The sequence below is a fragment of the Capricornis sumatraensis genome, chromosome 9 (assembly GCF_032405125.1).
Source record: "Capricornis sumatraensis isolate serow.1 chromosome 9, serow.2, whole genome shotgun sequence".
In the NCBI taxonomy this organism is placed as follows: Eukaryota; Metazoa; Chordata; class Mammalia; order Artiodactyla; family Bovidae; genus Capricornis; species Capricornis sumatraensis.
In genome coordinates, this window is record NC_091077.1 from 34,286,130 (window position 1) to 34,358,218 (window position 72,089).

The following is a 72,089-nucleotide window of genomic DNA, read 5'->3' on the forward strand; positions in this document are numbered from 1 at the left end:
CAGGTGGTACTCCTGACCTACAGAGGTCATTAACAGATGTCATTAACAACAGAAAGAGAATGGAGGCTGAGGGGCAGAATGTAAATGATCACAACCTAAATGGCGATAGGTCCTAATACCCTATGAGCCCAGGGACTTGACTACATGTATTCTTAACACAACTCTGGGCCAGTAAATGACAGCAAGACATAACGTTAGAAGTCAGAACAATTCCTGAAATCCTGGCCAGATAATCATTGCCAACATATGGGCAGAGATCCCATGTTCTGTCGAAGTATAGATTTAAACAGTTAACATAAAGTATCTCTCACTCAACAGTGAAGTTTTGCCAGAGTCAATACCTGTGAATCCAGAGCACTGTAACAAGTGTCAGCCACCCCCACATTCACTTTGTCACGACCTTGGAAATTCCAGGATTTAGAACAAACGAGCCGTAACAGAGACTGAAGGGACCAGAGGAAAGCAGGCTCAGAAGGTTTCAGCTTAGCGCTGAAAAGCTAACAGAGAAGAAAGACTCTTCTCAGATGGTGTCCATACGGTTTACATATAGGGTACATGAGATTTAAGTCAAATCTACAGCCAGGGACAAGGACGATGCAGAAGGAACCAACCAATCACCTTTCTTAGAGCTGGGAGCCTCTGGGAACACAGCCTCAGCAGAGCACCAGGAATGAGAGGGGTCGTTGTTGAAGGGAGTGGCGGACTGGTAAGATGGAATGTGGTTCTGGTTGGATGGAACTGTTAGCACAGCCCTGGTAGGCTTGGTTGAATACGTTATTTTATTTCAAAAGTAAAGAGAAAGGTGCAACACAATAGCTAGTGAATATTTTCAAAATGAGTATTAATATTTATCTCCAAATAGGAATCTTTCTCAAATATAAATTGTTCATTTTAAATGCCCCAAGGATTAACCAAGTCTCCTAAATAAATTGTGTGCATCGGAGTCCCTCTTCATTAAACAGCCTGGATGATGAAGCTTGTTCAAATATAAGATTCGGCAACTAGCAGTAACTGCCTTCTTAGACAAGGCAGTTACTAACTACAGAGGTATCTTAGCCCAGGAACCCAGCCTCGGGTCACACTCCAAACCACTCCCATCACTTTCACATCCTTGTCCACATTCTCCAGGAAATGGTGATGATGACGACAATGGCAGCTAACAAGAACCAAGCCCAAGGGTGCTAAACACTCTTCTTTACCCAAGTGCTCTACATTGGTTATTTAAGTATTACAATTATTTTCTATATTACCATATGTAAAATAGATGAGTGCAAGTTCAATGAGTGAAGCAGCACACCCAAAGCCGGTGCTCCGGACGATCCAGAGGGATAGGGTGGGGAAGGAGGTGGGAGGGGGTTCAGGAGAGTGGGGACACAAGTATACCTGTGGCCAATTCATGTTGATGTATGGCAAAAAAAATTTACAATATCATAATTATCCTCCAATCAAAATAAATTGAAAACAATTACTTTAAAAAATATTATCTTGACTTAACAGACGAAAGTAACAAAAGATGGAAAAAATAATAACCTACACAACAAGTGGGCTCCGTCACCCATATGTTTAACCCAGTTATCTGATTTGTGGATATGATAGTATGGACCTCAATTTTCTTGCTTTCAATAATACGTTGGTTGTTACTTCTAATAATTGTCAGCATTTGAATTTGGATGCACACGAACAAGCCTCACATAGGTAAGGACAGGACTAAGATGATTTAGGTAATTTTTTAACAACCACTTTCTTTGACCTATCACAGTACATTCTGCCACTGAACACTCAATTCAGCTCAGCCACAGACCCATTTTCTGGGAGCTGTTGCAGGCTGTGTAGAGAGTAGGGCTCTCAGTGTTGGTCCTGGGTTCAAGACCTGGCTCTACCACTTACCACTGAGTCACTGGGAAATTTTCTTATCTTTTCAGTGTTAGTTCTTCTTGTATAAAACAGAGAACATCGTATACCTCCCAGTGAGAAAGTACAGTACAGAACATCTATGTTACGTTGCAAGTGTGTGTGCATACTCCGTCACTCAGTCATGTCCGACTCTTTGCGACTCCAAGGACCATAGCCCATCAGGATCCTCTTTCCATGGGATTTTCCAAGCAAGAATACTGGAGTGGGTTGCCATTTCTTACTTCAAGGGATCTTCCTGACCCAGGGATCGAAGCCACGTCTCCTGCTCTGGTAGGAGGATTCTTTACCACTGAGCCACCTGGCATGTTAGCCCCAGCAAACGCTTCATGACAGCATCGTATTCAGTGTGGGAAAGTCTGAATCCCAAGATGATCAATAGACGATATCTGCAAGAGGAACAGAAAATTCACAAGAATACAGGAAAGGATTAAATTCAGAGATAGCCATTCTGTCTCCTCAAGAACTAATCTTGACGGAAATAACCCCCAGTGTGCCACTTCCTCTTTTCTGGAGCAAAGAACAATTTTATCATCTGTGAGAACTTCCATCATTTCCCTGATCCACTCTTACTTGCATGTACGGTTTTTAAATTATAACCACAGCAGCAGTTCTGTTAAAGGGGAGGAAATGTGGGGGAGAGGGTTGGAGGCACAGATCAGGAGACTGACTGATACCTTTAGGGGTGCCCCTTCTTGCAATACCAAGAAGCTGATGATGATGGTTCATCACTGCTCAGGGCTATGATCCCTGCTCCAACTCATTAGTCTTGCTCCTTGGTAATATCTGCTTCCCCCTACCAAAACTATTCCTCCATAAAAGCAACTCTTATTTCCTTGAAAAGATGGACTAAGAAGGAGGAGAGGGTAGGAGTTTGGTGCACAGTAGTACATATTCCAGAACTTACTTAGGTCACAGCATCATCCTCATCATTGCTGCTTGTTAGACATCAGAACTGCTACTGGTTGGCAGCTGACATTAGGCCATATATAACCACGACGTACCTTGGAGAGTATTCACATTGGTATTTGCTTCCTAAAGTTGGCAGTCAGTCACTCTTAGAGATGGTTCAAGAGAATACTTGATGAATCTTACAAGAGAAGCCAGATACGAAAGAGTATGTGCTGAATGAGTCCACTTATATGAAGTTCAAAAACAGGCAAGACTAATCTAGTACTAGAAGTCACAATACTGGATGCCTTGGGTGGGGCACTTCTGGGTAGCACTTATGTTTTTTGTTTTGTTTTGTTCTCATACATCACATGGCTTGTGGGATCACAGTTCCCCGACCAGGGATTGAACTCAGGCCCATGGCGGTGAAAGCCCAGAGTCTTAACCCCTGGATCACCAGAGAATCCCCAAAATGTTCTTTTTCTTAGCCAGAGTGCTGCTTACCAGCTGTGTTCCATTTGTGGGAAATTTATAGCACTGTACCCTTATAATTTTCCACATGTATGTTATACTTCAGTAAGTTTACTGAGAAGAAGAGGAGGAGGAGGAAGTAAAGAAGGAGGAAAGAATGAAACAAAATAAAGGCCAAAGGACATGAATGAAAATTTAAATCAACCCAGGAGTCATTCAGTGGGTGAATGGTTGAATAGACTCTAATACACCCATATAATGGAATACTCCTCAGCAATAAAGGGAATGAGTTACTGATACATGCAAGGGGTCCAACATGTTAGTGAAAAAGAGGTCCGTCTCAAATAGTTTATTTTTTTTTACATAACATTCTCAACGAGATACAACTAGAGGTGGAGAACAGATGATTGGTTGTTAGGGATGGGCAGGGAATGGAATGGGAACAGGCATGAGTACAGAGCAAGACTGATGAGTTGGAGCAGGTAGCAGGGGAGAATTCTTTTGTGGTTCCGTATCCTGATTATGGTGGTGGTTACAGGAATCTATACGTGGGATAAAACAACACAGAACTCTATACACACACACACACACACACATGAATGCAGATCAGAAAAAATGAACCGTATTCAGTGAAAACTAAATAAAGTCACTGTCTAGTACCAATGCCAATTCCTGGCTTTGGAATTGTTCTACACCTATACAACAGGTCACCATAGACCAAGCTGTATAAAAGGTACAAAGGACTCTCTGCACTATCTTTACAATGCTTTATGACTACAATTATTTTAAAATGAAAAGCTTAAAAGATAAACAAAATTTAAAAAGTCTTTGACCCTACCCAGTTTATTCCCATACATACTTGCAAAAGCTGCTCCCCTCAGGAAAGGTTGTGACCCTGGAATTCCTACCTTAGTGTCAAGCACTGTCAGACAAAAACATACAATCCTCACATGGAAGTACATCTACAGAAAATACCCTCAAATGGCGAGGGAAAAGAGCAACCAAACTATGCATTCAGATTCACTGGCTTCTCTCTCTTGTATGATTTGCGTAACGGTTTTCACACCCATTTAGAATTTCAGGTTCCTTTCACAAAACTATACTCTTCACATGTGTGTAGAACGATTTTCTTAAATATTATGGGAACCTGTACAGCAACTATTCTCCAATAAAATTAATTATAAAAAATATGAGAACCAAACAGAATAATTAAAGGTAAGCCCCTAGGGTAAGCATCTGTATTGATACCACCATTGGAACATGATTGAAAAGTTTAGATTGTCTCAGATTCCAAATTCGCTTTCTACTGACAGTGACCAGGAAGTGAGAGCCTCTCACCGAGATGGCTGCTTTCCTTTCCCGGACACTAAAAGGAACAGGAGCCACTGTATCATCAGTGAGATTGCTGCTTTTAAAGTCTGGGAGAGGAGAGCGTGGCAAACTCGACTTTAATGCATATTAGAGATGCCATTGTCCTTCTTGGCCTGCTAATGAATAAAAGCCAAACTTTTAGAACATAGTTCAAAACAAAGGATAGGTTTTTCAGCCATTGGTCATGTTTACATAGTATTTATTCTTGGTTGAATTTGTGTGGTTAGTCAAAGGATAGATCAGTTCAGTTCCGTCACTCAGTCGTGTCCAACTTTTTGAGACCCCATGAACTGCAGCATGCCAGGCCTCCTTGTCCATCACCAACTCCCGGAGTCCACCCAAACCCATGTCCATTGAGTCGGTGATGCCATCCAGCCACCTTATCCTCTGTCGTCCCCTTCTCCTCCTGCCTTCAATCTTTCTCAGCATCAGGATCTTTCTAAAGGATAGATAAAACAAACGAAAACTTCGAAGACCATATTTTGTAATCAGGAGAAATTTAAAAATTCTGTCACATTAGCAAGTATTGGGACGTGTGATTTACCCAAATAGGACTTTGGACACCAACTCTCTGAATGTAACCCAATGAATAGGAAAAGACCTCTACCTTGTGTAGAGCCACAAGGAAAACCACTGGTGATGGAACACAGACAGCGTCTAAACCCCACCCAGGGCTTCATCCTCAGGCTGTGTTCCCGGGCCTGCTCCACTCCTTTGCCAGTAAGATCACGTGCTGTTTGTCAATGTTTCTTCTCCCAGACTCAAGGATCTCAGGGTAGTGATCAGTGATAAGAGAGCAGACAGAACCAAATGATGGGCAGGACCCATGAGATCTGGTTCAGTGGTGTGGCTGGAAAGAAACATGGAAGGGTCATCCTCCCTGGGTCAGTTCAATCATATATTTCTGTGTCCTGGCCTGAGACCTCAAGGGACATAGATATACATCACTGAAGATGAGGATATGAAACCAGAGTTTATGTAACTTTGCAAGTTGGGCTGCAATCTATTTCTGGAAAAAAAAATGACTTAAAAATTCTTTCCTTTTCTATGTTCATACTAACACTATTTACAATAGCCAAGACATGCAAACAACCTAAATGTCCATAGACAGATGAATGGATAAGTTGTGGTGTATATGTATACACACACACACACACACACACATGGAATAGTTCTCAGCCATAAAAAGAATGAAATAATGTCATTTGCAGCAACATGGATGGACTTAGAAATTATCACACTGAGCCAAATCAGAAAGAGAAAGATGAATACCACATGATATCATTTATACATGGAATCTAAAATACAACTCTATTCAATATCCCGGGTGAAACAGTGGAAAAGTATATGAAAAAAGAATATACGTATAACTGAATGACTTTTCAATATAGCAGAAATTAGCACAATATTTTAAATCAACAATACCTCAATAAAGTTAAAAAAGTCTTTCCTATTGCTATTTCTCAGATACTTTCAAGAAATAAAATAATTAATTAAGCACTAATTGAAACATTGCTTCTTAGTTTTCTTTTAGATTCTTCCATTCAGTATAGCTTGTAATCAATATTTTGCCATAGACTTATTTACAATCATTTTTATTTTGAATGAAAAAATATGGCCTGTAAACATTTTTCTTTTAGCTACACACACACACACACACACACACATTCCATTGATTTTGAAAAAGAAATCTGCCACTGCTTTGAACTTATTGCTTTTAAACTTTATTTTTTGGCAACACCATGGCACTGGGGATCTGAGTACCCCAACCAGGGATCAAATCCATGCCCTCTGAATTGGAAGCAGAGTCTTAACCTCTGGACCACCAGGGAAGTCTCTGAGCTTATTACTTGTAAGATATGCATTTAACACTCCAGAAACTGAAAATGTTAAAGCCAGAAAGCCTATGTGAAGCTAACAAATCCTCGGACCCCTTCTCATCCCTGGAATTGGTAACTTACTTGTACGTTGTCAGTGTCCGGATCAGTCAGTAAACTCCTCAGGCACAGGAACCAGGAGTTATTGTGTAGTTCCAAAGCCCAGCCTGACATTGGGCACCTAATAGGTGTTCAATCATCATTTCTTAAATTGAAAGGATTAATATATCAGGCATAGATGGGACTCACATTTTCACATGGACAACAACTTTAGCCCATTTCATTATATTATTTCATTTTATATACATATAAATATATATAACTATATAAATAAAAATGTATATAAATGTGTATATATGTGTAAATATTCAGTTTTCAGTTAAACTATTCCATGAAGAAATCCAGATTCCCTGCATACTCTGTTGTCTCTGTTAAAGCCATGGGGGGAAAATAATGATACAGTACCTACCTCATGTGAAGAGTTGACTCATTGGAAAAGACCCTGATGCTGGGAGGGATTGGGGGCAGGAGGAGAAGGGGACGACAGAGGCAGAGATGGCTGGATGGCATCACTGACTCGATGGACGTGAGTCTGAGTGAACTCCGGGAGTTGGTGATGGACAGGGAGGCCTGGCGTGCTGCGATTCATGGGGTTGCAAAGAGTCGGACACGACTGAGCGACTGAACTGAACTGAACTGAACTGAATCTTCAAAGATGGCTCTCACAATCATTCTAGAATCATTCACATTCATCCTAGAATCCGTGCCCTTCTGTAGTTCTTCCTAGACTAAATTGGAGTTGAAGCCATACACAGTAAAGGAATAACTCAGCAGGCTTGAGATGGTCAGATTCTGCACTTTTTAAGGAGAGGACTGACCTCTGACTAGCTCCTGGGAGGTAATCTCTAAGACCTTGCCAAATTCTTTCTGATAAGAGTCCCTGTGTCTATCCAGTGCCTTAAGTCATAACCAGATAGTTCATGTTAACTGTGGGATTGATGGTATACACCTGTTTTTGTTCATCTTGGACTCTGAACCCATCTGTATCAGTTTGACCTCTGGAGGATAGGGAGTAACTGATCAATCACGTGGACGTTCTACGCTTATGAGACTACCCTTAATAAAAACCTTGGACAAGGCTCAGGTGAGCTCCCTGGTTGGCCACACTTTGTACGTGTTATCACACATCGGTACTGAGACAATTAAGTGTTATCTGTGTTATCCACTGGCAGAGTGCAGCTGGAAGCTGGTACTTGGTTTCTCCTGGGCTCTGCTCTTTGCTCCTGTTCCCTTTGCTGATTTTAACTTGTGCCCTTTCACTGGAGTAAATCTTAACTGTGAGTATGATAGCATTTCTGAGTTCTTTTCTTCTAGAGAAGCTGCAGTCCTGATGGCAGTCTCGAAGACCCTACACAGAGCCTGTAACTTGCTTCAACCAGCAGAATGAAGCAGAAGTGACACTGTGCCTATTCTGGGTATACACCTTGAGAAGGCTTAGAAACTTCTGCTCCTGCAGTTAGCATGTCCTGAGTAATAGTAACTAGAGAGCTCAGGAAGAGGAAAGGCTCAGCCAGCCCAGCAGCACAGTCAAATCTCTCAAGACATCAGTCTCAGCGACTGGCTGTCCGCAACCATGCAAGATCCTATCAAAGACAACTGCCCAGTTAACCCAAAGAATCATGAGCCGTAACAAAATTGTTTTTTTAAAACACTACATTTTGCTGTAGCTTGTTAGGTAGCACCAGGTAACTGAAACCAGCAGAATGATAAAATAATTGAAGATGTTCAGAATTTAATTGGCTAAGAGATCACACATAAGTAACTGTCACAAACGATTACTTTAATAATTCAACTCAAAACAATTTTCCTAAATTGAAAGCAAGAAACATTTTTTAAAGAGGACTTGGATTTAATAAAATTCTCTCAGGCTGCAGAAGCTGTATATTTTGTTTTAGGCTCCAGGCTTATTTTCATAGCTTACGTAAACAATACCTCACACAGGAATAGTCTTTAGGAGGTTTCAAAGCTCTTTGTGTTTTGTTTAATTTTATCCTTAAAATGAAACTATGAGGTAGTTGATTTCATCCAAAATTTAAAGATAAGGAAAGAGAGCTCCCTGGCAGACAAGGAGCTGGGAACAGTGGTTTCAACTGCTCCAGACATGTCCTCTGGACACTGCTGGGCTCCCCTGGTCACCCTACAGCGAAGTCCCCAGGAGGAAAAGATGCCAAGCTCGGACACATAATGTCTGAAAATACTACAGAACGTTTCTACTCACAGATTTCACTGCACGTTGTTCAGTGACTATTTTAGCAAGTTAAAAACGTGCCTCTTCAGTCATGAGAGCACAAAGTCCATGCGATTGGGGAACAGCAATAATCCTGGCCCTTTTATCTAATCATCAGCAAGTCTTCCTCTAGGACATTAGATGTCTTATAAATATTTGCAAGTTTGCTTGGCAAGTATTTACCCTTTAGTGAAAACAAGCAGTCTTAGAAGAGAGCTAACAAGTCACTTAGGATGGGTGAGGGTAGGCTGATAAAAGCCCACTTCCAGGAAAATGAAACCTGAGCTTCTTATAAAATGTCAATCATCCCAGATAATGGTGACCATTTAGGTAGGTAAACTCAGAGTTTTCACTTCTCTGTCTTGTGTTTATACCTCACATCAGGCAGTATCAAATGACTTCATGCATCTGTAAGCTTTTAAATGGAAAAACCAAAGTACAAAGAAGTATATTGTTTGGGATCATTCTGCAAATCAAACACATACTTTTAAAAATCAAATATTCTTTCCCTGTGTTAAGAACAAACCCCAAGTGCCTGATCAGCCAATTATTTCCATGAGGCAAAAATACAGTTATGCAGTTGTTGGTGGAGAAGGCAAAGAATTTCCTTAGCCACCCATGAAGGAAGATGAGGGGCCTTACCCACTGGCTGGCTACCCTTACAAAGACTGCACGGAAATTTGGTGGACACAGAGCACAATGCTCTATACTTAAGAATATTTTCCGAGGCACAGATGTTTTTCTCTTAACTGTGAATGCTGGCTGACTTGTCTATATCCTTTTTCAGGGCTCAGCAGACAGGATGTCTTGGGAGTAGCTTGTACCCCTATAACTTGGGGCTGATGACTCTTGCTAGATGGAAAATACATCTTTGGCTAGACAGACATGAATCAATATTATACAAAAGTGTTTCCATTTTGGGAAGCTCCCAGAGAGAAACCTGTCTTTCTGGCTCTGGGCACATGCAAGTAACCAGCAGGACACCTCAGTGAAAGAGAAAATGGACTTCCAATAGTTTGCCATGATGGTGATATGAGATTATAAGCTCCTAAATATTTTCCTACTGTCCTGTTTTGCAAGCAAAAAGTTAACTCATTTTTCCGGTTAGTGACTCAGTGATTCATTAAGGGGTTTCTATAAAGACTTAAAATTGAATCACAGCAAGGAAAATTATTTCAGAGCTAGAATAAAATTGTATGTCATAAACAACACTGAGTACTAAAACCTGCTTTGAGCCAAACAAATAATATAGAAGCTTTATGCCCACAAATGCAATAGCTCAAGTAAACCAGTGATTTTTTTGAACACTGCAAAGTTCAACTTATTTAGATAATGCTAGTTTGGAAATGCAAGATTGGATAAAAATGTAAAAATAGTATAAATACTATTAACACGCTAATTTTGCTTTTATTAGGATATTTTAATTTCCTAGCAGTTAAATAGTACTTAACTTTTTACTACAAATATTTCATCGTATGGATGGGCACATTCATCTTACATTTTTTATCTGTATGATAAATTATAACTTAGGTGCTCTCATCAAGTATCTCAAGGATAAATTAAAATGCTCAGTAAGAATCCAATTGATATGTACAGAGCACAGAAAAATGCGATTTTAGTCCTTTAATGGGGAGGAATCCACTAGAAAGTTTAAATTTTCTGTCTTTTCTTTAAGCAGTAACATGGTGGTGGGAGAAAAAAATCTAAAAAAAAGAACTGGTTTATGAGACAAAAAAAAGCAGCATTATTTCTGTGCCATTAAAGTTCCTAACATTTGGTCTTCTTTTCACTAATTTTGAGTTCTATATGAAAGATATGGTAACCAGAAAAACACAAGGCTATTTTTAGGCTTACTTGCTCTGATGTTTCCAGTCTCTCAACCTGGAAAATAATGTTGAAGTTTTAAATCAATGCCATACCTTTTCTGGGGAATACGGTGGTGAACTCCTGCTTGTCTTGGTTGTGTGCACATAGAGTGCCATGTGTAGCCACAGAAAGACCACCTTGCGGGGGAGGCATACCATACTGCAAGGATCAATGTTCAAAGTTATTGTTAATTGAAAGCACCTTGAAGTTCCAGAAGGGATCACAAATTTGAACCATGAAATGCCCCCAAATTAGGAGCCATGTTGAAAGCTTCATTAAGATTTCTTTGCATAAAACCATACCCAGAGTGGGTCAGTCTATATCATTTAAATACCTTCTAAATGCTACTATGTTAAAATCCATTTCAGAAGGACACTGCCCACTCTTCTCTGAGCTAATGATGTTTCTAGGACTTTTTTTTCTATATCATCATTAAATGAAAATAAGGTTTTATTAATATAAACTGGTTTTGACACCAGACCTATGTGACCTCAGGCAAATTCCCTAGTTTCTCTTGCCTTAGTTTCCTCATCTGTAGAACAGTGAAGGTTGTGGTGAGCGTTGAATGAGTTACTATGCCTGGTACATAATATCTACTCTGTAATGTCAGTTGTTAACAATAGCATTATCACCCACCTAATAAATTAGCTCATAAAGTTTGCAGAGAAGCCATCAGAACGAATTTTTTAAAAATCAATTTTATATTACAATTCATGATTTTTTCCAAAATGTAATAAAAATATTCAGTTTTTCACAAGACCCTAAAATGACTATGAGCTTGGCTCAAAATTATCTATCCTAAGCACATCTGCATTCTTTCCAGCTTTCCAGCTCAAATAAGCTCATGCACAAAGGAGTCCTGTGGCATCAGAAATGAACTTGCTGATGAAAACTGACACTGATCCTTCTGAGTCATGCCTTCCAGGCACAGGATGGGTAAGGAGATGGGTTCCCTCAGAAGATGATGCTGAAACAGGGGAGCAAACAGGTTCCCCTGCTTCAAGATACTCCTCACTGCCTTCCTTCCGTGTGAAATTCAGGGCTGTTCTTCCCCTAACCCACACACATCTGACTGCCATCCTGAAGGTACAAATTTATGATCCCAAAGGGTCCAGACTCATCTAAATTTATTCCTAGGTGTTCTTGCTCTCTGGTTGGTCCTGTTTATAGCTAAAGATGAGCAAGAAGCATCCGCCAGCTGCCTGGGTACTCCATTTTCCACACGCCTCCTGCTGAGGGAATCCGGCAGAACACAGAATGCCCTAGGTCAGGAGCTTCCACGTAACACATTCTTGGTTTTCCCAGAGCTGGTCAAGAAAGGCTGCTAAACTAAATCTGTAAGCTATTTAGCAGTCTCTGAAGCTAGAGGGACCAATTCTGCAATCACTATGCTATTGCTATAACTTACAGTGGTCACCTACTGGCCCGGGGAAGGGAGGATGGTAATTTCAGTTCAAATTTTGGTGTCAGGATTTAATACCAAATAGGAAGAGACTGTTTTCCTCTGTTGCTTGACTCAGACAAGCACGTGAGGGTCCCAGAGAAAGCTACCACCTCCTTTATCCTATAGTAAATTTTAGTTGTAGGATCTTTGCTGGTAAGCTATTATTTTAACATAAATATTCTGGGAGGAAGGCAAATTCAAGGCAAAGGAGTACACTAAATCACATAGCGACAATGCAAATATTTAATGCTGGTGACCAAGTCTGCTATTTCCTAGGAGATAGAGTTAGCCAGCAGGTTTCTATTTCTTTTTCATAAAATAAGCAAATGCTTACTTTATCATTCATACATACAAAATTATATACAAACAACACACAAACTGCTTGGAATGCAAATATTCTTTGGTTTACTCATCAAAACAGCAAATAACAAAACAGCAAAATCTTATCAGTTAAATAAAAAAGCAACACTTTATTTACCTAGCAAACCTTACTAAACATTGAAATGCATTCATTCTCATGTTCTTGTAGCAAGATTCATTCTTCCCTTCTGCCTCTCCTCCTCCTAAATTAAATTATTCTGATGGGCTCATCACTAAAGTATAGATTGTTTTATCATTCTTAAAAGCACTTACTTTTTATAGTCCCAATATCAGGAATGATCTACATTTTCTCTTGTTTCTTACATTTAAAATAGATATGAAAAATGGAGATTCCATCAGAACATTTTCAAGATGACATACAAGTTAAGCCCTCAGCAAGCATTTCAAGGTAAATGGCATGTCATTTTGGGGAATTTTCATGTTTGAGGAAGTATTACTGTTGCTACTAAGAAACAGGACTGGATTCCGGAAGCAGAGTCTTATGTTAGACTAAATTATTCATAATGTCAAATATAACTGATTTCTAGAATATTGATTTCAGAGAATCAGTTTTCTATTTTTCTGAGGGTTCAATTTGACTGTCTTAATACTTGAATGTCTTAGTTCTTAATTAAGATGGAATTTTTGAATGTCAATTAGAAACTCTTTAACAAAAGAATCTTTAACAAAAGGTAAACTTGAAAATGGAATTGTTTCAAAAGGAGAAATGACAGTAACAGAGGGTTCTTGGCTTTTTAAAAGAGGTACACATACATAGTAAGGAATAAAGGTGAACCAAAATACACAACTCTGTACACGTTAGAAATATCCAATGTGCCACCAACACAACAACTGCCCTAAAAAAAAGATGTCTTGAGGTTTGGAGCCACATGTACCTTTCTTTATATAACTGTATTTGCATCATGCAATCATACAACTTTCCCAGGATCTGTTAACTGTTGGGAAGCTTTTAACCAGAATATTTGGCAATACATTTTTCTTCAAATAAAACAAGCCTCTTAAAACATTACCATTAATGTCTGACAACTGAATTGGGCAAAGTCTTTCTGAAATATGTGTAATCTTTTAAAACATTCTTCTTGTTTTTTTCCTTCATAAATCAGCAGCGCTCCATCTTCAAATAAATCATGAGCAGTCACAACCTCAACTCACATGCTCATATGTTCTCTTCATCCAACATTTTGTTGATACCATCACACAATTTCTGTAAGTGGGGTTTAAAATTTCCAAAGGGATTATACAAGGCCGCCAAGAAATCACAATCTGAGAAGTGATCAAAGACGTTGTTAACCCGTCCGTGTGACTTGGCGGTGAGGTGACGCTGGATGACCTGGTGCAGCATCTCTCTGCACTCATTCAACAGCTTGGACAGCACGTTCCGGTCAAAGGTGAAGTCCACCTGGTGGAAGCTGACCACCGTCATTGCGAGCTGGTGAACTTTCTTCTTAAATTTCTCCATCAGTGCCAGCTCGTCTTGGTTAAACTGGTTGTTCCTGTAAAGGATGGCCAGCTTGATGATGGTTTTGATGAGGTTTTTGATGATTTTCTCTGCCTCCTTCTTGTTCTGGGTGTACTCCTTGGTCACCCTGTAGAGCTCATCTAGCACTTCACTGCTTGTGTCGTCGATGAGGGTGGTTGCAATGGACTTGGATGCCATTTTGCCCAAGATCTTCTTCTGTGCCTGAACGGCCAGGTTTTTGGAATTAAAGACATCTGTAGCCACTGAAAACAAAAGGGGAGGGGGGAGATAAAAATTCAGTGAAGATCAGCGAGAGCAGCAAATTGAAAATCTCATCTGGAGGAGTATTTTCCTTCTGATGTTCCCACTCTGGTTTGCCTCCCACCTACTAAACGTTAGCTCTGGGTTCAGAAAGGAATTAAGATAATTTTCCTACATTTGGGGGGCAGAATTAGGTTCTCACTGATGAAATTAATGGATGGCTATGCATAAACTTGAAGATTTTTTGGCAATTCAAGTATTTTACTTATACCTCCTGCTTTATAGCCAATACTTTGTTTCGAAGTTAAAGGGCTCCGGGAGAGGGGGTAGAAGAATAAATAAGGAACTTTGGATTATCACACACATTACTATATATAAAGTAGATAATTAAGGACTTACACACCAAGTACCCTCTCACAGGGATCCCTACTCAATATTCTGTAACAATCCATACAGGAAAAAAAATAAGAATTAATATATGTATATGTATAACTGAATCACTTTGCTGTACACCAGAAACTGATATAATGCTGTCAATCAACTATACTCCAGGAATATTTTTTAAAAGCTAAAATTTTTAAAAAGGAAGTTAAAGGGCTCCGATTATAAAGATAGTATGTCTCACAAGGAGTAAGTTTTTATGCAGTTTTTCCCTAGTTTAAATTTTATAAGAATCACATAAGGAATATAAACTCAACTCCACAATTGTTCTCCGAGCAACAGTAATTGGGAACAATTTAAAGAAATCCTTTTAAATGTAAAAGGAAAAAAGTGACACAGCCAAGATACTGAATAAATTGATAAATTCAATTTGGAGGCTAATCAAAAGGAAAACCTTGCTCTGTAGTCCAAAATTTGCAAAAAGTCAAATTTACTGAGCCACTGGTCAGCACCTACCAGTTTGATCATCCTAACCACACTGAGTGTCAACTCTCCAGAGCGGAGCGTTGGAAAGAAATATTCTCTGGACAACTCACTGTCACTTGCTATATCTAATGATGGCCACTGTGCCCTTTACATTTTTATATGATTTGAGGAAATAACCCTTCAGTATGAGCAAGAAATGTGCCACATGAAGAACACACTTTGAGAAAGCAGATCCTTAGAGTTCACTTCTGGAATTATCCTAACTTAACTGGTCAGAGATTAAACATACCATTAGAGTTGTATGTATTAAGTATTAATAAGACACTGTGACGCTCTCTACAGCCAGTCAGTGAATATGCTCACTAAATGTTTATTCCCCAAACCAAGTTTAGTTTTTCTCCTCTCCAGAATTCTCCCCCACTTTGTGCATGCTTCTCCACTACAACCGCGCTCCCTCCCTCTTCTCCGAGGTGCCTGAGTGTTGGAAAGCGGTCACTCAGTAATGAAAGATGAAAAGCTTAAAAATACAGATATGCAGGAATGAGTCAGGGCATCAGTGATATTATTAGAAATAATTAGGAAATTATTCCTAGCTTGAACATGTTAGCAACATTAGAAAACAAAAAGGTAGCTGCTTTCCAAGTCCAGGCTGGGAAGGTCTATAAGAAGTAACTCCCTCGATGTGGAACTGCCATGTCAGATTTGAGATCAGGGCCAAAAGTAGCTCATGGTATACAGTGCAAGTAGCTGCGAGTTACCTAATTACCAGGATGTCATTCAGAACTTTACACGGCCATACACCCTGAAAGAATATCTTGATGGAACTAGAGATGGTCCTCTCACAAATGTCAATGTTTAAACTCGTGAAACATGAACTGAAACTGCAGAACTGAAACAGATTTTGAGAAAGAAATGGAAAGTGAAAAGGCACGAGGAATAGCCAACTTGTTGAAAGTTTTCAGGCTTTTTAATCCTTTAGTTCATTATTCATTCCTACTTTTCAATGGTTTGCAAGAGTGCATGGCCTCACACAAAAGAATTTATGTCAAAATGAATGTAGCTCATTCATGTAGTTAGTATTATCAAATTAATAAGACCAAGGACCATCTTCCATGACAGAACTTAAGACACAGACCTCTACAAATAATAAACCTGATTTACATAGGAAGGGATACCCCCAAATTTTCAGACACACTAGGATTTCAGGAATTTATTTTATATAAAGTTGAAAGGTTATTCTGTTTCTCTTTGTAACCCCATGACTGTAACCTGCTAGGCTCCCCTGTCCATGGGATTCTCCAGGCAAGAATACTGGAATAGGTTGCCATTCCCTTCTCCAGGGGATTTTCCTGACCCAGAAATCAAATCTGGATCTCCTGCATTACAGGCAGATTCTTTACTGTCTGAGTTACCAGGGAAGCCCATATACTATATAAGAAGGGATACTCCCAAACTTTCAGATACACAGTAACTAACTAGGATTTCAGCAATTTATTTTATATAAATTTGAAAAGCTATTCTGTTTTTAATTGATTAGAATGTGGCACAGTCTAGAAACATCCCATCAGGAATTTACTGCAATGCCTATGAAATGGCAATACAATACATTCTGAAATAACCCAAACCAGAGAGAGAGATTCGAAAGACTCTCCTGTGCTCCTCTTTCCAAGGCTGGACTTGCAAGTTTGTTACCTCTAGTAGGCTATTTTAAAATTAAACCTAATTGTCCCATTTAATTGCAAATAAAGACAACAATAACTCTCTGGTGCAGCACATTTAACTTCTTGCAAGAGAAAGGCTGCTGCCCATGAAGCAAGATTGTTCCTCATTTACTAAGAACCAAATCTGAACCAGGACAGAGAAGTTGATCTCTGAGGCTTTCACATTCGTTTCAGAGGAACTTCAAACCCTGCTCCAGAAATACAGCGGCAGCTTCACACTTGCATTTTACCCTCTGGATTATATCCAGTACAGTCATCTTTGAAAATGAGGATGAAGCTGTTGCTCCCTGCTCCGTGGGGAAGACACACATGCAGTACATTTCTTTCCATTAGTGAAGGCCTTTTCAGGGCCAGCTGGGAGTTGCAGCTGAGAGTTGCTGGCCAGGATTGTGTGGTCTGTGATCATGAAATACGATTGCTTTTTTCCCTTGCAAATTAACTGCCTTTAGCCACTCCTGCTCAGGCTTGTTTCTCAGTGCTACATCCTCCACCAGATCGATGAAATGTCTGGTGGATCTCACAGCTAGTCCTGGACCACATTTTTCTGCTTCACAATCCTCGTCCCTGAGTGATCTCATCCACTTCCAGGGCTTCAGATATCACCCACAGGCCAATGACTCCACCGTTGCAACTCAGCCCTGACCTCCTTTCCAGACTCATTTTGCAAACACACTCAAGGATTTTCTTTTCCTTGGCTATTGTGCAGGCATCTCAAATGTACCATGTCCAAAACTGAATCCTTGATTCCTTCCTGTCCCCAGATTGCTACTCCCCCACTCTTTACTATCTTAATTAACAGCATCCCTTCCATCCATGTGCTCAAGTCAGAGACCTGGGAGTTGTTCCCCATACCATCCCCTCCCTTACCTAGTCCAGTAGCAAGTTCTTTCCATTCTACCTTCCTCCAATTCTCTAAATTCTATTCACTTCCCTCTGTCTCCATGGACCACAGCCCCAGTCCAAGCCCCTTCCCAATCTCTTCCCACACAGCAGCCAGGGTTTTTATGTAAATCTGAAAACGATGCTTCACTTAAATTCTCTGCTAACCATCATACTTCCTTGCTCCTGAAATCTTCATCATTTGCTTACCTTTTCACTGTCTGTCTTATTTTACTGGAATCTACACACTTTGAGAGCAGAAGTTGTATATTGTATTCACTGCGTCGCCCCTTTAGGCCAACGAGAGTGCCTGGTACCTGACACGTCTGACAGAAGCAGAAGTTAACTGCCCCTCTCTCTTCACTATCTTTAAACACTTCTCCACGAAAACATGCTGACCTGAAAAATGAGAGCCCTAAATACATATGTGGGTGCTTTGTTGTTAAGCTAGAGAAACAGGTATCTTCTTTGCCTGGTTAAATATGTGGTTTTCTTCTTTTGAAGTGCACCTCAGACTGTGGTTTCTCTTGTCATCAACCAGTTCTTTAGAAGAGCAAGATTTAGCAACTTAAGTATCCATTAACAGATGAACGGATAAAGATGAGGTACATGTACGCAATGGAATATTACTCAACCATAAAAGGAGAGAAATATTACCATTTGCATCGACATGGATGGACCTAGAGATTATCATACTAAGTGATACGATATCATGCATATGTGTGGAGTCTAAAAAAATTATATAAATGAACTTATTTACAAAACAGAAATAGACTCACAGTCATAGAAAATAAACCTATGGCCACCAGAGAGGATGCGGGAGAGAATGAACTAGGATATGAGATAAACATACATGTGTGAGTGTGCTCTGTCACCCAGTCATGGCTGACTGTTTGCGACCCCGTGGACTGCAGCCTTCCAGGCTAGTCTGTCCATGGAATTTTTCATGGCAAGAATACTTCACTATAGTACAGTGGGTTGCTATTTTCTCCTCCGGGGGATCTTCCAAACCCAGGGATCGAACTCACGTTTCCTGTATCTCCTGCATCGGCAGGTGGCTTCTTTACCACTGTGCCAGCTGGGAAGCCCCTAATATATATGTGCTACCTACTGAACAGCACAGATAACTATATTCACTGTCTCATAACTATCTATAATGGAAAATAATCTGAACATATGTAATTTAATATATATTTCACTCTGCTGTACATGTGAAGCCAATATAACTTTGCAGATTAACTATAATTGTTTTAAAAATGTAAACATTAAAAAATAAAGAGGAAAGACTTATATGTACAATGAGAAAACCTCAAAGGACAATAATACAAGTATTTAGTGTAAAAGCAGGGTGCAGTGGTTCTGTCTTGAGCTACAGTGGAAGAATAAACACACACCCACTTTTCACTCTGTCTGGATCTGTGATGAAACATAGAACCAAAGGTGTGCCTGGGAAGCAACTGAGATATATGAATAAATGTTCTCAAAGAAGAAAGTGCTAGAAGCACTGATTTACTTGAGTTTGAGAATACACATATATGTTGTTGACTAATGAGAAATGATGCTTTATATATATATATAAAGGATTACCATAACATCAAAACTATTTAAGATAGTTGACAGAAATAGGTATGACTGCTATTTGATATCTGCTTATCTCGCTGCCTCTCCTCTATGTCTTTACATCTCCTTTCTTAGCTTAATCAAATAGTCTATTTCAGCAATGTTTGTTGTAAGGCAAACTGATTTTTAGGGAATGCTGGTTTTAGTATCAACAATTATAAATTTGGAGATAAATACTGGTGTCAAAACTATAATGACCCCTTTATACAAGAAAAAAAAAAGTGCTCAGAAGGGGGGAAAAAACCCCAAACCTTTTCATGACACTAATGAATGAAAACATATAGTTTTCTGAAATTAACAACAGTTACCCATAACATTCAAAACACTAAGATCATGGCATCCAGTTCCATCAGTTCAGTTCAGTTGCTCAGTCATGTCCGATTCTTTACGACCCCATGAATCGTAGCACGCCAGGCCTCCCTGTCCATCACCAGCTCCCAGAGTTCACTCAGACTCGTGTCCATTGAGTCGGTGATGCCATCCAGCCATCTCATCCTCTGTCGTCCCCTTCTCCTCCTGCCCCCAATCCCTCCCAGCATCAGAGTCTTTTCCAATCAGTCAACTCCAGTTCCATCACTTCATGGCAAATAGATGGGGGAAACAATGGAAACAGTGACAGACTTTATTTTCTTTGGCTCCAAAATCACTGCAGATGGTGACTGCAGCCATGAAATTAAAAGATGTTTGCTCCTCGGAAGAAAAGCTATGACAAACCTAGACAGCATATTAAAAAGCAGAGACGTTACTTTGCCGACAAAGGTCCATCTAGTCAAAGCTATGGTTTTTCCAGTGGTCATGTATGGATGTGAGAGTTGGACCATAAAGAAGGCTGAGCGCTAAGAACTGGTGCTTCTGAACTGTGGTGTTGGAGAAGACTCCTGAGAGTCCCTTGGACAGCAAAGAGATCAAACCAGTCAATCCTAAAGGAAATCAATCCTGAATATTCATTGGAAGGACTGATTCTGAAGCTAAAGCTCCAATTCTTTGACCACTTGAAGCGAAGAGCCAATTCATTAGAAAAAACCCTGATGCTGGGAAAGATTGAAGGCAAGAGGAGAAGGATATGACAGAGGATGAGATGGTTGGATGGCATCACCAATTCAATGGACATGAGTTTGAGCAAGCTCTGGGAGATGGTGAAGGACAGGGAAGCCTGGCATGCTGCAGTCTATGGGGTCACCAAAAGTCGGACATGAGTGAGTGACTGGACAACAACCACAAAACCCGTAACATTGTCTTCCCAGGCGGCTCAGTGGTAAAGAGTCCACCCGCAGTGCATGAGACACAAAGGATGCAGGTTTGATCCCTGGGTTGGGAAGATCCCCTGGAGGCAGGCACAGCAACCCACTCCAGTGTTCTTGCCTGGAGAACCCCATGGACGGAGGAACCTGGCAGGCTGTAGTCCACAAGGTCACAAAGATTCAGACATGACTGAAGTGACTGCACACACACACACACATAACGTTATCCCAATTAAGAAATTGCTAATATAGTGAAGTACTCAAGTCACTTTCTTCATAACCTCACCTGCAAACACATAATTTCTTTACCCATGAAATTTGTTATACTTGGAACTTTGAAATGGTGACTACAGATGCATGTATATGTCATTACTAATTCTTGCCTAGTTAAAATTTGATCCAGTGGGCCCAGTGTTAGGAAGGATGGAAAAGAAAACAATTTGGACAGCATGTCTGGCTGCTGTGGTCTGTTAACAGAAGTTCTTTAACGTGTAAAACCTTAGCTCCCTTGCATTTGAATTACTCCAAATCTAAATAGGGCTTAGTAAAAAGACTGCTTTGGGGATATACAAGTGGCCATAACCAACAGTAAACACTTCACAAGAAGGCAAATGGCTAAGAGTTGACCCCCTATATCAGGATTTGATAGCGCTCTAGGAGGAAAGAAAGGAATTGTGGAGCCCCTGGTGATGTATCTGTGACACCAGCCTCCACACAAACATTCCAGGGTGGAAAATTCAACAGGATAGAGAAGAAACAACAACAAAACAAAGAAAAAGAGAGTGAGGGGAGGGGAGAGGGCCACAGCCAGCAGAAGCAGCAGAGACTCAGACTGCGAGAGGGGCTGACCCTGGAAGGGCCAGAAGCAATGACCGCAGCAGCAAGCAGAGGCAGTCTTATCCAGAGAGAAAAGACGAGTGCCAGGAACCTTAATCCCTTATCACCTTCAGGCCACACAGATGGGGACCCTAACACAAAAGAATATACTCTTGGGAAAATCAATATTCTAAGGTTCTTAACCTGATGTTGAATGCAAATTTGGGGGAGCATGCATTTTGCTGACCCCAAGTGCTTGAAAACCAGTGGTGTGCCTCATCACAGGGACAAGCTAAGTCATTCACTCTGTGTCTCCTCCTTTTAGAAAAGCACGTGCTCATTTTAAAAGGCAACATATTAAAGAAGACAAATGTCAGGGAAGACAGTGACTTTAAAGGAGGGCAAAAGAAAAAATAAATCACTGGACGGCTTTTAATGGAGTCCTGGAAATTGTAAAGCACCCCCTTGCAGATTCCTTTTCTTGTTCTGCACATAGTTGATTCACAGCTCTTAAGCAAGTCTGGTAGTACTGCAGTTGGCTCTTGGCCACAGAGATACAGATAAATTCTGTCTACTGGAGGTACAATTGCTTCCTCATTTTCTTGTCTGCCTGTGTGGCACATAGCATTCTCCTTTGAAAGGATCATCAGAGCTTACTGATTCCTCATTAATGAACGAGTTAAGCAATATCTTTGCCATGTCCATTTTGTATTTTTATGAGTCACGAGTTGATCTTAAAAATATACCCTTTAACACATAATAGAATTTTCCCCTCAAAACCATGTGAAGTAAAAACAAAACAAAACTGCAGTACATATCATTCTTTAGAGAGAACTCATACACATTTTCTATGGCAACTGATTTTTCCAGGGTCCTGGAAGAGTGTATTAATAAAAGTCCAATATTCTGTAGCTAACGGTTCCATGAAGCCATAGTGCTTAGGGATACGATGGGCTTCCCAGGTGGCTCAGTGGTAAAGAACCTGCTTGCTACTACAGGCAGACAGAGGAGACGCGGCTTCAATCCCTGGATAGTGAATCGTCCGGAGGAAGAAATGGCAACCTACTCCAATATTCTTGCCTGGAAAATCCTGTGGACAGAGGAACCTGGCAGGCTACAGTCCATGGGACTGCAAAGTATTGGACACAACTGAGCGATGGAGCACGCAGGCACAGGGCTATTACTGAGACTCAATTTCTCTGTCTGCAAGATGGGATTAATGATCCCCACCACCTGGAGTTGCTGCAAAGATAAACGGACATGGACCACAAAGGAAGATCTCACAGAATACCTGGCACAGAAGTTTCCTCCACAGGTTTGCTCAAAGAAGCCAACAAATTAAACTTCAAATACCTTCTGACGCTCCCTAGTACTGAATGACATTGGGTTAAAATCAATCAACTCCTTCTGGACTCAATATAGAAATACAAAATGCTTAGAAATGCAAAATGCCTGATGACTGTATGAAGACACAGACTTCACATACTTTAGTGAATAACGAGTTATAGAATCTTTTCCATGATGACATTAAAAAAACCTAACATATATTAAATTTTTCTTTATCAGGGAATTTCTTTCTTTCTCTCTTTTTTTTCAGGTAGATTTCAGAACCACCAGGACTCTGATAGGTAACACAAATATATTCTGTCTAGGGAAAACTGGCCCATGAAGAACAGAATCAAACCCTGAGGAGAGGAAAAAAGATAAACAGTATCAAACATCCTTACAAAGCTGTGTGATAGTGGGTAAAATCTAAAAGGAAATGGGCCGAATATAAAGCCAAAGTGAAAACCCACAGCAGACAACAAGATTACTCCATGAAGTCACAGCTTCACCCCCAGACTTTCCAAAGCTTTCCAGAGAACCAGAGACACAAAGGCAGAGCTTCCTGCCAGGTGAGAACAGCATGGATGGAAACAAAAGATCAAGTTCAAGAGTCCTGGGTTTTAGACTTGGCTGCTATTTAGTTTTCTCATCTACTAAGTGGGGCATCATTTCAAGGTGGTCTGGCTTAAGTTAGATTTGTGTGCGTGTGTGCTAAGTCATTCGGTCGTGTCTGACTCTTTGTGACCTGATGGACTGTAGCCTGCCAGGCTCTGCTGTCTGTAGGATTCTCCAGACAAGAATACTGGAGTGGGCTGTCATTTCCTTTTCCAGGGGATTTTCCCAACCCAGCAACTGAACCTGGGTCTCTTATATCTCCTGCATTGGCTGGTGGGTACTTTATCATTAAAAGTCAGAAAACTCCAGCAGTGTGGTTCTGGGCTCATGACTACAGATCACAAACACACACTGAGTTTTGCTTCCTTATTTAATATAATGAGGTAGAGAAGCAGGAATTCAAATCCAATATTTGCACACACTGTGTTCTTTCTACTCGTTTCTCCTTATATCTTCTATTTTCCAAATTTGTGGACAAGAGAAATTATGTCCTGAAGAAAACACTGGGAAGCTTTTCCCCTGTGTGGTCTTGAACTGTTTTTGTTGTTTTAATTCTGGAATCTTTTCATTTTGATTTTGGGTTCAACTGTATGTTTCTGATGCCTGTGGCTTAATTTTGTGATGATTTCGAAACTGAAAATGTCATTTCCTAAGTTTCAATACCATTAACTCCATATTAGACTCCATCTCTGCTTTTTTGTTACTGTTTTGTTTTTTCCAGTTAATTTGCTCCATAAATCATGAGATGACTTGATCGCTTTCTAGAAAGCATAAACTCTGACAAGATATGCCTAACACGACTAGATCCACTAATACCAGGGTTGGAAGAAAGTTTGATGATATCTTTATGAAGGGGTATGGTTGGATTCCATGGAATGTCAGTTTTGTAAATATTAGAACAGAGATTACAGGAATAGAAATGGATTTTGTGGCTACTCAGAGTGTGAGAGGTTAACAGTCACGAGAACCCACTGGCTTAGTCACTGTATTTTGAACTTAATATCACATTATCCCCAGAACTGCCTAGAATCTGCACTATCTTACTGAAGCTTCACAACAATCTCAGGGGGAGGTTATTATCCCCATTTACAGATATGGTAAATGAGGCCCAGAGAAATTAAGTTGCTTTCTCAAGGTCGTACAGTCAGTAAGTGGAAGAGATGAACTCGATCCCAGATATGTCTAACTCCAACCTATTCTCTTAAGAGTTCTGCTACACCATACAAGCATAAAAACAAAACAACAACAAAAAAAAAACCTCTCTCTTGAAGTATGGGAGTGGGAAGACCTAATAACATTTGGTAAAGTGAAATGAAATAAAAGAAAAAATAAAAAAAGATACCAGGTCTTCTCTGGGGGTAAGAAATGGACTCAATAAAATAGATCAAGCCAGCTGGGTTTGAAATAGCTTGTATTTCTAGGGAAAACCCAGAGTAGTTTCAAAACATTTTAAAATGAAATTAAAAGAAAGAATATGCTTACATTACTCAAAAGACATAATATAAATATTTAAAGTGAGAAGTCTCACTTTCAGCTTTGCTACCCGCTGAACAGTCCTGACCCTGACCGCTGCTTTCCAGAGACAGCTATCCTTTTGGTATCCTGTCAGAGTTGCCGTCTTCACTGCACAGATGAACACATATATGGATAGACAGATACTGAGCAGGGTGAAGAGGTTTTTGTTGTTGTTCAGTCACTAAGGCGTGTCTGACTCTTGGCGACCCCATGGATTGCAGCATGCCAGGGTTCCGTTCCTTCACTATCTCCCGGAGTTTGCTCAAATTCATATCCACTGAGTTGGTGATGCTATCTAACCATCTCATCCTTTGTCTCCCCTTTATTCTCATGCCTTCAATCTTTCCCAGCATCAGGGTCTTTTCTAATGAGTCAGTTCTTCACGTCAGGTAGCCAAAGTGTTGGAGCTTCAGCTTCAGCATCAGTCCTTCCAATAAGTATTCAGGGTTGATTTCCTTTAGAATCGACTGGTTTGATCTCCTTGTTGCCCAGGGGACTCCTAAGAGTTTTCTCCAGAATCACAATTCAAAAGCATCAATTCTTCAGTGCTCAGCTTTCTTTACACTCCAACTCTCACATCTGTATATGATTACCAGGAAAACCACAGCTTTGACTATACAGACTTCTATCATCGGCAAAGTGATATCTTTGCTTTTTAATATGCTGTCTAGGTTTGTTATAGCTTTCCTTCCAAAGAGCAAGTGTCTTTTAATTTGCAGTCACTGTCCACAGTGATTTTTGAATCCAAAAAAATAAAATTTGTCACTGCTTCCCCTTTTTCCCCTTCTATTTGCCATGAAGTGATGGGACCAAATCCCATGATCTTAGTTTTTTGAATGTTGAGTTTTAAGCCAGCTTTGTCACTCTCCTCTTTCACCCTCATCAAGAGGCATTAAGAAGTCTTACAGGTTTGTAATTCTTATTAATGCTATTTTTGAGTGATGAGAGACTAAACCGAGTAATTCCAATTTATGAAATTCTGTAATTCCTTGCACGACTAGGACATAAAATGGTGAGATGCCAGAGGCACATGGCTGTTAACTTAATTCCCATTCACGTGATAGCAATAAGAGTCTTTCAGTGAGTGGTGGGAAGGTAGCAAGGTTGAAACAGGTCTTTACTTAACTGGGGCAGGGGGAGGTTATGATTAGAGAAGTTGTGCAGTTTATCATCCTAATGGGATCCCTCTGCAAAGGGTACTATTAGCAGTTATGCTCGGACAACAAATCTGTGCCTCTTCCAGCAGGTAAATGTAAGTGGTCACTAAAGACTACTTAAGTACTGAAGCACTAAAGGCACTCAAGGCTAAATAAGAAAGGGTCAAAAGTCAGGGTTACCCAAATATTTAGGATCTGAGAAATTTCTTGGGAGCCCCACATGAGCACTAGCCAGCTTTTATTCTGAATTATGTTAAAAACAAAACCCCAATTCTTCAAGAAGTTAAGAGTCTTAAGTGAGGGGTGAGGGCTAATTCCCTCTAGCTAGATAAGTTTGGGAAACAGTGTATATGAGGGACAAGGGTCCCATTTGAGTTGCAAAAAAAGGATTAATAATATTAAAGGTCTTGAGGATTAGTGGAGTAAAGGAACATTTTAACTTTACTTACTCAGGTTTTTCAAACTACACAGATGACCCATTAACAAATTTGTAGGCTAAGATCAGTGAAAATTATTGGCTAACAAATGAACTTGAGTTCTTGCTATTCCTCTGGAATGGATTCATAATTGTCTCCTGTAAATAGGGGAGGGCAGGACAGGCAGTCAGGCAAAAAGACAAGCAAGGTGGTGACCGTGAGCCTGGGCTTCAGAGGCTCACTGTCTGGGTCAGAAGCCTAGTTTGGCTATTGAGTGCTGGGTCTCTGCAGCTAGTTACCTAACTTCTCTGTGCCTTAGTTTCCCCACATGAAAATGAGGATACCGGAGGTTTTTATGATGATTAAATGGGAATAATCCATACAAAGTGCTTAGGGGAGCACCAGGTGTTAAAAAATAACATCAATTAATGTGAACTATCATTACTATTGTCACTAATGTTGTTATCCCTATTCTTAAGGTAGGTAGGTATTGTTGACATTCAGCTGGTGTGGGATGAGAAGAGTCTTGTGATCATGACTTGTGAAACAGGAGTGAGGAGAGATGACAGGACATTAACCCAAAGACGTGAATCATTCAACAAAACTTCTGAGTGTTTATAATGTATCAGATACTGCAGTTTCAGAGATAAACAACCTATCCTTTCTGCCCAGACACTCAAGTCTAAGGTGGAGTGGAGGCAGGAAGCAGATGGTTACACAGCTCAGCAGAATCCTGAAAGCAATGGTAGCAAAGAGAAGAAATGATAATTTTGCTGGAATGGGAGGAAATTAGGTTTGAGGAAGGTTTCACAAGAAGAGAGTGACCCAAGAGGCAGCCTTGGAAGAAAAAGAAGATTCTGACTTAACATAAATAAATGTGACTGCATTCCAGAGCTGGCCTACAGAATTTCAACAAGAGAGTTAGGAATGAAAAAGTCTGCCCAGCAGTGTACCCATATGTGAGAAACCCAAGGAGGCATGTGGGTCCTATGGGTTTTAGTGAAACTTTTTTATTTTTAATTGAAGGATAATTGCTTTACAATGTTGTGTTGGTTTCTGTTGAACAACAATATGAATCAGCTATAAGTGTATATATATCCCCTCTGTCTTGAGCCTCCCTCTCACCCTGTGCCCCCACCACCATCTCACCCCACTAGGTAATCACTTTAGAGAAACCTTAAACTCAAACTATGTATAATTTGTTGTCAAGGCCAGGAAAATTTACTACAATGGTACTCAGTTTCTGAGAAAGCTTTGGTAGGGAAAGAACAGATACAGCAGGAAATTGGGAGCAATCTATTTGGCAAGGGCTATGAATATCAGAAGGTCTGAAGCTTTCTAGAAATGCATTGTTGGACTTACTGAATCAGAATCCTCAGGACTGCAGTCTAAAAGCAGCTGTACTTGGAGGAAGCACCCTGATGGATGGTTCTGATGGAGGGTAATGGTGGAAGATCCCTATTCTGAGGTGTACTTCTACAACATAATACTTTATAATTTTCAACAGACATACTTTGGCCATTAAGGCATGCTGTAAATAGCCTATGAACAGATGTAAGTGAAAGTGAGAGTGTAAGTCCCTCAGTCGTGTCCGACTCTTTGCAACCCCATGGATTGTAGCTCGCCAGGCTCCTCTGTCCGTGGGATTCTCCAGGCAAGAATACTGCAGTGGATTGCCATGCCCTTCTCCAGGAGGATCTTCCTGACCCAGGGATCGAACTCCGGTCTCCCACATTACAGGCAGATTCTTTACCATCTGAGCCACTCTGGAAGCATATGAACAGATGTTTTTTCACCCCAAACTAGATGTGAGTTTGCACACAGAATCCAGAGAAATATTTTCACAATAGAGCTTATTCTATTCAGGCCTCAAAGAGAACAGAAAAGTTACCCTCTTTATATGATACTTTAATCAAAACTTGGATAGGACCTAACTCTATCACTAGGCTTCACATGAGTTTGAAATTAAATAAAAATATCCCACGTGTTTATACCAAACTGACTTTAGTGAGCTATTCTTTTTCCTTTTAAATTAAATGAAACCTTCCTTATTTATTATATGGGATTAGGATACTTTATGTTTTTCTTAAAGATTTTTCAATTAAGCTGGGTTTATTTACATACCTTCTTGAGGACATGAAGCCTTTCCATTGTTGATATAAGCCAAGCTTCTACCAGATTACAGAGGAAAGTCCTCTAAACAAGCCCCATGATGTTCTATACTTTTCCACCCCCTAAGCTCTCCCATCCTGCCAGAGGCCCTGGCTCCTCATGAATATTTATATTCACTCCTGCGCTACGAAAACCAGTAACAGACTTAAAATGCCAACACACTAGAGTGCAGTTTAGCTACGGAGCCACCCCTAAAACTGGAATTGGTGATCAGCACACCCTTTCAGGTCTCCTCAGGCTGCTCCTGGCTATACAACACAGACAACCAGACAACCAAATAACAGCTGACTTTTGCATGGCACTCCATAGTCTGCAAAATACTTTTAGGATAACACTTCCATGTGTTCATGAAAGGCTTTGTTCTGGTTTGGTCCTCTTACTATTATGTAACCCTGAGGGAGCAGGTGAGAGAACTGAGGCTCTACAGTCAAGGGGCTTGTCCAAGGGCATTTAGCGAGGGGCAGAGCTAGGGTCCACGGCAGTCAGTTATGGTGCACGGTTGCTCTGAAAGAAAGGTGACATTAAGAGAAGGTATACTCTTCATGACTTTTCTATCAAATGCTGTGATGCGGCTGAGCCAGCTATATAATCTCACTTCTTAGAGCTTATCTACTCCCCAAGATAAAGCAACTCCTTGAACTGAAAAAAGAAAAAAAAAAAAAGAGGCTAGGTCTTACACAGCAGAAGAGAGAGGGGAGAAAAAAGGAAAGCAAAATAATGTGTCCACCATGTTTCACTCCTGAAAAAGTCCTGCTTGTCCTTTAAGGCTCAGCTTAAATGCCACCTCTTCCAAGTTTTTCCAAAGTACAGTGGCAAAGTAATCTAAATCTAAAGGAAAGAATAAAATGTTCCCTCTTCCAATCTATTTTCTGCCTTGTGGGAGAGTTAACTTTCTGTCTTAGCTTACTTGATCATGATCGTTGACAACTAAGGGACCATTCTGTCTATGCATCTCTCTCTTCTTCAACGTGCTTAACACGTGCCTTCCAGCTTCCATGGAGTGAGACAAAGTCCACTGCTCCTGTCTGCCTCCCTGGAAGCTATCACTATCTTTACAAGTAATTCATCAAGACATATCAGGGAATCAACTCCACGTCACTTATCTCAGTTCAGTTCAGTCCAGTCGCTCAGTCGTGTCTGACTCTTTGTGACCCCATGAACTGCAGCACGCCAGGCCTCCCTGTCCATCACCAACTCCCAGAGTCCACCCAAACCCATGTCCATTGAGTCGGTGATGCCCATCCAACCATCTCATCCTCTGTCGTCCCCGTCTCCTCCTGCCTTCAATCTTTCCCAGCATCAGGGTCTTTTCAAATGAGTCAGCTCTTTGCATTAGGTGGCCAAAGTATTGGGGTTTCAGCTTCAACATCAGTCCTTTCAAAGAACACCCAGGACTGATCTCCTTTAGGATGGACTGGTTGGATCTCCTTGCAGTCCAAGGGACTCTCAAGAGTCTTCTCCAACACTGCACTTCAAAAGCATCAATTCTTTAGCCCTCAGCTTTCTTTATAGTCCAACTCTCAGATCCATACATGACCACTGGAAAAACCATAGCCTTGACAGACAGAGACAAGCCACCAGGAGGTGGCTATGGCTCAGATCAGAAACTCCTTATTGCCAAATTCAGGCTGAAATTGAAGAAAGTGGAGAAAACCACTAGACCATTCAGCTATGATCTAAATCAAATCCCTTATGACTATACAGTGGGAATGAGAAATAGATTTAAGGGACTAGACCTGATGGACAGAGTGCCTGCTCTTTTAATATGCTGCTTTTTAATATGCTGTCTAGGTTGGTCATAACTTTCCTTCCAAGGAATAAGCGTCTTTTAATTTCATGGCTGCAATCACCATCTGCAGTGATTTTGGAGCCCAGAAAAATAGTCAGCCACTGTTTCCCCATCTATTTGCCATGAAGTGATGAGATCAGATACCATGATGTTCGTTTTCTGAATGTTGAGCTTTAAGTTAACTTTTCCGCTCTCCTCTTTCACTTTCATCAAGAGCCTCTTTAGTTCTTCTTCACTTTCTGCCATGAGGGTGGTATCATCTGCATATCTGAGGTTATTGATATTTCTCCCAGCAATCTTGGTTCCAGCTTGTGCTTCTTCCAGCCCAGTGTTTCTCATGATGTACTCTGCAAATAAGTTAAATAAGTAGGGTGACAATACACAGCCTTGACGTACTCCTTTTCCTATTTGGAACCAGTCTGTTGTTCCATGTCCAGTTCTAACTGTTGCTTCCTGACCTGCACATAGGTGTCTCAAGAGGCAGGTCAGGTGGTCTGGTATTCCCATCTCTCTCAGAATTTTCCACAGTTTATTGTGATCCACACAGTCAAAGGCTTTGGCATAGTCAATAAAGCAGAAAGAGATGTTTTTCTGGAACTCTCTTGCTTTTTCCATGATCCAGTGCATGTTGGCAATTTGATCTCTGGTTCCTCTGCCTTTTCTAAACCCAGCTTGAACATCTGGAAGTTTTGAGCATTACTTTACTAGCATGTGAGATGAGTGCAATTGTGCAGTAGTTTGAGCATTCTTTGGTATTGCCTTTCTTTGGGATTGGAATGAAAACTGACCTTTTCCAGTCCTGTGGCCACTGCTGAGTTTTCCAAATTTGCTGGCATATTGAGTGCAGCACTTTCACAGCATCATCTTTTAGGATTTGAATAGCTCAACTGGAATTCCATCACCTCCACTAGCTTTGTTCATAGTGATGCTTCCAAAGGCCCACTTGATTTCACATTCCAGGATGTCTAGCTCTAGGTGAGTTATCACACCATTGTGATTATCTGGGTCACGAAGATCTTTTTGTACAGTTCTTCTGTGTATTCTTGCTACCCCTTCTTAATATTTTCTGCTTCTGTTAGGTCCATACCATTTCTGTCCTTTATCAAGCCCATCTTTACATGAAATGTTCCCTTGGTATCTCTAATTTTCTTGAAGAGATCTCTAGTCTTTCCCATTCTATTGCTTTCCTCGATTTCTTTGCATTGATCACTGAGAAAGGCTTTCTTATCTATCCTTGCTATTTCTTGGAACTCTGCATTCAAATGGGTATATCTTTTTTTTTTCTCTTTTGCTTTTCACTTCCCTTCTTTTCACAGCTTTTGTAAGGCCTCCTCAGATAGCCATTTTGCTTTTTTGCATTTCTCTTTCTTCAGGATGGTCTTGATTCCTGTCTCCTGTATAATGTCACAAGCCTCCATCCATAGTTCATCAGCCACTCTGTCCATCAGGTCTAGTCCCTTAAACCTACTTCTCACTTCCACTGTATAGTCATAAGGGATTTGATTTAGGTCATAGCTGAATGGTCTAGTGGTTTTCTCCACTTTCTTCAATTTCAGTCTGAATTTGGCAATAAGGAGTTTCTGATCTGAGTCACAGCCACCTCCTGGTCTTGTTTTTGCTGACTGTATAGAGCCCCTCCATCTCTGGCTGCAAAGAATATAATCAATCTGATTTCAATGAAGACCATCTGGTGATGTCCATGTGTAGAGTCTTCTTTTGTGTCTAGAGCTTAACAAGTGGATTTTCTTATACTCCATGGACAAAAACATAGTCCCAACTGTGGGATGTTAAATACCTTTTGTTTTAAAGAAGAATAATCTATATAAAAGATATGCATTTTCATTTCTTTTCTCTCTCTCTCTTTTTTTTTTGGTCTACTGCTTTTCTCTCGTCTTCTGCCAAAACATACAGAATAACCAGCCACTTTTATTTGGCGAAGTGACCATATTTAGCTAACTGAATCCGTACTGCAAATGTTCTGGCATCTTTCATGAAAATATCCCAAACCCATCTGTTTGAGTATTTTAGGAGCAGTAACCTCTTGCCCTCAGCTTGGGCATCTCTCAACTATGCCTCTTGGCACAGCCTCCCAACATTCTTGTCAAAACCTTTCCCCAATAACTGTTTGATAAGGTTAAGCTACTCAAGCATTTTAGAGCCATGTCAAGTCCTAAGAGGCCAGATTCCATTAAAGGTAAGCAAATGGTAAGATGAGATTTGCTGGGTCTTAAAGTAAATTATCTCATTCCAAATATCAAGATATACTGAAGCTCTAAAATTACAGGGTATAACCTTGGAGGAAAAAAAAAAAAAAACAACACCCTAGTGGTATACAGAAGCAATGTGCTTACTGCTGGCTACCTCCAGAGGGGCACTTGGTTCTCTGTGAAGTGATTTCTACCCCTCTTTCTAATCCTTTCTCCGCTCCTAATGCTCAGGTATCCTCCATTGTTTCTTTATTTAGATTAGGATGCCTTATAGAGGTTGCAACCTAGACACCCTGTTGTTTGGCCCATATAGTATCGTATTCTTTTTTCTTCTTAATTAATTAATTTACTTTAACAATATTGTGGTGGTTTTTGCCAAACATCGACATGAATCTACGTGTGTCCCTCCATCCTGAACCCCCCTCCCACCTCCCTCTCCACCCTATCTCTCTGGGTTGTTCCAAAGCACCAGCTTTGAGTGCCCTGCTTCATGCATCGAACTTGCACTGGTCATCTATTTCACATATGGTAACTGTATTCTTAGAATTAGTGGGTCATTTAAAAACTTGAAAAATGTAGCTTCAAATTCTGTATTTCTGATTTTTCTTTTGGCTAATCATAAGGTCTGACCAAAACGGGCCCACATTCCCACATGGCAAGCATGTGGGTCTTGAGGTAAACTGTGGCTGTCCACCTTTAGAAGGAGATATCCTTCCTGGTTTACCACAGGCCTGCCCTGCCCATCTTCACACAGGTACGTTCAGTTTCCAGGCTCTGGAGCCACTTTTAAATATGAATAGGGACTACTCTGGTTAAGGTAAGTGGTTAAGACACAGTGCTTCCACTACAAGGGGCATGGGTTTGATCTCGCCACTGAAACAAGATCATGCATGCTTCATGATGCAGTCAAAAAATAGGGGAAAAAGAAAGAAGGAAATGTGACTACATTTCAGAGCCAAGCTATAGAATTCCTACTGGCTTTTCAGAAATCAGAATTCTGCCCAGCAGAGTCTGTATGTCTGAAACCAAAGGACATGTGAGAGTTTAAATTAGAAATAATTTAAACCTAAATTATGAGTAGTTAGTGAATGTTTACGGAAAGTTTGCTTGGGAAAAAGGTAGGAAATTTAAGAGTAATAAGAATTTGTTTTCATAACACTTGCTATTTAGTTACAGGCATCAAAATCTCTCCCTAATTTCTACAGAATGTGTTTGCTGGGTCTCAGAGAGGTGGCAAATGTGCCAAACTTATAAATATCCTGGGAAAAAGTTGAACTTGGATTTTCCATACAGTTTGGAGCTCTAACAGTAAACAGACTTTTAGCAGAACAGCCTTCTCCCAGCCAGTTACTCATTCATTCACTCAACACGTGTTTTACTGAGCACCAAAGTGCCTGCTCTCAAGAAGCACAAATGCTAGCAGAGGCAGACCCTAAGACACAAATTAACAAGTGTGTAAACACACATGTCAAACAGTGACAGGGGTCAGAAAAAATTAAGGGGATTGTGTGTGTTGGTGGGGGTGGGGAGGATGAGGAAACAGTAGGGGTGGCGGAGAGACTATGTTATTTTCTCCAGGGTAGTTGGGGAAGGCCTTTATGGAAAGGTGGCATTTGAGCAGAAACTTGATGGAAACAAGGGAGAGCCACCTTGGGTGAAATTCTATCCATTCCTCAATGATGCTTCCCAAATATCATCTCTTCCTTGAAGTGCTTATTGACTAATCCTGTCAAAAACTTTCTTTTTGCAAACTGCTTTGAATCATAATTATTTGCTTCCATTCTCCCTGAAAGTGAAATCTTTGGGGTTGGTTATAATTATTTATTCTTATCCATAATAAATGTTCAATTAATCTTTAAAATGCATCTGCTGGGTCAAAATAAATTCCTAGGTTGTTCTGGGGAAAAGAAAGCCAGGGGAGGAATGTGAAAACAGTACTGGTTTTTAAAATAAGATATAACATGAGAAACTATAAATTAATTATATTATTTTAATTAGGTATTATACCTAAAATGTCACATCCCAAATTTACCTAAGAAACAAATATTGCAATATAGTCCTTTGGGAAAAGTTTATTCTAAATGAGTCAATTCATAACTAGAGATAGGCATCTGGAAAAAAAATCATCTTTTGATAACATTTGAAACTGGTAAAAATTACTGAATAACCCACACTCTGCAGAGATAAGACAATTCTGTTTTAAGGACAGATGCTGCTTTTTTTTAAGACTATAAAAGGCATTTTTTAAGGATAAATTCATAAGAAACTGGAAATTTAAAAAGGCAGAAACTCCACCTTTCTTTGCTAGTTTGTTAAGAAAGAAGAAGTTGAAAATTAAGTTAGGGTTACAACATAAAAATCTTTTCTATTTTGCCCTTACTGAAGCTGTCTAACTTAAGAGTTAAAAATAATAAAGCCAAATAGTTTTGTTAAAATAATCATAATCCTTTTATGTTGAGTCATACTTGATATATTAAACTCATTTTTCAGTTAAGAAAATAACTATAAAAGGCCATTATAGTCGATCTCTTTTAAGAACTAAAAAACCTTTCTCTAAGTACATTAACTTGCTGTCTGCGAGATGGATTACTTCCCTAATGGTAGATATTTGGGTAACACAAACTTTGGCAAATAAAATAACCAATCAATTTTACCACTAGCTGCCAAATAACAACAAAATAAATCACTTCTCTGAAACACTTTAGCAGCCCCCACCTTTGTGAAGCTTTGCCTCTCCACCCACTCACTCAGTCCTTCAGAATTTAAGCCATCTCACCTCTCCCCATGTCTACTGCCAGCCCTACTTTTAGGGATGGAAGAAGCCATGGCGACCACAGGCACAGAAAGAGGCCCAGAGGCTAATGCAAATTTACAGTGGGACACTCTACCTCCTGGTCTCTGGCTCCCCTGTGAGAAGGTACTTTATATTGGGATTCTAAATTGTGCTAAAAGTAGCAGAGAGTAATTCCTTCATTTAAAACAGAGCTTACAAACTTTGGGCTGGCAACATGTTTTGGTTGGACCCCCATAACTTTTTTTTAATTGAGACAAAATTCATATCATATAAAAATGACCATTGTAACCATCTAAAAAGGGTAAAGCTCTGTGACTTTTTAAAATTATATTCACAACAGGTGACAATCACTGCTATCTAATTCCAGAACACTTTCATCAATCCCAAAATGGGCCCTCATAATGCTTTAATTTTGTTTTTCTAATTAGTAAAAAGATGTAAAAATTGGGAGCACTGACCTAAAAATTCACACTTCCCATTTCTTAAGAAAAATCTGACCTTCTTGTAACATCTGGGGGCAGAGGGTGCAAGGGGGTAAGAAACAGGTTTTGTTCAGTTTACCATCTGTCACAGGCCTACAGGGGCCAGGAAATTAGCTAAGGCATGTGAGTTAACCACCCTGCTTTAGAGGTTCAGGGACTCAAACCTTTCTGAGTCACTTTTCAGATCTGGGAGTGACTCCAAGAGTGAGTGCAGTCTCAGCCCTCTGTTCCCCTGGCTGGCAATCTGGTTGAGTAAGAAGGCTTCCTAGTTCTGACTTGCCAACACATCTCCAGGCTTCCACCACCTTCTAGACTCACGTTTCCTTCAAAATGCCTTGCATTTTCCACCGCAGCATACTTGCTGAAAATCTCTCTCTTCACCCCAGAAGCTATCCTGTATTTACCTGAGCAACAATCTAAATGCTCATTCTTTGAGCACCACCAACACAACTTGCCTTTGTTTTTTTTTAATATTTAAAATAATTTTTATACTATTTAAAAGGTTACTTCCCATTTACAGTTGTTATAAAATATTGGCTATATTCTCCATGTTGTACAATAAATCCTTGAACCTGTTTATATCCAACAGTGTGTACCTCCCACTTCCCCACCACTGTATTGTCCCCTTAATTAGTAACCACTAGTTTGTTGTCTATATCTGTAAATCTGCTTCTTTTGCATTATATACACTATTTGTTGTACTTTTTAGATCCTATGTATAAGTGATGTCATATAGTATTTGTCTTTCTCTGATCTATTTCACATAGCAAAATGGCCTCCAAGTCCAGCCATGTTAATGTTTCCTTTATTTTCCACTTACTATCTGTATTTTTGTTTCTCTCTGGTTACTTAAAATGTTATTTTTTAAAAATTATTTTAAAAGGAACCAATAAAAACAATGTGAATGAAAAGTGGTACTCTTCCCCTAAATGTACCATAAGCATAAAAATCATTCAAAATTTTTTAAATCATAAGAATTATTTCAATGAGAAGAAAATCCCCAGTACTATTCATTTCTAGCCAGATATTGCTGACTGCCAAAGGCCAGGAGCCCCTAGTCTACCTGCATGGTACAAAAAGTATGAGTCAGTGTGAGCAAGGTGGCAAAGGTCACACAACCCCAAACATAGGCCTTCTCTGGGAATGAGGCAATGGATTCCAAGGGAGCTGGAAGGGACTAATGGCCTTGTAAAGTTGCTGAAGACTAGCTGGCTCTGTGCCTCGGGCCTCCTAAAATCATGTACTGTACCACCACCGATGTCCAGGCACCGTAGTTCCAGAAATCCTATCCAGTCCTGTCCAAACCTTCCTACCAATGCTGCCCATCTCAACAATGGTGCCTCAGGTATCCCAGCCACAGACTGCCCTTCCTGAACCTCTCTAACCCGAATGCGGCATCCCCTTGCATGTACTTCTTCATACACATGTCTGATATCTCCTCTGGACTGAAAGCTCCTCAAGGGCAGAGATGGGTCTTCTGCATTGCATTATCTTCTCTGGTGAGAGCTACTGGCATTAACTTACACCTGGTCCGATTCTTAGCAGACACCTGTCTTGACAACCCCTGTGAGAGAGCTGTGAAGGAACTTTCAGAAATGGCAAACCAGTTTCTAAATGAACTGAAACATGTTCTAACAGGTAAACTGTCCAATATGGTGAAAGACACAGGGACACATAATTGTATACTGTTGCTCTTTCTTAAATTTGAGGATATTATAAAGAACTTAAAACAGTGACTATGGGTGTATTAAGTAAGACCTATCCTATTTAGGTCAGTTCAGTTCAGTTCAGTCACTCAGTAGTGTCTCACTCTTTGAGACCCCATGAACTGCAGCACGCCAGGCCTCCCTGTCCATCACCAACTCCTGGAGTCCACCCAAACCCATGTCCATTGAGTCAGTGATGCCATCCAGCCATCTCATCCTCTGTCATCCCCTTCTCCTCCTGCCCTCAATCTTTCCCAGCATCAGGGTCATTTAGGTCAGGTTTGGTTTTAAAGAGAAGTGAGTATGCCTAGCAAGTTGGGAAAGGGGCGGCTACAAGTGTCTAGGCTTTGTTTCTGGGGTGGGCAAAGGGGCTGAGCACCTGCCGGGATGACTCCAGATGTCACACATGCCCAGGAAAAACCAGTTCATACTACTTGGCTCAACTTGGTAAAGAGACACAGGACAAGGATTTCCACAGGCATATATAAGCAGTGTTTTATATATTTTTAATATTAGTTTAGTAAACACTGCTTTTATATGTTTGTGGCAATCTACCTTTATTGATTTTTTTCTTCATATGATTTCTAATATTCTCATTGCTGCAAAAATAGAACATATCTTAGAAAAATTATGTTGAATTTATCTCTAAGACATGAGACAATGTATATTGTAAAGTGAAAAGTGAAAGTGAAGTCACTCAGTCATGTCCGACTCTTTGTGACCCCATGAACTATAGCCTGCTAGGCTCCTCCGTCCATGGGATTCTCCAGGCAAGAATACTGGAGTGGGTTGCCATTTCCTTCTCCAGGAGATATTCCCAACCCAGGGATTGAACCCAGGTCTCCCACATTGTAGGCAGATGCTTTACCATCTGAGCCACCAGGGTAGATGTCTATAAAGATAACACAATTAGAAAAAAGATGAATCAAACCTTTAGAGAATATGATTCGAGTCCGTTTCCAAATCTGAAAATTAAATCTGCCCTACCTGAACAGTTTTCCCCTTGAACTGATCTCTTGTTAATTTTCAGTTGATGTCATTCAGTCTACTCTTGCCTTGAAAAGGATGGTGAGAGGAGTGAACAAATTTGGCAAAAAGAAGGGCCTTTCCTCTTTTCAGCATCCATCTTTAATGTCATCTGTTAATCTCAGAATTAAGGAAACAGATGCTACTGTTGGACATGAAATGTCATCCCATACAGTATTTTTAAGCTGTCAGCTGTATAGTTAGTCTTTATATAGGCAACTGACAAATGCTTCTCTGTACCTTTAATTCCCTGAAACATACAAATATAAAAATGCCAGAACTCCACCCGCATTCCAATGCTGGGCACATTCTGTAGCAAACACCCAAAATGAATACTACCACATTTTTCCTGTTGATGAATTAAAATGAAATCTTTCCCCACTATATCATACAGAATAATAATAATAATAAACATATGTCATACTGATCCCCCTCCTCCTGAAACTTAGAAACCATGTTTAAATGAATGTTTAAACCATGTTTAGAGACTCTAGCTAATGAAAAGAAAGTTAATTCTTGAATAGCAAGTGTCTAGCATCTTGAATATTTTTCTTCCATTAAATTGGTATTATCACAAAATAGAGCAATCTTAGATACAGGCCAAGGAGAGGAAAAAAAAGAAGATGTTTTAGAACTCTTGGATTAAGATTCCAAATGTTGGCCTCAATAATGCCTGGGGTCTTCAAGATTTTAATGGCATCTTCTAAAGTACCAAGGGGTCAGGGGTTGGGTCATCTTTTCTTGAGCTGACTTACAGCTCATTGCATTCTGATGGAGGAAAAAGAATCTGAAATATTTTAATACAGTATTTTTTTCCATCATGAAGGATTGCTGCGAAGATGCCTGCAACATTAGTTGGAAGCTGGTGTTGGGTCAGTACAAGTCTTAGTAACAGCTATTCCTTTGTCTTTGGGCTCAAGGCAAAGTGGTGGCCATTTTGGGGGCCCTTCTCGTTTTAGAGACAAGATTTTCTTTTTAGGCAGAGTTCACATCATTCTGGTTAGCAGTTTACTTTTATCATCCATTAGTTGATAGAACTTCCGAGCATGTATGTGCACGATTAAAGAGAGGGCTGAGGCCTTTTAATTTGCTGTCAAAGTCTGATTAAGTTCATTTCTTATCTGCCAGGTATAAACCAAACAAGTGAGAGCTAAGATTTTAGTTGTTAAAAGGCCTTATGGAGCCCCAAAGAGTTTTACATCTGGATCCACCCACTGTTACTCTGTCCCTCAATCAACACCTTTTTCTTCTCTAATCTTTCTTCTAAAATTTCTTTTATTTTAAATAAAATCTAACTAGTAATAAGCTACAATGGCTGGAACTCAGGAAGAACTCCACAGATCAACAATTCCAATGAACTGAAATGGAGAGATGTTTTTGTGGTACAACGAACAGCAACTAGTTTAAGAAAAAAAAAAAAGGCATTTCAAACACAGTTCAGTTCAGTTCAGTTCAGTTCAGTCGCTCAGTCGTGTCCGACTCTTTGCGACCCCATGAATCGCAGCACGCCAGGCCTCCCTGTCCATCACCAACTCCCAGAGTTCACTCAGACTCACGTCCATCAAGTCAGTGATGCCATCCAGCCATCTCATCCTCGGTCGTCCCCTTTTCCTCCTGCCCCCAATCCCTCCCAGCATCAGAGTCTTTCCAATGAGTCAACTCTTCGCATGAGGTGGCCAAAGTACTAGAGTTTCAGCTTTAGCATCATTCCTTCCAAAGAAATCCCAGGGTTGATCTCCTTCAGAATGGACTGGTTGGATCTCCTTGCAGTTTAAAACACAAGAGTTGCCTAAAACACTCCCTTTTCCATTGCCCCACAAGATGTACCAAAAATGCTCTGATAGTAGAGCCCAACTGACCCAAATTTGAAAGACAACTCTCCAGTTTTCCATTTTTTGATAAAGTAGTAAGTTAGCCTGTAACATCCTCCATCAACCTGGACAGATCTGAGCTGGTTAAAGTCCATCATGGCTTTGTGCTGAGCCTAAGCATGACCACTGTGATTCAAAACGCTAGCTAAGAGACTGGTTATCACCTCCACGGCCTCAAAAGAACCAGCAAAAAGAAGGTCCTAACTGGGCTTCTTAAATGCCCCTCATATGCAGAGTACATTCTGAATGTCCATGTTGGTCTCAGCTGACAGCTGGCACCATGGATGATAAACCACCTACAGAGCCCAGTGCCCTGCTGTACCTAAAAATCAGACGGAAGGCCAGATGATGGCTCATTATCAGTGTTTGGATGATCCATCAATCTCATGAAATAGCAGACGTTTAAGTTCTGCAAGATATTTTACCCTCTAGACGATGTCTACCCTTGTACTTCATTGATTATCAAGCATTTTCTGTTTGCCTACGTGTCCAATATCACAAATACTAGTAGAGTCTGGCCACAACAAGGCTACAAAGGTAGAGTAGTCTTTGCAAAAAAAAGATAGAGAAGATTAACATTTCAAATCAGAGAATCACCACAGCAGAGGCCTAATTCATGAGTAATACCCTGCTGTGACAAACACAAACGAAGACTCTGCTTAATTGTATGAAGAGAGACTGTGCAGCTTCATGAAAAGATAGATAAGGCAAATTGGGCACGTGCCAGAAACAAAATAAAAAGAAAAAACATCACCCTGCCAGTGCCTGCAACGTTCTAATTCTATGCATTCAACATTCAAACAATAAATGGCAAGATATTCAAGTTAAAAAAAACCTCAGGGAATCATTTTATTCAGTGAAAGTTTAGCTTGTATACACAGTTCCCTCTTTCCCCTGAAAACATCTTGCTAGAACAGGTGTAGGTTATTTGGAGCACAGGATGCCTATATTTTCAATAAACTTGATTTTTATCAAGTTCTAATCCAAGCCATAGCAGGGACTACCTCACTCTTTCCTGCCTCACTCTTGAAAACAGAGGAGGCGGTAAGGAGGAGCATAGGAGAAGTATCATTTCAGGGTCACAGCCACATTCAGCTCAAATATAGTAACTATAACCCCATTCTTTATAAATTTATGATTTGGATTTCTAAATTTGGCAAATAAATCTGAGTTGTCCCAAAGAATCATTACTGACCTCACCCTAACCCAAACTAAAAATATTTGCACGCATTTTGTATTTTAAATCATCATTCTCTGGCAGAGTTTCTTATATGAAAAACAAATAGAAGCTCAGAGACAAACACTTGGACACAGTTAAGAGAAACACCTTGCTGTTGTTATAGACACTCTCATCTAATAAATGTATCTAATTTAACATTTCCATAAAACATGGTTTTTACACTTAAATCCCTAAGAGGCCCCCCCAAAAAAACACACACACAAACTAAACAGCTGTTTAGAATAAGAAAGGAGATAAAAACTTGTATTAAGAGGGAAAATGACATTATTTAGGGAGACAGCAAGGTAAAATAAAATATAAAGTTTATCTTTGAAGTCCTAAAACAATAACTGTAGGTAGAGAGATGCTGAAAAACCTCTGGGGATCTGTCAAATTAGTATAAATTCTTCCTGACAAAAGAAATCTTAAGAATCGCTAAAATGATTGGAAGTAACTTTTGGGGGAAAAGTACTGCTTCAAATGATCCTTATATTCAAGAAGACAAGTGTTGAGGATACAGCGTTGTGGCATATCCTTGACGCTTTGAGTTTAAGCTGCTACCTAGGCAAATGAAGGTTATTTTTCCCCATCACCTGTCTCAGGAGGGTGATGATTTAAAAGAAGCTAAAAATAAAAGAAGTAACAAGGAGAGAATACTGACTGTAGCTGATTCTCACAACTCTTCAAATGTCCTCTTACTTCATTTAACACAAAACAAAACCCACCAAACTCCGTAAAGTAAGTTTCAATCTGTATAACAGAAAATGTCAGGTGAAGTGCTGGCCTGGAAAAAGTGAGAAAGCAAAGCCATTGCTGTGAGCTTCAGAATTGTCAGGCAGGTTGAACTGGGTGACAAAGACTTATTCTGTCCAGAAATCCCCCACTTTATTTTTAAGCCTGGAAACTGGTTAGTCATATCTATACTGAACACTTCCTGTCCAGGGGCATGACGATGGCAACAAACTGCCAAGTTTAGTAGCTGCTACATTCAGTCAATTGAGTCATTCATGGAATAAAAAACAGCATCAAATATATATATTTTTTAAATCTGGCTGACTGAAGCCGTAAAAGATATGCAGTGAAAACAGGTTTGACTATTTCACTGAATAAGGATAGATGGGGACATGAAAACAGAACAGAAAGACAACAATGTTACTCTAAGAGACTATTTTCTGTTAATTTTTGTGATATTCCAGTATTGCTACCAAATATAACTTTTTCTCCCACTCCCCCTCTGGACTGAACAGTCAAAATGACATTCCATATCTTCATTTACAGAAAAACCTGAAGACGCAGAAGGCCTCAAGAACTAAGCAACAGAATCAATTTATTCTTTCTTTCTTTTAATTTCATTTTAATTATATTTTAAATGAAGGGTCGCCTGAGAATTTTAAAGAAAAAATACAAAGGACTGAACTATATAGATCAGGAATGTCTTTATGCACCGGTGTAACACCATGTCAAAGTATGAAAGTGTTAGTTGCTCAGTCGTGTTTGACTCTGCAACCACATGGACCATAGCCCTCCAGGCTCCTCTGTCCCTGGGATTCTAACACCATGAAAGTGAAAGTCACTCAGTCATGTTCGGCTCTTTGTGACCCTGTGGACTGTAGCCCACTGGGTTCTTTTGTCCGTGGAATTCTCCAGGCAAGAATACTGGAATGGGTTCCCATACCCTCCTCCAGGAGATCTTCCCAACCCAGGCATTGAACCCCGGTTTCCCACACTGCAGGCAGACTCTTTACTGACTGAATCAAGGGAGATCTGTCCATGGGATTCTAATATCATCATGTTACATTAAAAATCCATCTTTGAGAAAGAGAGGAAAACAACCGAGGACTATAAGAATGACCCTTTCCCTAGCAACTCTGAGGGCTATGTCAGGCTTCAGCTAGGCTGCCTCTCTCAGCAGCAATTACATTTACCCGATTAACCTTTATACATGTTGAGACAAGCACACTGAAGTTCCACCGCCAAGAAGCAGGAGGAACACCTCCCCTCCCCCACGCCCCAAGAGTTGGCACAGAAGGGCAGCCCCAGAGCATGCTGGGATGGACAGCATCAACAGGAATGCCAGGGAACCGCCCACACACTTCTGGGGTTCTCACCTTGATCATCAAGTCAGACCAATGGTAGAGTGAGCCAAATAATTTATAGCGGCTCAGCTCATAAAAACCCTCGTCCTGAAATTCTTCAGTGAGCCTGCTAACCATCAGACTTTTTAATGAGTGAACCCCCCCAAAATTGGGTGCAGCTTCACTGAGAGACAGGGTGACAGCTGTCCGCTCCTCCAACAGCCATTTACCAAACATCCCACTGGGCTTCCACCCAATGGATGGCACAGTACAGCTCACAGCGTCGACATGTCTCCCCAGGGCTGGCATTACTGCTTTTCTAATTCATCATCTGCCACTGGCAAGCTTTTTGAGGAAATCATTTTTATAACCCAGTAAGAAAGTCCGTAGGAATCCAAGCCAGCACAACACAGCCCTTGATTCTGACAGGCCCCCATTTGGCTGGTGGATAAGCATCAGCATTCCTCAACGTCACGTCCTTGTTTATGGGCCCCAGCGTTGATCCTGCCTGAGATGAACTGGGGAGCTTGTGTGTCCTCCGAACACCACTATTTCAGGGGCTCCAAGTCTGCACCGTGCTTTGGAGACCAGCACCCTTTCATACCCCGTTAACTGCACCAGCAAACAAAATAAACAGACTGCTGAAATGCCTCCCCTCAGGCACAGTGGTCTCTTGCCTGTACTGCTGCTCACCTCTCTGGTTTTGCATGAAGTACCTTTTTCCCCCCCAGTTTTAAAGTTATTTCTTACTCCTCCCTTCCTCTCTCTCCTTGAAGGCTCTGCATCAGGCCTGGGTCCCACCCCGTGCTTGCCACCGCCTGCCACTCCCCCTCGCTCCCACTCACTATTTCTTCCTCATTGTTCCCTTGCAATGTTAAAACCTGCCAGAACACCACTCCCTAGACCTCCTTCACTGCTCTGGTTTCCCAGTGGTTCTTCTCCTTCCCTTTTATTGGTGAAACTGGCCCTGAATTCTACCTTCTCAGAAACTCTTTGGAGAAAGGGTCTTTTTCTTTTTAAATTTTTAATTAAAAGATTTATTTTTTTAAACAGAGACTCCTTTTTAAATTATCTCCTTTTGCTGAATAACCTGAGTCCAGCTTTTACATTTGTGATATTGGGGAGGGGTGCATTTTCATTCTAGCTGTTTCGTAACTGACTTAATTGTGATATTAAACCCCAAAGTGAAAATGGTTTTGTATGTGCTTTACAGTAAGGAGAACAGTCCGTGCACTTTTATCAGATAACTTTACAAAAGGAAAATGTTCCTTGGAGCGAGCCCATCCTTGACTGCTTTTTACAGAACGGGAAATAGTACTTCTCAATCAGGTAAACATCACAGGCAGGCCCCAGTTGGTTTTGTCTCTGTGATTACGTGCTCTGCTTAGCCGCTCAGTCGTGTCTGACTCCTTGCGACCCTATGGACTGTAGCCCGCCAGGTTCCTCTGTCCATGGGATTCTCCAGGCAAGAATACTGGAGTGGGTTGCCATTCCCTTCTCCAGGGCATCTTCCTGACCCAGGGATCGAACCCAGGACTCTCGCATTGCAGGAAGCCACCAGGGAAATCTTATTTATCCAGCACCTCCTGGGTGAAGCTGTCTAATCACCGACAAAAGCCTTGCCTCACTGGTTCTGACCTCAAGGGAAATAAAAAATTACTCAGGGTGGCTCAGTTTACCAGCATGGCCCAAATCCTATTTAACATGTATAAGACCAAAATCCTCAGAGCTTCATACCACGTCAGATCTAGGGTATCCCTGGCAGAATCATCAGTGGTTTTCCAAGACTTGTGTTCCTGTTACAGGAAGAAAACAGTTCGGCAGACAGGAAGTGAAGGTAGGTGAAAGGGAAGAGAGAAAAACTCTCTAATTCTCAGACTGGACCAAACATTTTCTGAGTAGGTTGCTGCTGTTGTTGTTCAGTTGCTAAGTCATCTCCAACTTTTTGCAATCCCATGGACTGCAGCACACCAAGCTCTCCTGTCCTTCACTAACACCATGACTTTGCTCAAACTCATGTCCTTGGAGTCAGTGATGCTATCGAACCATCTCATCCTCTGTTGCCCCCTACTCATCCTGCCTTCAATACTGCCCAGCATCAGGATCTTTTCCAATGAGTTGGCTTTTTGCATCAGGTGGCCAAAGGATTGGAGCTTCAGCTTTAGCATCAATCCTTCCAATGAATATCCAGGGTTGATTTATTTTAGGATTAACTGATTTGATCTCTCTGCTGTCCAAAGGACTCTCAAAAGTTTTCTCCAGCACCACAATTCAAAAGCATCAATTCTTTAGCAATCAGCCTTCTTTACGGCCCAACTCTCACATCCATACATGACTACTGGAAAAACTATAGCTTTGACTATACAGACCTTTCTTGGCAAAGTAATGTCTCTGCTTTTTAATATGCTGTCTAGGTTTGCCATGGCTTGCCTTCCAAGAAGCAAGCATCTTTTAATTTCATGGCTGCAGTTACAGTCTGCAGCACGAACAGCTGGATTAAATTTTACATCTATATTCACTTCTTAGCCTCATGCACCAGGGCTGAGTTTGGGCAATGCCATAGGGAGAGGTCTGAGGTGAAGGGGGTAGAGATCAGGAAGGAATCTCCAGGCAACTAGGACCTGGAAGGTCCTGGATAAACAAAGTCTTCCTTCCTCGGGAGCTTGGGGACCTGCTCACACCTGAGGCAGCCATCCCCTGGCCCCCATATGTGCATGTGCTCAGTCATGTCTGTCTCTTTGTGATCCCATGGACTGTACCTGCCAGGCTTCTCTGTGGAATTTTCCAGGCAAGAATACTGGACTGGGTTGCCATTTCCAACTCCAGGGAATCTTTCCAACTCAGGATCGAACCCACGTCTCCTGCATCCCCTGCACTGGCAGGTGGATTCTTTACTACTATGCCACCTGGGTTGCCCCCACTTCCCACCGTCTACTTAAAATGGTGAAGATGGTAAATTTTATGTTGTGTCTTTATACACTAAATATTGATTGAACACTCATGAGGGGTTCTCAGCAGATGAGCTCTTCAAACACAGGCTCCCAGCTTTTACTGAGGCCTAAGGAGAAAACAGCAAAGCTACTCTCTACAGCACCTCTCCTCAGACATGGCTGACCACCGCCTCCATGAGGCTCTCATTCCCCTGGCTTCTAAAGCCCTGTTCTCTCTGTGGTTTCCTCCTACTTACCGAGTGCCTCCATTTCTATTTCCTTTACTGGATGCATCTACCTCTTTCCCTTACAAAAGTGGGCATTCTCAGAGACTAAGTCCACAGACCAGCCCTCACCTCTCTCTTCCATCTTTCCCTCACAGCTCACATCAGGGAAACCTATTCTCTTCTGACCGAAGATGCACGCACTTTTCTGCCTGGGCTCGTTTACCCTGGCTCGGTTGGTCTTCCAGACCAATCTAGGGCTCTTGTCTGCTTCAGTTTAGTTCAACCACTCAGTCATGTCCAATCCTTTGCGACCCCATGGACTGCAGCATGCCAGCCCTCCCTGTGCATCACCAACTCCTGGAGCTCACTCAAACTCACGTCCATCGAGTCAGTGATGCCATCCAACCAACTCATCCTCTGTCATCCCCTTCTGCTTCCTTCGATCTTGCCCAGCATCAGGGTCTTTTCCAATGAGTCAGTTCTTCACATCAGGTGGCCAAAGAATTGGAGCTTCAGCTTCAGCATCAGTCCTTCCAATGAATATTCAGGACTGATTTCCTTTAGGATTGACTGGTTGGATCTCCTTGCAGTCCAAGGGACTCTCAAGAGTCTTCTCCAACACCACAGTTCAAAAGCATCAATTGTTTGGGGCTCAGCTTTCTTTATAGTCCAACTCTCACATCCATACATGACCACTGGAAAAACCATAGCTTTGACTAGTTGGACCTTTGTCAGCAAAGTAATGTCTCTGCTTTTTAATATGCTGTCTAAGTTGGTCATAACTTTTCATCCAATGAGCAAGGATCTTTTAATTTCATAGCTGCAGTTACCATCTGCAGTCATTTTGGAGCCCTCAAAAGTAAAGTCTGTCACTGTTTCCACATCTACTTCCCATGAAGTGATGGGACTGGATGCCATGATCTTAGTTTTCTGAATGTTGAGTTTTAAGCCAACTTTTTCACTCTCTTCTTTCACTTTCAACAAGAAGCTCTAGTTTTTCTTCACTTTCTCATCACATGGACCACAGCTTTGTCTAACTTAATGAAATTAAGAGCCATGCCATGTAAGGCCACCCAAGACAGATAGGTCATGGTGGAGAGTTCTGACAAAACATGGTCCACTGGAAAAGGGAATGGTGAACCACTTCAGTATTCTTGCCCTGAGAATCCCGTGAACAGTATGAAAAGGCAAAACGATACGATACTCATCCGCTTAGTATTCCTAAAACACTACTTTGCACCTGCCGTGTTCCAGTTCAAATGCCACAGTTTCTTACAATAATCTTGTTTGCCTCCTAAATGGTATATGGGGCATTTGTTGCTGTTCAGTCGCTAAGTCATGTCTGATTCTGCAACCCCGAGGAATGAAGCACACCAGGCTTCCCTGTTCTTCACTATACAGAGCATGCTTCAGTCTACGGTCAATGCCGGCACTTTTCTAATGAGGAAGGCTGAAGTTCAGAGAGACTCATCCATGACTGAAAGTTGCACAGACAACCAAGGGCAAAGTCAGGAGGAGAACTGATCTCCTGATGCCCAGTGCCTTGTCTGCTGCAGAGTGTCCCTCTGGGCAGCTTGGCTTCTCGGCTGGCGCCATGTACTGCTGCAACATGGCCCACCAAGGCTTGCCATGAGCCCTCCACTCCATGGTGCTCTAAACCTTCTTCCACTCCTCTTTCCACTCATCTTCCCTAAAGGGCCGCACTGAAGTCCCAGCTAACCCCTCTGTGAAGGCACTTCTGCCTGTGATGTCTGCTGAAAACAGTCTCTGGATTCTCAAAGGGTCTACTGTATCATCCTCTGGCCCGCAATCAGTCTAAACCCCCATCATGCACTCTGTACTATGAATGCACACGGGGGTGCATGTGATGCCCGAACCAGGAGTTCTTTGAGAGCTGGGCTCTCTACACACACAGAAGAAGTACTAACTTAGCCAGCATTTGCTGCTGTGAGTATCCAAGGCCCAGAGAAGGTGGCAGTGATGGAGGGAGAGAGGCTGCACCCAGGAAACAGGACTGTCCATAGTGAGCAGAACAGCCTGTGCTCTGGGGACTCTGATCCCCAGCTCCTCAGCCTAGAGGAGGGGGGGTACACATGAAAACACATACATGGGCCAGCTGAACTGACAGCTAGATACACGGCAGGTCACGATGGAAGCAAAGTTCATAAATCGCTTATTCTCTTCCTGACAGGCAACCCTGGTGTGGGCACATGAAGTCTTGAAGGCTTCAGGCCTCAGGCTGATGTGGTCACCTAGGACACTCAGCTTAGTGGCCTCTTTGCTTCCGCATTTCTTTGGAAGAAGTTTACTCCCAGTTATTTATACAATTAAATCTTGTTTGTCACGATGAAGCTGGAGACTGTATTCCCATGTAAGTCCACGGACAGTGCTATATAAACAAACACAAATCCCCATACATCTTCAGAACCATAAATATCATAAGGACCAACCTAACAACACAGAAGTTACAGTTTCCCAGAGCAATCACTCAGCAGTCATTCACTCATCACACACACCAGCTCCATACCTAACTCTCCCTCAAGGTTCTGAAGCCCTTCGAACAAAATTTAAGATACGTGATAAATATAACTGACACTGCTATGGGCTATACATACAAGTTTTTAAGAGAGTGAATCCTAAGAGCTCTCATCACAAGGAAAAATACAATTTTTTTCTTTAACTTTGAACCTATATGAGATGACGGACCTCCCCTAAATTCACTGTGATAATCATTTCATGATATATGTACATCAAATCATTATCCCATACACCTTGAACTTAGACAGCATTGCATGTCAATTATATCTTAATACAACTGGAAGAAAAAAGATCCAAGCAACTGGTCTTTCAGGCATCTTGATCAATGGCTGAGGGAACACTGAGCTGCTTCTCAGAAAACAATGTGTTCTGACCCCCAGCTTGCACCGGGCTCCCAGGGCTCTGGGGAAAATCTGGTTGTGAGCCACCCACCTGCTCCAGCAACTGCATGTCTGGTGTCCAAACACCCACCCACTCCTCGGCCACATACATGCAAACCTTCTCCCCAAGGAAGGACACCCCTGCCCCATCAGCAGCTATTGAGCTAATTTTCCTGAACCATGTTCTCAAAGGAATGAAAACAAGTAAGCTCACTCTTAATCACCTCTCACTCAGTCTACCACTTTGAAAACCAGGGATCTTGAAGGCTCTATTGCAGAGCGAAATTTTATTTCAAGGTACCTCCTCATCTTTCACTTTCCCGAGGAACACGTAAGAGAAGGTGAAATCATAAATTTCTGTGTGTTCAACCATTCCATTTAGGTTTGGCAAATTCCCCCAAAAGGCAGTGTAGGACACCCACAAACAAATTAGGCTGTCCTGCTTCCAGGAGACTGCATGCAAAAATCCGCAATGCTAAAACCTAGGCTTGTGAAATTTCTCGTTTGCCAAACAGGCACAAGGTGGACAGAAAGGACCTAAACACCACCTCTCTAGGCCTTGGTTCCTCATCTCTAAATAAAGAAGTTAGACGGAAGGCCCTTCAGAGTTGCTTTTAAGTCTCAGTCATGGGGATTCTACTTGTATTTGTAGGGGGCAATTTCATTACAAAAAGCTTTTCACTGTGGGCCTTCCTTAAATATTACACACATATATATAATGATTTGATTTTTTTTTTAATTTCAGCTTATACTATCTTTTTAAGTACAATGTACTGAATGAAGAGAAGTATACAGCCATGTTTATCTCACTGTCTCCCAAGTTGTTAGCATCTTTCTCACATAGATGGAAATGTTGGCAAATAAGTGGTTTGTGGCAACTCTAGGATTATTCTGCATTATTAATGAAATGATGCACTGCATTATTCTGAATTGAAATCACTGGGTCCTGAGACGTTGTCTCACCCTACTGCATTCTCTTGCTACTTCCTGGATTATCTATCAACTGCCAGGAGCGGGGAACTTCATCAGCCATGTTATCCTGGTTCTCCCAAGGGTATCCTCATGCAAGGACAAGAAAGGTGTGATGCAAATTCAGTCTGATGAAAATTTCAGAAGTGAGGAAGAAAAAGGCCCCAGGATAATTAAGCTTACAGAGCTGAGGTGGGGGGTCAGGCAACACCAGGTTACCAGTGAGGTACCCTGTGAGGAGACAGTATGGCATGGATCTCTAAATGGACTTGCCATTTTTAGTCCTTGTCAGCACCCTGCACTCCACGGCTAATGACTATATAAAAGGAAACATAATCACATCAAAGTTCGGTGTTTTAAAGCACGGGCTGCACCTTCTACATTATACATGACATCAAGGTCAGCTGTACCAAGGGCTATGGATTTCATCAGAGCTGAGCTACAGCTTCACCTCTGAACTCATCACTCTCTGGGCAAAGCAGGGCTGGGGAAAGGGGGAAGAACACTGGTAAAGTGATGCTTAGCAATGAACTTGACTTATAAGCTGCCACAGGACGTGAGGTTAAAACAGGGAAGGCACCCCTGGTGTGGCAGCTTATATGATACCATTTAGCTTTTTGATGATAGAAGATATTAATAAACCGCCACCATGGAACAAACGAACTTTTCTATGATCAATACTCTGACAGATATTGGTCCCCTTCTTTGTAGTGGAAGTCTCTACTTTTTGAAGGGTTAAAATTTCTGGGAGGTGGGGCAATGCCGACCATGAGGTTCCTGGAAGGTTCTGCAAGGCTAGCACATGTGCTGGGGGGCAAAGCTCAGACATTGTCCTGGCATTTGACTGATCTCAGTTGTTTGACCGCAAGCTTGTGATCCGGACTGGTTTCCTAAAAACCCACCAGGAATTCGGACCCCAGCTCTGGCAGATTCTGGTGAGAGGGACTCAAGGCAACCTGGAGGGCGGAGAAACCACAGCAGAAGCACTGAGGAACAGGTTAGGCACCTGTTAAGTGACACTAACACTGAAGAGGGCTAAGATTGAGAGTGTAAATGCTTGTGAATGTGCCTAACAAGTTAACATGTTATCAGGAAAGATGACGAATTAAGTGAGTGGAACGCAACTCTGCTGAGAATCACTCACATGTATCTATACACCTAGCAGATTTTAAAGAAACTGGAGACAGTGGACGTGTTTGTAATAACATAACAGACACATCCCCAGTGACCTGGGAAGTCCAAGCTCTCCATTCTCAAGCTGTCCTCTGGTTCAGAAAGTGAGGTCCCTTCTCCTCTCCCATAGGTACTCTGGTCTCTCTTGCTGGCGTAGGCTCCAGAACCTCCCACCAAGCCCTGCTGGGTTCCTAGATCTCCGGCATCAGGGGTAGAAGGATGCGCTCAAGACTCCCTGCCCACGTGCCTGCGCTCTTCTCTTTCTCCTCCAAGGTACCTGGTCTCTCCACTCCTGTCTTCTCAGAAATGGGGTACAAGTGGACCCAGGACTCACAGACAGCATTCTCCTGGGTGTCCAAACTACTTGAGGATGGGGGAGAGCCCTGGAAGTACCACATCCCAGGGTCTATGGATAGACGGCTTCCATTCAAATCTTGATTCTACCTTTCCTGGTTTTGTGGTTTCAGGCATGGTTTTTAACCTCTCTGAACCTCAGTTTTCTTAATCATTATGCAGAACTAAAACTAAGGGTTATTAGACAAGTATCAAATGAGATAATATACATAATCAGATGCTTAATTAGCACTGTGCCTGACACAGGAAAGTATTCAATACACTTTAGCTTCAAAATCACTTCTTTGGTCCTCAAGGCAATTTGAGATGGTCGCAAGCCATCTTGGGCCCCAATGCCCGTGATTAAAGACACATGCTTGTTTTGCCTCTGCCATTAAGAGTACTTTAGTGGAGAATTTAAGAAACACTATATAGATTTGTTCTCTAGGTTTGGAAGGCACTATTCCTATAAAAGCAAGGCTGGATGATCTCTAAGCAGTGCTCTAAAAACTTTCATCATGTCATGTAATCTCATTTTTAAACTGATTAATTTGACAATGCTTTTTAGGCCCTCCTAAATAGAGGTCCTAGGTCAAGCAAAAACTAACCACGTACAAATCTTGCTTACTGAAGAGAGAAAAAAAAAAAACCTCATAATGCAGAGGAGGCAAAGGAAAAGAAGACTAATGGCTGTAACACACGAAAACGAGGTGCAGCTGCAGGAAGTACAGGGTATTATGGGAACGCCGTGAAAGAGCCTCGACTCCAGACTGGGTCCTGCTGGACACGCTACCCACTTGAGGAGGGGCAAGAGAGTGAGCCCAACAAAGGAAACGTTTGCTGAGGGAACAAGGAAGTAAACACGCAGGGTAGCGCTAGGGTCGAATGGACCAGTCCCATGGAGTGGTAGATGTCTGTTGCTGTTTTGGTGATCCACATCAGAAGTCCCTTCCTAATTCTGAAGAAACCCTCATTTTGCAAGTGGTTGTAGCAAAGCTGGAACCAGAGGATATCTCTCCCACAAGCAGCAAGGGCAAGGACACAACCTCGCACTGACACATCAGCTGGCTTATTTCTGAGATTTTTAAATGTGGAGCATGACTAAATATTCAGGCACATCTGGAGTCCCATCTGAGACGGAACTGAAAAATACACAGGAGGCCAAGGCCATCGTGAGGTCCTAACCAGGAGATTCTTGGCTGCATTTCCTGATGCATCTTTCAGAGGCTAATTCTTTCTGGGGGTGTGTGAACGCACCCAATATACTTTCAAGACATTCTTCATTTCAATCCATTCCTCATGCTGCTGCTGCTGCTGCTAAGTCGCTTCAGTTGTGTCCAACTGTGTGCGACCCCATAGATGGCAGCCCACCAGGCTCCTCCGTCCCTGGGATTCTCCAGGCAAGAAGACTGGAGTGGGCTGCCATTTCCTTCTCCAATGCATGAAAGTGAAAAGTGAAAGTGAAGTCGCTCAGTCGTGTCCGACTCTTAGCGACCCCATGGACTGCAGCCCACCAGGCTCCTCTGTCCATGCCTCCTCATGATAGCAGGAATCAATTTCCATTTCTTGCAACCAAGAACCCTGATGAGAGAGGTAGTTATTGTATTCATGAAGGTACAAATACTGAGGGCCTGAAGCAACGCAGGGTCCAGGAAAATGAAGAGGAGACGCACTCAACAGATAATGAGGAGGAGGAAGTGCCAGGTGGAAGCTGAAGATGAAGAAGAGGGCGGGATTAAGGACAACTAGCAGATTTGCAGTCTGGAAGCTAAAAAGAGTCCTGTGATACTCAGTGATGACACAAAAGGAGGGTGGGATTTGTGAAGAGTAGGAAATGCCAGGCTCAGTGTAGACCTGTTGAATGTGACATACCCATATGACAGTCAAAGTACGGTGTTTACCGGGACTCACAGACATAGAAAACAAACTAATGGTTACCAAAGGGGAAAAGGGATGGGAGGGAGAATTTAGGAGCTTGGTACAAACTACTATATATAAAATAGATAACCAACAGGCTTCTACTGTATAGCACAAGGAGCTATATTCAATATCTTACAACAAACTATAATGGAAGAGAATATTATATTATATAAATTAATATATTAATATAATATATATTAATATATTAAATGTAGTATTATATATATATATCACACATATAGAATCACTTTGCTGTACACCTGAAACTAACACAACACTGTAAACCAGCTATACTTCACTTTAAAAAAAAAAGCATGGTGTTTACCAGGCAGCTGGCTGTACAGGTAACTTTTAGAAAAGCCTAGACTGGCAGTCTAAGGGATTAGAAAGAAACAGCTAGAGAGTGCAGAGGCATAGGAACTAAGGGAGGACTTTAGGACTGCCAGGACACTGGTCTTCTAGTGTCAAGCACTGCAAAACCAAGTCATTTAAGAGCAGGACAAAAATATGAATGCTAGGTCACTGGTGGTTTTAGCACCTGGGAAGTCACTGGTGATTTGGGCAATTTCAGTGGAGTAATGGAGAAAAAGACAGACTTCAGTGGATGAAGGATGATGAAGAGTGAGAAAGTAGGCATCAGGCAAAAGGTAAAAAAGAAAAAGAAAAAAAAAGCAGCAGGTTCATTTTATAAGAGAAATATATGCCTAAAATTAACAAAGTACCGAGGATTACCTCTAAAGAATGAAGATCATTCATTCATTTTATAAATACTGAATGATCACCTCTCATTACATAGGTCTTGGAGACCCAGTGGGGAATAAAACAGACATGGTCTTGCCCTCAAGAGCTCGGGGTTTAGAGAAAGATGATAAACAATGTGGTATCGGCCACAAAAAGGTTAGGTATTCTGAGAGACTGCAGTGAGGGATTTTAAGTTGGAGGTTCAGAAAGAGCTTCTCCAACCCAAAAACCTGACCAGGCAAAGGGGGTCAGGTGGGGAGAAGAATTCCAGGCAGAAACACCATCAAGTACCAACACCCCCAAAGTAGGGAGCTTGGGCCCATCTATACACAGAAGGGAAGGAGCCAGGAAAGACATGAGGCCAACCGGTGCAGTGAGGAGCCCACAGTGGAAGGAGGCCTCCTTCCACTGCTTCCAGCAGGAACCACGCCTGTTCCACAGACACTGGGAGGATGGGTGTGGGTAAAGGTGAATCTGTCAGTCTGAAAGCAGGAAGTGAGGGAGTTGTCTAATGGCCACTGTTTTCTTTGTGAAATAGCAGTCCTGACGAGGCATGAGGGAACTAGGGGAGGTGGTGGCGGGAAGTGCTATTATGGGCAAGAGAGGAGGAGCCGAGCTCACTCACAGCTCTGCCGTCCCAAAGCAACTCCTTAATAGTGGCTTCCTCATTGCTTGGTACCAAAGCTTCAATAACCAAGCCAGAGGAGCCCCAGACCCCTTGATGCCTAGCACTAGAAAGATCTGCAGAGATCTTAACTGCGATTCATTTCTCCTACCTCATAATTAAATAATTTATTCAACAGGAATCAATTACATGCCAAAAATATGGCCATCAACACATCTCAGGAAGCCCCCATCCATGGGAAACTGTTGATCTTCTTTTTTCAACAGTCTTCCCCTGTTTAATAAAGCAGGCCTCTTCCTCCCTTTCTCTCCTATTCTTCCTCCCTTTCTCTCCTATTCATGTTATGCCAGGATATCTTAAACTCACTCAGCTTCTAATCGAGCAAGGTCTGAGTTCTTTTTCTCTGTTTAATACTCAAGCACAATCACCTATTCATTTGTAAGCAGGAAAAATTAAATTGATTCTTTAGGAGGTGGCTTTTGACTGAGGATGGAGGTTCAGCACTCCTGGCACAGAGTCAAGTTTGTCCTAAGCTATGGTGGCTGAACAATATCCCCAGTCATTTGCTTCTACATTCACTCACATACACAAATATGTTGGCCTCCAAGGATTTCTGAATTCAACTTGATATTTTGTTTCATATTCAACCCTAAACAACATATGCTAGTCTCTCACTGCAGTTCAGACTAATGATTTAAAGTATCTCCCAGTATGGCAAATCAGGCATGAAGCATCGGAAGGCAGTTTGCTTGCAATGGAGACACTGTGAAGAGCTTGTGTGATCTGACACTAGATGGGATACATAAATCCACAAGGAGAGAAAAAAAAAGCTAAGACGAAGGGACAGAATTAGTAAGGATAGACAATAAAGATAACTGAGCTATTTGAACAGCACTGAGGGACTTCCCTGGTGGTCCAGTGGTTAAGACTTCACCTTCAAATGCAGGGGGTGAGGGTTTGATCCCTGGTTGGGAGCTAAGATCCCACATGCCTTGGGGCCAAAAAACCAAAACATGAAACAGAGGCAATATTGTAACAAATTTGATAAAGACTTTATAATGGTCCATATCAAAAAATCTTTTTAAAAAAATAAAAATAAACAGCATTGCTCCTTTCTGAGTGGTGGTAGCTAAACAGAGGATTCTAGATCACAGGCAATAACCAATCTTGTCAGAACTGCCCGGGACACACATACACACACACAAACACAAATATACACATATACACTAGTCCTTTATTTCCTGGTAGAAGCTACTATGATTCTATTGGTTAATAAAGTATTTGTTTAATCTCCCTCAAGAGTTATTCTACATCCTATTCTAACTGCCATCAATTTAAAACTCAAGCACCTCATATTATATAAAAAGAAACATGTTGAACATTCCGTAAAGAACAAAAGGAGGATAATTTGCTACAGATTTGCAGAGTGTAAGTGATGGCAAGGGGAAGGGAAAGGTCAGGAACAAGGAGGCGCGCATTAAGGCACCTCTTCACCTCCAGTTTTCAGGCTTGCAATGGGTGAGCTGGGCTGGAGAGAAGAATGTGGGTGCTGGCTGAAAGAACGCATCCCAAAGCACTGGGATACTGGTTTTCCACTTTCTCCTCACTGTTTTGTTTTCGGCCCCCCACACACAAAAAAAGAAAAAAAACATGCCTGGGAGAAAAATACCAATGTAAGTGCTACTTGGAATTCATATAAAAGTTCACTATTGGCTTCTCTCAGCCCATGTGCCTTCAACCCCAGTTGTGACTAACTGTACACCGGTGTTTAAAAGAAAAGCCCTCCAACAGCACAAAGCTCCATCAGTACAGACTCCACGGCAGCAAAGAACATTAATCCCCCAAATTCCCACATCGAGCTCAAAAACAATGCTCCTAGCTGTCATTTCTCATTCACACCTGTCCCATATTTCTATTAAACAAGACTGTTTTTTATTGACTGCTTCCCTCACACAGCACAATAAAGGAAATGTCAGCCCACAGAGACCACATCTTGAAACACAGGGATGGGAATCAGGAAAAGAAGAGGACAAATTTCCAGGGCTCTCCCTGACTGGTATCTACCAAACTGAGAAACGATGGGGTTCTTTTCTGCTCCGCAGGCTCCCTGAGCTGCTATGATTGACTCGAAATTTACCCGTTTCCCAAGAGACTACTTAAAAAGAAAGAAATTTCACAATCTTGCACAGGCTGCTCTCTTACTCTCTCATTTCCCCCACTTTTACCTCACTTACAAGAGGACTTTTGTATACATAAAGTTTCAGGAAACAAAGCGTACAAACACTCACACACAAATAAACTCCCCGAACTAACACCAGCGTATAATTGTGTTTTGGTTGGAGCTTTTCCAGCCCTGTCACTCGCTCTGTTAGGAGCAAATGGAAACCCTTTGCTTTGGCGAAGTTAGAAACAGACAAACTCTTCTCAGTTTCAAGTTGCACAAGCCCTCCCTCATATCTCTCAGCCCCCTTAAAGCCCCCCAACAAAATAAATTCACTGCTGAAAAGCCAGCAAGGATTTAAAAAAAAAAAAAACAACCTATTTCTCAAATAAAGATCTTTCACTTCTCCCCCGCACGCAGCTTCCCCCTTTAGCCGGAAACACACAAAGTTTCCAATTTCTGAAATCCCTTTTGAAGGGACCCTGGACATTAGGGCTCTTCCAAGGGATCCAGCTTTCGACTGTCCCGACTGCAGGCAGGCAGTGCTCTTCTAAGTACATTTCGCATTCTTGGAGTCAATACTGTGGCTGTTTCGTTTCCAGAAAGATCTAGAAAGCAGAGTTTAGTGGGCTGGCAGAGCCAGGTCTGACTCTTCCTCCCTCCCCTTTGACCGGCCGCGGGGTGAGAAGTGTATTCGGCACAGTCGCCCTGAAACCAGCAGCGAAGGCGCAGTCAGAACGGACAAAGTACCCATCTCTCACTTTTAAACTCGTATTTGCTCCACTACCCCGCCGCCCTACTTCCACATTCCTCCGCAGAACTTGGCGGGGGCCCCCTCAGCCAAATCCAAATCGTACCTTCCTTGGATTCTTCTGCCTCGGAGTGCATGGTGTCCGGGTAGGCGGCTGCAGGGGCGACGACCGCGGACATGTACTCGCACGAGCTGGCAGCCAAAACCAGCACACAGAAAATAAAAAGGAAGGAAAGCTTCTAAAATCAAAACCTCCGCGGGGCGGGAGGGCTGGTTCTGGTGCAGGGATTTTCAGGGGGAAAGTTCTGCAAGAGTGACGAATCGCGTCTCAGCTGGGCGGCGGGAGTCCGCCCCCGGGGCCGCGCGCCCCAGCCCGTCGCAGGCGGGCGACCTGGCAGCTCGTGGCTGGGCGCACGCAGGTGGGGCTGATCTGCGGAGGGGCCCGGCAGAGGGGCGCCGGCCGCCGGGACCCAGGATGGGCCACGCCTGGGAAATCGATATGCAGGGAAGAAAAGAAAGGCACAGCTCTGTTGTTTTACATAAATCACAAATGCAGACGCGGTCAGACATGCACCTCCACCTTTAGGTTCCGTTTTTCGACGCCCATTTAACTTTCTGTTTCTTGGGGTCTTAAACGCCCAAAATGAAGGATTTTAAAGCTGCTGGGTTTTGTACATTATTTTTTTGCAATAAAGTAACGTGGATATTGGTCCACGACGCTGGAAGGACCTGGGGCACAAGCCCAGGAATGGGGGCATTTTGAAGAAAGGTGCGGGTAGGCGGGAACTCCGCCCCTTACCTTTGCACAGGAAAAGCAGACCAGAAGGCTTAGTCATTCAGTATAACCCGCATGACTTACTCAGACCTTACTCAAACCCCAACCTGGGTGCACTAAGTGCTCTGCAGTTACCCCAAAGAGCCATTTCCAGACGGAGGGGGCACCACTCTCTTCTTCAAAGGATGCAAGCCAAAGGCGGGGAGCGGGGTGTGGCGGGGGGGGGGGGGGGGGAGGCGGGTGCGGGGAGGTATTCAGGCTTTTGAAACGCTGATAGAATAAAGAGGCTGGAGAGTCCTTAGAGGAGATCTCAATTCTGCCCTTTGGTCGGGTCCACCAGCTGAGAGGAAGACGTCTCAGTTTTGCGAAGCCTTAGTTTTTCCTTTGGAGAAGGGGGAACAAGAGCTGCCACCGACATACCTGTCTTAATGGAGGAATTTGCAGAGCGCTAGTTTTACTACAGATATAAGGCAACAGGTCCTCAAATAACATACCTGAAAGATCCATTAGGAAACTGTGAGAAAAGTTACATTCTTTTGATAAATTTATTTTCCAGCTGCTTTCCTTTCCATCATTTCCCTCGTTTTATACAGGCAAAAAAACAAGGAGAGGCTCTATAGTAAATTTAGTGAATAGGCTCTATAGTAAATATAAATTTAATGATAAGAATATACAAAAGATACAGATGTAAAGAGTCTGAATTAAGATGTAGTTCTGCCATTTATTATTTGTATGACCTTGAGTGAATTATTTAACTTCTCTGGGCCTCCCTTTCCTCATCTGGAAAAAGAGAGTTTAAAGAATATTAATTACTCCTCAGATTTATGCTGGGGATTAAATAGGGTAATATAAGCAAAAAGTGCTTTGAAAACCATAAACTCCTACACAGATTATTACAAACTACTGCACCATTAAAAGCAATTTTTTGTAAAAGATACTCTAGCGTGTTATTCCAATATTGGGTTTGAACAGGAAAAAAAAAGTGTTTATGCGAGTCACAAGCAGTGAAGACTATTATAAATATTAATATAAGATATTAAATCACTTCCTACTGCTGAGTGATTCTATCACACCTAAGACACCCTGGCAGTATTTCATTTCAATTCCCTAAGACAGGACAGAATGATGAGAGGAAGACATAGCCGGTCAGAAAGGAGAAAAGAGGAGAAACATCTGGAAAGTATCAGTATTGTAGAGCCTTCCGGAAGCTGACCTCACCAGGCTGCACCCATCTGAAAGCCCCAGTTAATTCCAAGGTCCCCTGTGCCACACATCTGAGCTGCTATCATGCAATAACTTAGTAACTTCATTCTGTAACTTCAGACTTACCGAGGAGACATGAAGGTCATTCTGAGACACGCTCCCTCACTAGTCAGAAGCGACCTTTCCTGTCTTGTCTAAGGAATCATTCTGGAAGTCCCCCCACCCCACCCCACCCCACACACACCATCTGTCCTTTGCCCTCCCCCGTGGCAGCCCAGACTTCCACAGATGTCTGCCAGGAGCCCAACAGCATCTCACCAGGGCTGTGAACTTCATAAAGATAGCTCCCATTCATCCATAATTGGAGTAAGACGCAACACCTTTTCAAGGTGATGATTATGCAAATTCACACAACCCAAAGTCCAGTCTCACCAGTCACAGGAAGGGCTCACTTTTACCCTCTTCCTTCAGAAAGTGCCCCCATAAGAGTGATTTATAAAAGGTCCTTCTGCAAGTCCAATTACGTTCAAACCACACACGGCGTGTTAAAGTACGTGTCCTTAACGTCCGACTTGTTTTTACGCTGGGTTCACAAAAAGGCCCTCAGCTTTGCTCAGGTTAGCCAAGGAGAACAACTGCTGAATGAACAGTTCAAGCGCTGCTGTGTCAGCCTCTTAATCCAATTTAGAATCATTTTAGCAGCTAGGTTGATCTTTGACTTTCACTGGGGTCCTCAAGAAACCTGGCAAGAAACTTCTTTTGTATTTAAATGTAGCCCAGCAGTCACCTTGAGGAACAAAGTCCCGATCTAGCTCCAGTGCAAGGCAGGCTCGGTTTATTTTGTGAGTGTATCTTAGCCTCTCTCCATCTTGTCCTATCTTCCTCCAAAACCACTCTTCTTTAGGATCCAAATTTCCAGATAGTCTATGACTTCCCCATGTGAAAGCATCTGCGTCCTTCTCAGAAGTTTTATAGACCTATGTCTTACTATTTGGAAGCATTTATTTCTTTGTTTTGTGGTTAACTGCAAATTTATCTAAATTTCCTTAACCACCTAAAAGGAGAAACCAGCTGACTGTATTAGTAAAATAAGGTATGAGTTCAGTGTCTGCCTCTAATTAGCTCTCTCTGACTTCTCACTTCACTCCTCTGAACTACAACTGTATAATATGTAACATCAGGATGTCAGTTAAAATTATGTATGTATTTTGTACATGTTCTATGAAATCATCAGAAAAACTGTCCAGAGCTTTCTATGTTTATTTTTTCCACAACACTCTCTGCATAGTAGCCTAAAAATAGTAGCTTACCTATGTTCGTGTAGGTAAGAGCTTAGTTGCTTAGTCATGTCTGACTCTCTACGGCCCCATGGACTGTAGCCAACCAGGCTCCACTGTCCATGGAAATTTCCAGGCAAGAATACTGAAGCGCGTTGCCATTTCCTCCTCCAAGGGATCTTCCCAACCCAGGGATCAAACCCACATCTCCTAAGTCTCCTGCATTGGCAGGTGGATTCTTTACCACTAGCACACCACCTGAGTTAAAATGCAAGCTAAGAATCTGAGATCCTTGGGTCAGGAAGATCTTCTAGAGGAGGAAATGGCAACCCATTCCAGTATTCTTCCTGGGAGATCCCATGGAAAGAGGAGCCTGGTGGGCTACAGTCCATTGGGGTGGCAAGAGTCAGACAGGACTTAGCAGCTACACCATCACCGCCAAGATTCTGGTGGTTTTTTCCTTTCTTTTTTTTTTTCAATCAGTCATTACCAAATATTTAGATGAGTCACATGTAAAAGAACTCTGCTCACCTGGAGCTTACTGGCAAATTTTGGTAATTTTGATCACAGAATTGGAGTTCACCCTTCCAAGTGACCTTGGTTCTAAGGAAGATGTTAACACCACCTCTCAAATGAACTTTATCGTAGAACAGCAGAAACATCTTCTTTTAAATTATGCATCAATAAAGCGGTTAGAAAAATGCCTGGGCTTTGGGCCTTTTCCTTACATCCGCCCAGATGTCTGCCAAGAACAGAGGTCAGCAAGTGTTCAGACTTAGAAGAGAAGACCAGCAGAATTGGGAAGAGAAGGTACAATTCAATCAGGAAGAACCACACTCTGCTCACATTAGAGAATGTGCTAAGTTCTCTGCAGCGAAAAAGACTAAGCATCTCTGTCAATTTGTAGAGACCTATAGCTTCTAGCCCTGGAGAAGGGAATGGCTAGTACTCCAGTATTCTGGCCTGGAGAACTCCATGGACTGTATAGTCCATGGGGTCGCAAAGAGTCAGACACAAATGAGTGACTTTCACTTAGAGCTTCTAGGTCTAAGAATTCCATACTACACAAAAAAAGGTAATTTTATCGATATTTTTATTTCTGCCTTGCTGACAGGCTGAATCTATACAAACAACATTTGAGTCAGTGAGGGGGGAGGTGAAAAAGAGTTGTTTACTTAGTATAAAAAGTGGCTTTCTCCTATTTGACTTTGAAGCTTTCCTCATCTATTCTTGTATTATTTATGTCTACACCCTTGAGAGTCTTTACAGGCTTCCATGCTCTATATATAAAGTTGGCTTTCAGTCCCTCTCCTCACAGAGGGACCTGTGTTCTTGGCCTCATCTGGTTGTGACTGCGGGCTCTGCATCCTTCTTAACCTCCTTAGACATCTTGCACGTAACCTTCCAAAAGGAGTGGGGCTAATTGGGTATCTCACCAGAGTCCCTGCCTAGCCCAAGTGATCTCACTCTTCATGCCTTAAGAAAGTTTGATTTACCAAAAGTGGAGAAAGGGCCACTCAAATGACAGTGGAAATCTCTCACATACCTTCTCAGGAGCCCAAGCCCTGAGCCTCAAGTGACCTCCTGCTTACGCATTGCTGGTACCACGATGAGGCAGGGGAGGTTGGGAGGCAGGACAGAAGTGCTGTGAGTCAAGGAAGAAGGCTCACAATGAGTGCTGAGTCAAACGATGGGGAAAAGCTGCCTCCCAGGGGCCGTGCCTGGGAGTCAGAAGTTTGTTCTGTGTAAACCCTCTTTTCAGTCTTCCCTATGGCTTTTTCCGTAAATCCTCCAGGCTCACTACCGCTCTGGGTGTGAGTGGATAATTCTGAGGAAATGAGAAGTGCTGACATCTGGGGTGAGCAGACACGGAGAAAACAGTACATCTGGGAGGCACTTGTCTCCTAGGCTCTCATTGTTTGCTTTTCTTTTTCTCCTAAGAAATCTTTCTTAGGAGAAAAGTAAAAACTTTTAGCAGATGATGAAACACACACACACTCAAAATCAGGTCTGAAAATATTACCTGAAGAATTTATGACTTTGGATCTTTCTTTTGTAATACTTAGCTAGGATGCCTTGCATTTACTATGCCTTGCATAGGCTTTATGCAGACTTCCCAATTAGCTCCCTTGGATCATCATACTCATTTTACAGACATGTAATTAAAGAAAGGGAGGTTATACAATTTGCTCAAGGTCACAAAACTAAGTAATAATGTTCTTGAGACTACAGTAGATGCAGACCAGGCCTCCTGTCTTCTATATCCAGACTTTCTCACTCTATTAAACTACTCATGTAAAATTCAAGACCTTTATTTTGCAGAGGAATAATTCAAAGTTTGCTGTACTGGGAGATTCTCAAAGAGTTTGAGTTGGTCATGATTCTAGGGTGGAATGCTCAGATGGGTCTGTTCACAGGCTTAGATCACAGCCTCAAATCAAAACTATCCCATTCCTGATATTCAATGCTTTAAATAAGCCATAAGTTTAATAGCTTCTATTTATTCAGCTACATGAAACTACAAATACTATTTTTTTTTAATTAAAAGTTCAGTCAAGACCCCAACTAAACTTCCTTGGATGTAAGGCTGCCAGAAGCAGGGCAAAGAAAGCCAGACTCAGTTCGGGAGACCTGGGCCTGATTACCATAAACCCAGTAAGCACTATCTCATTGACAATAGGATTTTATTTTTCTCTTCATTCTTCTATCACTTTTCTTCTAAAATTTGCAAGCCATTTAGCCTCTCTGAGCTTCTGTTTGCCCATCTGTAAAATGGGAATAATGCCACAAAGTAGTAAAAATAAAAATGAGTCATAAATGTGATGAAGCACTGAAAATTATGAAATCCCCCTAATCACTTTCATGAATAAGGCTAGATTATTTTAGGTGGTGGAGCATCCATTTGGAAGCCCTAAATGCTGACTGTACAGAAGTTCCACATAGGTGTGGGTGATTTAATGTGTGTGGTCCAGTGATTACATCCCTGACTTATCTTCAGAAAAGGAACAGGAGGAAAAATGATCAATGATCATAGTCTTAGAAACTCAGACTTGGAAGTAAACTTACAGGTCACTTATTCTAATCCTCTACTGGCTGTGAAGCCATCTCCTGGACACATCACAGGCAGCAAGCCTTCATCCAGACTCTCCTTGATTACTTCTATTAACAGAGACTCACAGCCTTAACAAAGCCCTACTTCCTCTCTAGTCATTAGAAAGTTCCTCTTATCATGAACTGAAATTCATGTTTAAGGGCAGTGATATTCAAATTACTTCCACCCTAACCACTGCTTTTACCACTTACATCAAGGAAATAATTTTATGATAAGATAAACAAAAATTTTCTTTTTCCACTGCCTAATGGAGACCCCCTCATGTTGGCTAGCGATTGCAGTTGAATGCAATGTGAGACAGTTATGCAACTTTCCAGGGCTGGCCACACATCTGCTATTGATTATCATGAAGAATTCAGAAGTAAGCAGCTTTGCTTAAGGCAGCAGCAGTGACAATCTCTTTCTCTCCCGTGTGTTCACTCTACTCTAAGGAGGTAGAAAAGGCGGCCAAGACAGGGAGGGTAATAGCCCTGCTTGATCCCAACAAGCAGTTATGAACTTTATTTGAGTTTCTGAACAACAGTTGAAATCCACAAGAAAACAGAAGTAGTGCTCATATGTGGAATCTGGACCACAGACTCCTGTTCAGATATCTGTTTGAAAGTCTAATCCACTCCAAGTTGTCATACTCGGCTTTTAACAGTGAGTTTCTGACATGGGTAGAATCTCTGTCAAGTTAATATTTTTGCCAACCCATCACTGCTTAAGAGATAGAAAACACCAGGAGATGAAGCTACAGGGCTAGACAGGCTTGCCCACTGAAAGCAGCCAAGGTTAAAACTCAGCCTACAAACTCAGCAGGAGGTGAAAACGTGAACCAAAACAGAACTTATCCAAACAGTGTTTCAGGGGGAAAGGGAAGGCTGTTTTGCAGGTAGCACTGAAAGGTGTGGATCAGAAGTTTGTCCTTTTGAATGGGTCAGCTTACAAAACTTCAGTTATTCAGCTTCTCTTTAAAGAAAAGTTATACAGAAACATGTATCAATTATGATTCACAAAACTGTTAAACATCACCAAAATGAATGATTCTTCTGGGAAACCAATGGCATGAACAGTATGCCTGCCTACCTACCTATATAAGGTCATATTAAGTCCATCCATTTTCTAGGACTTCCCTGGTGGCTCAGATGGTAAACTGAGGAACTTGACACTTTCACTTTTCTGTTTCTACTAGAACATAAAGAAAAGTGAAAGTGAAGTCGCCCAGTCGTGTCCAACTCTTTGCGACCCCATGGACTGTAGCCTGCCAGGCTCCTCCATCCATGGGATTCTCCAGGCAAGAATACTGGAGTGGGTAGCCATTCTCTTCTCCAGGGAATCTTCCCGATCCAGGGATTGAACTCGGGTTTCCTGCATTGCAGGCAGACTCTTTATCATCTGAGCTATCAGGAAGCCAAAGGCTTTTTTTTAAAAAAAAAAAACACTAACTTTTTAACATTCTTCCCTTGTGGTTCAGCTGGTAAAGAATCCACCTGCAATGTGAGAGACCTGGGTTTGATCCCTTGGTTGGGAAGATCCCCTGGAGAAGTGAAAGGCTACCCACTCCAGTATTCTGGCCTGGAGAATTCCCTGGACTCTATAGTCCATGAGGTCACAAAGAGTCAGACATGACTGAGTGACTTTCACTCACATACATACATACATACATAACTATCTCAATAGAATTTTTACTATTGAATTCAGCAAAGTCCTCTTGAATGGCATTCAACTTTCTCAATTTCAACTATGTACCATCAGCCCAAAACAGACAGAGGAAGAGAGGAAATAACAATCTAAATGGTCCATCAGCCACCAGTGAGTGATTTTATGCTGCAGAGTAAGCGTGGGACAGAGCTAGGACTTCGCTGTTCGCTCCCTGAGCCTTGTCTCAGCATTGCCTCTTACACTGAGCGTCTTCTGCATGCTGATGATGAATGCTGTAGCTAAGGCTATGGATTTTTTCATGTCAAAGAGCCTCGGAAGACAAGGCAACTATTTCATCCAGTCCTAAAGAAACAGGAACCTGCTCCAATGCTAGAGGAAATGCTTACTGTAAGTCCTATACTTACTGGAAGACAGTATGTTAGTCTCCAATCTGGTAACTTCCTGAAAGATCTTCTGAAGTAATACCGACCCTGTACAATTTTTACACTACACATGACTCTTCCGTATTCTTAAGCAAATCAGTACGTTAGATTCTCATATATGAGAGCGATGTGGTCAGAGTTGGTTAAAGAGTCTCACGTTTTTAGCCCTGAGATCTTCAAATTGTGCCATGGTGCCTGAGAGCACTACAGCAAACTCACAGGGGTGTTACAGGATACTTTAAATTTTTGAGGAAGACATTCAATGTCTCTCAGACACTGAGTAAACTAATAGTTCGAGCCAGTTCATTGCATAACATTAGACTGTAATACATTTCTTTTGATGTCATTTCTGTGCAAAGCTAGGTTGTTGGCAGTTGCTATACTAAAAAAAGCAAATATTATCTGAAAAGTAACGTGAAAGAAGAAATGAGGGTAGTGGATCCAATTTGATTTTAAGAAGTTATGAGGTGGCCAGTTATCAATTTATTGTCTCACGGCTCCAATTCACCTTTCATTCATGCGTGCATGCTCAGTCCTGTCTGATTGTTTGCGATCCCATCGACTGTAGCCCACCAGGCTCCTCTGTCCATGGGATTCTCCAGGCAAGAATACTGGAGTGGGCTGCCATTTCCACCATCAGGGGATCTTCCTGACCCTGGGATCAAACCTGCATCTCCTGTATCTCCTGGATTGGCAGGTGGATTCTTTACCACTGAGCCACCTTACCTGCTCTGAAAAAATAAAGATGAGGCTTTAGAGATTTTTTATTTTGCAGCTGGTGCTATCCTAAGCTTTGTCACTGGAGTGCCGTGGAGAGACAGTACAGGAAGAAGGGCTTTTGCTTCCTGGTTCTGGTGTGCTCTGGCTGCAAGCTGCCACAAGCACGCATGACTTCTCCAGCCCCCAGTTCCTGTAATCCAGGCACCTTCTGCAAAACCTGGCTCCTGCTGTACGTGGTGGTCAGCCACAACCAGCCTCCAGCAGCTTCTGCTGGCATCCCCCTTAGGAGGTTTTGTGGCAGAGCACCTTCAGTGAAAAACCTCCCCATGAACGGATTTCCTCAGCATCCTAGAGGACGGATTTCCAGCAAGTTCTACCTGCACAGCACTGCTGTGACTTCTCTGCCACTCAAGGAGCCAAGGCCAGTCACCTTCTCTCCAACAAGGTCTAGAGTAGGAGAGAGAGGAAGTTTGGGTTTGGTGCCCTGTTTCAAGCCCACGGGAAGGGGCTGCTTTTTATATTTGCTATCCCCCTATTCTTTAGAGTTCTCTTCCTAACAGCCAGCCCTCAGCAAAATTAATATTTATTTAACTTTTTTTTATTAGTATTTTCATTTATGGTAAAATGCACATCATAGAAAAGTACCACCATCTTGATCACTTTTTAGCTATACAGTTCAATAGGATTAAGTACACATACTTTGTTGTTCCAGCCTCACCACCATCCATCTCCAGAATGCTTTTCCTCTTGAAAATGGAAACTCTATACTCATTAAACACTAACTCCCCATTCTCCCCTCTCCTCGACCCTTGGCAATCATCATCCTAGGCTTTCTTTCTGAATCTGACTACTCTAGGTACTCCATACACATGGAATTACATAGTATTTGTCTTTTCTGTGACTGGTTTATTTCACTAAGTTAATATCTTCAAGATTCATCCATGTTGGAGCATGTGTCAGAATTTCATTCGTGTTTAAAACTGAATGATACTCCATTGTGTGTATATACCATGATTTGTTTCTTCCTTTCAACCATCGATGGACACTTGGATTGCTTCTACCTTTTGGCTATTGTGAATAATGCTGCTATAAACATGGGTATACAAATGCATGCTCAAGTCTCTGCTTTCCATCCTTTTGGGTACACATCCAGAAATGGAAATTGTTTGGTCAAAACGGCAGCTCAGTGGTATAGAATCTGCCTGCCAAGCAGGAGATGCGGGTTCAATCCCTGGATCGGGAAGATAACCTGGAGAAGGAAATGGCAACCCACCACAGTATTCTTGCCTGGGAAATCTCACGGACAGAGGGGCCTGGCAGGCTACAGTCCATAGGGTTGCAAACAGTCAAGGCACAACTTACTGAATAAACAAGAAGATGGTAATTCTACTTTTAAGTTTTTAGGAGCTGCCATACTGTTTCACTAGCTAGCATTTCTTTATATCACATGTTCCTACTCAGATTATCATGTGGTTTATCTCCTGACTGGATCCTGACTGAAACACGCAAGGCCCAACAGATGCACCCATTCCATCAGTAAGTAACCGGTAAAGAATGAAATAAAAATATTATTTCTGAACATTTCAATTTATGTGTATTTTCACATGCCTACAAAGTTATTAGTACATGAATACTTATTAAGTTATTGGGACCTAACACGTCACAAGTGAAACTGTTAGGTACCTCTTGTGTCCTGGGAATGACATGAAACAATTCCTGAGACACTGTGGGTTCCACAAGTGAAACTGTTGGGAACCTTTGCTCCCACCTATGTGTTTCTAGCTACTCTCAGCAACTGTCTGCCTGGAAGGTTCCTTAGGCTCATCTTGGAAGGATACTCATCTAGGGAGAATCCTTATACTTGAAGGTATACATAGATCCCTTCCCTACCTCCAACATTTTGGTTTTCTTCAGAATATTACATTTGTGCTTACTTAGACAATGGTAGCTAGAAACTTATGACTATCAGTGACTTATGCTGCATTGTGGCCCCTTCTTTATTTTTGGAAAAAAGCATTTATTTATTTGTTTTTGGCTGTGCTGGGTCTTCACTGCAGCACGCAGGCTTGCTTTAGTTGTGGCAAGTGTACAGCACTCTGGCTGTGGTGCTTGGACTTCTCACTGCAGCAGCTTCTCTGCTTGCAGAGCCCAGGCTCTAGAGAACACAGGCTCAGCAGCTGTGGAGCTTGGGCTTCACTGCCCCGTCGCATGTGGGATCTTAACGCTGGCAGGTGTTAACCGCTGGACCTCCGTGGAAGTCCCTCTTCTTTCTTTTTCTTTTTACTGTTCCCTTATTTCTCATCTCACTAAGTCCCACAGTCTAAATGTTTCCTGAAGAGGCCTTTCCCCCCCGCTCCCACAGCTGTTAGTCTGTCATCTCGAGCTAGTATTATCTAACAGACTCAAGCTGGTCTCCCTTAAATGAGACCACGGGTTGAGAATTCAAATGCCCACTGAGGCTAGAAATACAATGATTCGTACCTGCCACAGTCCCTGCCCCGTGAAGGCAGCTGAGCTAAGCAGGCTGTAAGCCAGGTGCCCCAGGACACAGCTGGAACACTGACCTCTCCCTCACAACGAAAGCACTGCTGATCCAAGTGCATGTAAATGACACTGCTGGTGGCAAAATCCTGAGTGCCGCCCCCAGACACAGATAGATATGAATGATGTGAAAAGCAAGTAATCGTTCAGAAACTCTGACACTTGTTCTCAGTAACTGGAAATTACTGGAAACAAACCTTAGGACACATCACGACATCATGTGCAGCCATGCTGTTGGAACAAGGCTTCAGGTCTACTTTTTCTGCTCTGTTACACTGTCTTTTTTTTTCTTTTCTTTTTACCCCAAAGTCTAGCTCAGGTCTCAATCCCTCCAAAAAGCTTCAGTAGGAGCGCACAGTGAACTTAAACTTTCACTGTGAACTTCTAACACAAAGTCATTGTTCGTTGTCTCTGAGGCAGATTTGTAAGCTATTTGGAACAGAAGATTGTATCTTGTGGGCTTTTTTTTTTTTCCTTTCTAGAGAATAGAATATGTTGGATTCTATAAATGCACTATACAACTAATAAAACAATCATTTACTCATTTCATAATATTGAATTATGACAACATATAGGAATAAGCCTAATTTCTCCTTATCCTGAAAGTATGTTACAAGGAACTGTGTACATAAATATCTGTTATCTTCAAAGACAGAAAACAAGAAAATTTGCATTGCATCTGGAGAACTGAGGCTCCAAAACTGAGAACAATCCAAAACTCTACCAGATAAGGAGCCAAGAAGAAAATAATTCTGACAGCTGCAAGCCTTCTGTTTTACAACATGCACAGAATGGATGTACTTCCTCTTAACATTCTCATAAACAGAGAGTGCTGAGCAAATGCAAACAGCCCCAGTAGAAGCCACTGGGGTGTAGGCTTCAACTAATGGATTGTTCTTATCTTTACAGAGGCAACCTCACTAGCCCCCTATCAAACCCATCGCAGTTGTCCTTGGAGCCACGAATAAGATGGATTGAACAAAATTCCACTTCAGGTGATGGAATTTCCAGGGCCAGCAAGGTACAAGCAGAAGCTGCCCACTCGCAAAGAGCAGCGGCCTTAAATTCTTCAGAGTGAGAACACCGTTTCCTTTAAGAACTAACATCCAGCACTGGGCCACCTGAATATATATACTAATAAAGTCAGATGGAAATTCCAGACACCTCTTTTACTCAAGGCATGAACTCCTCGCAGGCGATCAACATTCTATTAAGCAAGCCTCTTAGGAACATGCTTTTCCTCAGAGGCTGTTTGCATTTACAACATGCTACGTTTTTCTAAGGCCAATTTGGGATCCATGGTTTCACAATATGTAATTAATTTTGTCACCTATCTTCTTAATGGATCAAACTCATCCATGAATGAAAAGGCAGCACATTGGTGGTTCCAAATTTCCTGTTAGCTGGACCAGAAGAAGGAGAGCATATCCTCCTTGGCCATAGACCCACATTCGGAACCAGCAATGCATTTTAGTAGCAAGCAATTTATGTGTTTAAATGAAGCTTATTTCTTAATATCATTAGCTAATAAGTGTAGTTTATCAAGCACCTACAATGTGCTAGGTATTATGCCATGCACATGAGAGAGCATGTCTCTGCTCTTACTGCACCTCAGGAGGGTGAGATTTTCTAGCTCTTGAAGTGCTTCTGGATACATCATCATTGATCCTCATAATAATCCTGTAAGCAAGGAATCTTCTGATGAAGATGTTGTTGTTGTTCAGTTGCCAAGTCATGTCTGACTCTTTGCGACCCCACGGACTGCAGCATGCCAGGCCTCCCTATCCCTAACCATCTCCCAGAGTCTGCCCAACCCCCTGGACTACAACATGCCAGGCTTCCCTGTCCCTCACCATGTCCCGGACTCTGCCCAAGTTCATGTCCATTGAGTCGGTGATGCTATCCAACCATGAG

The 72,089-nt window shown here is 41.8% G+C and overlaps 1 protein-coding gene across 1 annotated transcript; it reads right to left on the minus strand.

Annotated features, from left to right (window-relative positions):
* Positions 1-12,680: 12,680 nt before the first annotated feature.
* On the minus strand, positions 12,681-58,691 carry TNFAIP8 (TNF alpha induced protein 8). Its single transcript, XM_068980778.1, has 2 exons — positions 58,588-58,691; positions 12,681-14,221 (listed from the first exon to the last, which is right to left on the minus strand). Exons 1-2 carry the CDS (start codon positions 58,658-58,660, stop codon positions 13,656-13,658), a joined length of 639 nt encoding a protein of 212 aa, XP_068836879.1. The 5' UTR covers positions 58,661-58,691; the 3' UTR covers positions 12,681-13,655.
* Positions 58,692-72,089: the final 13,398 nt, after the last annotated feature.

Bases quoted from the DNA above. Each gene is read 5' to 3' on its own strand.
- TNFAIP8 (XM_068980778.1), bottom strand. From the start codon at position 58,660: ATGTCCGCGGTCGTCGCCCCTGCAGCCGCCTACCCGGACACCATGCAC. The intron at 14,222-58,587 runs GTACGATTTGGA...TTTTGTTTTCAG, and splicing joins GGCAGAAGAATCCAAGGAAG to TGGCTACAGATGTCTTTAAT.